Source organism: Theropithecus gelada, chromosome 8, assembly GCF_003255815.1.
Source record: "Theropithecus gelada isolate Dixy chromosome 8, Tgel_1.0, whole genome shotgun sequence".
Taxonomy (NCBI): Eukaryota; Metazoa; Chordata; class Mammalia; order Primates; family Cercopithecidae; genus Theropithecus; species Theropithecus gelada.
Genome location: NC_037676.1, coordinates 121,562,083 through 121,623,030, shown reverse-complemented (window position 1 = coordinate 121,623,030; position 60,948 = coordinate 121,562,083). Strand labels below are relative to the sequence as shown.

At 39.6% G+C, this 60,948-nt stretch overlaps 1 protein-coding gene and 1 non-coding gene across 3 annotated transcripts; both read right to left on the bottom strand.

Annotated features, from left to right (window-relative positions):
* Nucleotides 1-342: 342 nt before the first annotated feature.
* NOV (nephroblastoma overexpressed) lies at nt 343-8,379 on the bottom strand. 2 transcript variants are annotated; one of them, XM_025395037.1, is made up of 6 exons: nt 8,072-8,319; nt 7,717-7,942; nt 6,380-6,631; nt 5,336-5,550; nt 1,183-1,864; nt 343-722 (listed from the first exon to the last, which is right to left on the bottom strand). In XM_025395037.1, exons 1-5 carry the CDS (start codon nt 8,153-8,155, stop codon nt 1,568-1,570), a joined length of 1,074 nt encoding a protein of 357 aa, XP_025250822.1. In that variant the 5' UTR covers nt 8,156-8,319; the 3' UTR covers nt 343-722; nt 1,183-1,567. The 2 variants fall into 2 exon arrangements, with proteins under 2 accessions (XP_025250822.1, XP_025250821.1); XM_025395036.1 differs by having other exon boundaries at nt 343-1,864; nt 8,072-8,379.
* A 28,689-nt stretch (nt 8,380-37,068) lies between these two features.
* On the bottom strand, nt 37,069-37,189 carry LOC112630872. The gene has a single exon (XR_003121000.1). It is a non-coding gene; the product is annotated as a small nucleolar RNA SNORA32 (small nucleolar RNA).
* Nucleotides 37,190-60,948: the final 23,759 nt, after the last annotated feature.

Below are 60,948 nucleotides of genomic sequence, written 5' to 3'. Positions count from 1 at the left end.
AAGTCACAGAGCTGAATTTTGTTTGGTCAGATAACAAGTTTAAATTTCAATATATAGAGGTGTCTAGTGGGTCATCCAGAAAAAAGAGATCAGGGCTTGAGATGAGGGTCTGAGTAAGTAGTGTGGGGGCTAATTGAGGCTGATGGTGAGAAACATCTAACTCAGTAATATTGAGTTGTCTTTTGTTTCCCTTCTGACAAGAAGTCGTAAGCTCATCCAGAAATACTCATTTTGCTTTCAATAGATGCTATTGATTGATGTCTCATTTAATTCATACATTTTAATTTTATTTTCAGTAAACAACAATGTTCAACTTTTATGCGCCAAAGTAATGGAGCTGCACAGCAATAAAATTGTGTTTATTTAGTGATATCTGACAAGTAGAGAAACTGAACATAATATTTTACAAAATGTACAATTTATATTTTTATAAATACTTTAAAAGAGAGAAGTGGAACACGTGTGGTGGCATTAAAAGAATGTCTAGATTTAATTTTGCAGCCTACCTTGTAGCCTGACAAACCAGATACACATATGTATACACATAGATCTTGATCATGAGTTTTCATAATTATGGCCCAAGGATAAGTCTTGGGCGTGTCTACAGTAATTCCAAACTCCCATAAAATGTGTGGTCTCTCACCACCAGTCATGTTGATTTTGCTCTTTTTTTCTCAAAATTCCACAAAATGCACATTTGAAACAGCCATCAGAGGATGTAAGCAAGTGTTTTGGGCCTCAGTTTACTTATCAGTGAGATGAGAGAATCCTTGCTAATACGGTCTGTTTCTGCTAAATTAAAAAACTTGGGGGCCTCAGCCGCTTCCAATATATAAATATCTGAGGGCTGTGAGGGACCAGTCATCTTTGTATTGGGAGTTTTCTGTTTAGCTTCTTTCTATTGGAAAGGAGTCAATGTGTCTTAAATGGAGAAAGCTTATGACACAAGTCCACTTAGCCAACATATCATTACTGTAGATACAACATGTTTCCTAGTGTAAAACTAAACAGAAAATTAATAGTCATCTCTGAACGTCACGTTGAAGAGCTGTATGTTTCCTTGGATCTGGAGCTTAGAAGTTCAGAGCTGGTTTACCCAAAAAGGGAGCCAATAGAGAATCTTCCCATCAAACCTCAATATATGGTTGAAACACTTGTACAACATGTTCAGTATGATTCTAGACTTCACCAAGTCATTATAGTGACATTTTCTTGGAATTGCACTAGTGCACAACAAAATATGACGAGTGCGATGTGATACAGTCTACAAAGTAAATTATATACCTGTTTTCTTAAATTTATACAAATTTGCATTTGTAATAAAACCACAGGAAAGTAAGTCATTCCTAAGCCATATCCTGAGCTTACCTTGATTCCAAGTTTACAGTTAATTACATTTTTTTGTTAAATAAAAAGACAGCTATAAAGGTCCTCATATGATCACATTAGGAAATACATAGGATTCAAGGATGAAATCGTGATTCTTCATTACTTTTCTTATATTCCTTTGATGGTGGGTGGCGCAGCAGCTACAGGTGCTCTGTAGGTGTGCTTCTTGAGTGACAGGTTACATTTTCCCTCTGGTAGTCTTCAGCTCCAGCTCCTGGAGGAAGGCCTCATTATTCTTAGGACAGTTGGTGTGACAGGTGCAGGTCCCAATGACCATCACTGGTTTCTTGACTATTTGCCCTGGGGAGCACTGAAACTCTGCCTGGATGGTTTTGGTATTGTGGGGAGTGCAGCACCGACCATCACTGCAGACCCCACAGAACCTAGGCTTGTAGGTGTGCAGGCTGGTGCAGTTTTTGAATTGCAGGTGGATGGCTTTGAGTGATTTCTTGGTGCGGAGACACTTTTTTCCTTTCTAAGAAAGAAAAAAGAGGTGATGTTTTGAATGGCTACTATTCCTCTGAGGGACAATTTTAGAGTATGGAATTACGTGCTAGTTGCCCACCCAATATCTATTGGTCTTTCTTCTTTGCTATCAGAACATTAATTTTGCTTGAGCAATATAGTCAGCTAAAAGTATTTGCTTCCACAGCCTATCTGGGACTTGGAATAACTTTGTGGCAAAGTTCTGGCCAAGGATACATAAGCCAAGGGAATCTGGGAAATCCTTTGTCCTTTGAGTAGGTACAATTCTTTATTGTTCCTATATGCATTTTCCTTTCTTCCTGGAATGTGAACACCTTGCCTAATTGTACATAATGGTCTTTTGACATTGAGGAGATGAGCATGAAGGTGAAAGCACATGTATAATAACAAAACCTATCTTTTAAGACATTATAACATGCTTTGGTGTCATTTTTAGCCAAATGAATTTTTACATGTGATACTGTTTGGCTCTCTGTGTTCCCACCCAAATCTCATCTCATATTGTAATTGCCATGTGTGAGAGGAGGGGCCTGCTGGGAGGTAATTAGATCATGGGGGCAGATTTTTCCCTTCCTATTCTCATGGTAGTGAGTTCTCACAAGATCTGATGGTTTAAAAGTGTGGCACCTCCCCCTCTCGCTGTATCTCTCTCTCTCTCTCTCTCTCTCTCTCTCTCATGCTGCCATGTAAGATGTGCTTTGCTTCCCCTTCACCTACTGCCATGATTGTAAGTTTCCTGAGGTTTCCCCAGCCATGTGTAACTGTAAGTCAATTAAACATCTTTTCTTTATAAATTACCCAGTCTCAGGTAGTTCTTTACAGCAGTGTGAAAATGGACTAATACAATGTCTTATAAACAGAGTGGGTATAAATCTGGCATTATTTTATGTTTCCAACACTCTTCAGACATTAACTCAACCTTTTTAACAGTATTCATTCATACAAGGAATAATCATTCATAGAAAGAACAATTACCCATTTTACAGATGAAGAAACTGAGTCTCAAAGACCTAAAGGGATCAGAAAACATCTAATATTTGAATTTGTCTGATACAAAGCCCATTCTTTCTATTACATGATGACCTCAGGACATTTCAAGACATGGAATTTGCATGAAGGCAAATAAAGTGGAAAATGTATTCAAGATTGTATTAGTAATGATAAATGAAGAGGCCTAATATTGATAATTCAGCAAAGAATTGACTATGTTTTATTTCTTACTTTTTTTTTTTTTTTTTTTTGAGAGGGAGTCTTGCTCTGTCCCCCTGGCTGGAGTGCAGTGGTACGATCTCGGCTCACTGCAAGCTCCGCCTCCCGGGTTCCTGCCATTCTCCTGCCTCAGCCTCCCAAGTAGCTGGGACTACAGGCACCTGCCACCGCGCCCGGCTAATTTTTTGTATTTTTAGTAGAGACGGGGTTTCACCGTGGTCTCAATCTCCTGACCTTGTGATCCGCCCACCTCGGCCTCCCAAAGTGCTGGCATTACAGGCGTGAGCCACCGCGCCTGGCTCTTACTTATATTTCTTCATCTACTAATTTCCTACAATTATCCACTGTTCACCTTCATAGGCATGACCCACAGCTTGTGGGGTGATTAGATGTGGAATTATCTTAAATCAGTGACTCTCAAACTTCAGTGCACATCAGAATCATCTAGAGGATTTCTTAAAACAAGCTGTCGGACCTTACACCATGAGTTTTGGATTCAGTACATCTGATGTGGGACCCACACCACAAATGTGCATTTTAACAACTTCTTAGATGATGCTGCTGGTGTGGGGACCACACTTTAAGAACCGCTGTCTTAGATTTAAGAATCTCTTGGAGACAAGGAAGTCATGATTGGTATTCTAGTACAATTTTTATAAAATATGTATACTATAAATAAACATCTTTAAAATAACATATCCAAGTATTAAAGAAGATGCAAATTACAAGAAAAAATACAAATTTTGCAAAAAGACACAATAGAAAAAGCCACATCTTGGAGGTATTAAATGGAAACATTTAATAAAGAAGTTGCTGTGCCATTGAAAATATTTAAGGACTTCTTGTTTCTTATATTTTTGTATTTAATATTTAGCATGTATTCTTGTCAGCACCCACAAAATGGTACAGGATAACAACATTCCTGTGTGTGTGTATGTGTTTGTATGTGAGACTGCTTATGTGAGTGAACCTACATGACTATGTTAGATGTATGTTTGAATTCCCCTGAGTGTGGGGAAGTGCATCTCCTAGGATATAATTTTAGGGATAAGGTGTTTCTAGGTGTTCTTTCTAAACTGGTGGAAGAAACATAAAGTTAGGATGGACCTCAAAAAATTATTTAGCTAAGCAGCCATATAACTAATGCAATCACTATGGACTCTTATTTTACCAGTACATAGAAATCATAAGTAATGGTGGCTACTGTTAACAGAGTACTTAATCTATACCCAGCATTTTGCAGATTCATTCTATTTAATCACCATGACAACTTAAGGTAGGTACTTTCAGCAGCCCCATTATGTGGGAGAAGGAATTGAGGCTGAGAAGTTAAGAAAATTGCCCAAGATTACATAGCTAGTTCATGTGGAAAGACAGAATTTGAAGCCAAGCTGTCTGGCTCCACAGTTATCCTCTTACGCACTAGATGATATTGCTTCAGTGTCAAGATATGTAAATCTTGAATTGCTAAGGACTGTTTTATTTTAGTCTTAGGTTTGTATAAGGATCCATATAATGGTTCAAATTGGGTATTGTATTTATCTGATATAGGGCTCTGGTAACAAAGCCTGTGATGTCATCAGCAACCAATCAGAGCTTCTGATCTGCGCATCTCACATTCAGTGTTAACATACTGAGTTGATATAATTCCAGCAAAAAAAAATAAAAAGATATGTGCTGTTTTATTTGGCCCATATTGCCTTATGCTGGCAAATGTATTATTTCCACTAGGTTTTTAAAAATACCAACAATAATTCCCAGACAGTCACTCACTTATTTATCAACAGTTGTTTATCACGCACACAGTATGTGCCAGGTAGAGAGCTGAGGACTGAGAGGTAAGACCCACATGGCCTCTACCCATACATATTGAACCTGATGAGTAAAGAGAACTGAGGTCAGAACTGACCAGTCTAGAATCAGTGGTGCTTGACAACTGGGTAGCCAGTTTTCTCCAGGAATGGTATGGGATTTGCTAGACCGTTCTCCATTGGGAAAAGCATTATAGTTATCTGGCCCCTCTCCCTCTTTACCTGAGGGTGTACTGTGAGTTGCCTGGAGTATTTCAATATGTTAAAGAGAAAAAAGAAGATAGGCCAGCTTCAGGAACCCCACTGCCTTTTCTCTGGGGTTGACTCCCAGTTACAGCTGCTCTCTCTGTCACAGAGTGACACAGTGACTTTCTGAAGCCCAGGCTACAAGGAGACAGGGCCATTACCTTCAGGATGGGAGGTTTCCTTCAGGCTCCTACCTTATCTGTTGGCTGCTCCGGCTCTTGTTCACAGGGCCGCACCATGCAGAGCCGAGTCTGTTTCAGCATCTCACATTGACGGTTCCTATTGGTGACCCGGGTGGAGAACCCCATACCACAGCTCTTAGAGCATGCCGTCCACTCTGTGGTCTGTTCAATGCAGTTGACACTTGAGTCAGAGACTTCTACTCCTAGGGTGGCTTCTGGTCTGTAAGCTATGGGATGTATAGATAAAGACAGCCATATTGGGTAACATGTGAGGACTGGAAAGTGGTCCTTTTCAGCCATTATTAGAAAGTGGGTCTCATGCAACTCTGTACCTATTAAACACCCATGCTCCCAGGACACAGAACTGAATTTATTCTTTTATTTATTTCTGGCATGACTGATAATGTCTGCCCTCAGCAATAGTATACAATTCTGGATACTGCTAATATAAGTAATCTGGCTAATGAATGGCTTCTGAAATAATCCTCTACTGTCTCTTGAGATTTTTTAAAAAACTACTTCATTGATAAGAGAAAACAAAAAGAAGAATCAAAAAAAGGTCCTGAAGTGCCATCTGAGCCTTACTACAGCATGTGGAAAGATGATACTTTTCAGTGACACCTGTCCAGGGATGAGTAGCCTTCTTTAAGGAGGTTAATCATGAGACAGCCTAGGTAGTGTACAGGATTGAGAAAAGAAAGAGGATTTAAAATTTTGTCTTTGTAGTGCTAATGAGGGTCAAGTGGGATGGATTAAAATACAAGTAGTAGTCATCCACTAAGACAAAAATAAGACAAAAGAGTGAATTTGGGAGGTCCTCTTTAGGAGCAATTGCAGCAAACTTCTATAACTTAGTTTGAGTTTATGAGTATGTTTGATCTAATGTCTACAAATGTGTTTGATCTCATGTGTTTGATCTCAGTGGGCAACCTGAAATCCACAACTGAATGGCCAGAAACAGGCCAGTTTCTCTTTTCAAATCCAAGAGATTGCAAATTCTTCATGTTTGTATTTACCCTCTACTATGACCAGCCCTAGGTATACTGAGTTTCTCACCTGCAAGAGTGAGGCCTCCCAGTGAATCCTCCTCATCTGGGCCACAGATCCACTTTTCACAGCACTCCCCAGGCACCTCAACTTTTCTTGGAGCTGGGCAGTTAGGCTCGGGCAGTAGCACGTCCAGCTGACAGCGAGGCACACAACCAATCTGCCCATCTCTGCAGGTGCACTGGAATTTGCAGCTTGGCTGAAATTTCTCTCCACTGCGGTAGATGACCCCATCGAACACACAGTTATCTCCCTCTACCGCTAGAATATTGGGGAAGCAAAGAGGAAAGCAAAGAGGAGGAGCAAAAACAAGAACACAATACAGTGAAGAAGCTATGTAAGATTTGGAGGACATGTTCCAAAACCCAAGTCCTTTTCCAGTTCAGGCAATCCAGTTTCTCATGTATCTACGGTAGAGTGATGTCCTCATGGAGGCCTCTCAGAGCAAGAGAAAACCTTCAAGATCATCTAGTCTTGCCACTCATTTTATGGATGAGGAAAGAGGTGTGCAACTGTGAAGTAATGTCCCCAAGGCCCCCTGGCCGTTGTTCCCAATGTTCAGTCATTTTGCAAGAACCTCCTTAGAGTTTCCTACTCCAGCAGCTTAGACTTAAAAAGAGAAAAAGTGTACTCTATGTTTTCCAACAGGTTAGCTGATCAAATTGGGAAGGGCATTGAGATTCCTTGACACTCAAGCATAATAAATCATCAGTAGCTTAGAGAGAAAAGTAAAAGCCCTCCTGTCCAGAAAGGAAGGGACAATCTCCAACTACAATGTTGTACCGTGTGAAAAATTGATCCCCGATTGATTATGTTTTAGAAGCCTGGATTGGCTAGTTGCCTGCATTTTATTTCACTTGCAGTCAGAGAAGGGTTTACATAGTTGTCCCAGGAGACTAGCATTTGCTTTGGTTCAAATGGGACAATTACAGGTGTGAAAACAAACCTGCTGGATTTTCCCCAACTGCAGTTTGGGAAACTGTGAGCGTGTGAGTAAACCCGAGCTTCCATCAGCCCCAAGTGGCCCCCTAGAAATGTCCGAAGGAAATGACTTCACTGGCCCTTAACTCTGCCTGGCTCCCCCTCTGCTTAGATTCTTGTCTAGGGAGCCAAGTGAGGAATGTCTTTCATCCCCAGGGCAGGTTTCCTTTCTGGCTCTGGCATTCCCCAAAGCCCCAAGTACTCCCCAAACCATGCCTGACACACAGTAAGTGCTCTATACATGTCACTTATTGCAATATTATTATTTGCTTATCGCCCTCTGGGAAGGGGAGGAAAAAAGAGAAGGGAGGAAGCAGCTTCAGTTAGCTGCAGAAGAGGTCAAACAGCAGAGGGGGCAGGATTACCCATGCAGATGCCAGTCTGGTTGCTGGGGTCTGCGCTGCGGTCACAGTAGAGGCCACTGCTCTCGTCGCATGGCTCCAGATCTGAGCAGCTCTCGCCACGCTGGCGGGCGCACACCGGACAGCAGGAGCAGCCGTCCAGCACCGCGCGCACCCCGGGGGCGCAGGTCGGCGGCGTCGTGGGGCACTGGCCCGGGCACTTGGGAGGGCAGTGCTGAGTCGCAGCGACCTGAAGGCAGGCGAGACAAGAAGGAGAAACCACTCAGCTGGGGTAGAAGACACAGAGAGCCCGGTGACCAAATGGGGGCCACCCAGGAAGGCAAAGTAACTTGGGGCATCTTAAGGGTGTGCCACTTACCTGTCCCAGGAGATGGAGAAGCAGGAAGGTCAGGCAAAGGCACTGCTTTCGGAGACAAAAGCCCGTGCTCTGCACACTCTGCATGCTCAGGCTTTCTCCTCTCGCTTTTACCAAACGAGACTTTCTTCGCTGTAGATTGGCACTGCTCGCCTTCCCCCTGGTCCGGCGCTTGCGGATCACGCCCAGCACCACCAGCACAGGTTTTATAGCGCGCTCCTGGGACGCGCGCAAGCCGGTTGGCTGCAGTGCAGGGAGGAGGGGGGAGATCGGCTGGGTGGGGAAGTGGAACGAACCCCGGGGTTGCCATGGCAATTGGCTGTGGGTGCTGCTCTCCTTAGGGCGCGGCGCCGGGGCCTGCGTGTGCCTGTGTGTGGCGACTGGCTTTTCCCAGAGCGTAGGGAGGGGCTGGGTGGAGTTCCGAGGCCAGGACCCAGGGCTCGCTCGAGCGCGTGGGAAGGAAACGCCCGTTTCCTCCTGGAAGTTGCTTCGCCTTCTCCCAGGACGAAGACACCACCACTCCCCACCATCCTCCTCCACCCTGACCGTTCCAACCAGGGCTGCAAGCGTGGGGTCCGCTTACGGGATGCCTGCAGTTTGGGGCCATCTGCGGGGGATTGGCAGAAGGCCCAGGGGTTTAGTCATGAGGGAAGCACATGCAAGTTTGTCACCGTTTAGGGCACTCATTGAATGTGTTGAGATGGACGGGAGAGAAGCAAGGAAGGAAAGGAGAGAAAGAGGAGAAAGACAAAAGTGTGTGTGTGTGTGTGTGCGCGCGCGTGTGTGCGTGCATTGGGGGGAGGGGAGTGGCAGGGGGAAGGGAACCTAGAAAAAAATCGCTATGTCAGGAGTGGGGGGATGCTATTGGCCAAATGGCAAAATTCTTTTGACTCTAATCCTTCTAGCTTCCCTGAGTCTAAGCCCCAAGATCCACAAGTTTGTTAGAAATAAAAGTAAAACACACACACACACACACACACACACACAAAAGAAAACATAAAATAAAACAAATCTTTTTGGCAGAAGAAAGCCTTGAAGCACCTGCTGTAGCCGATCAAATGTGAGATGGCACACCTGAAAGTTCAGAAACCTTTGAGAGTTTCCTAAGTGGGTTCAGTTCAGCCACCATCACCAGCATCAAAACCTCCTCCAGCCAGGGAAGAAGTGAGGAAGGAACTAACTTGACTTGGCTGACCCTTCAGCAAATCCAATCCCTCTCCCACCGAGCGTCTGCTTCCAAAAAATGATTGCTGGGGCATGCTTGTCATCTGTCATGGGAAAGAGAGAGCAGTTTTACTGCTCCAAAGGTGACATTGCTTGAAGGATTTAGAACAATTTCCCCCCATACTTCAACATTGCTGCTGCCCCTAGGAGAACTATGCCCAGCTCTTTTGAGGATAGCTACTTTGGAAAAAAAACAAAAAACAACAACAACAAAAAAAACAAAACAGAAAACAAAAAACACTTTTTAAAGAAAATTAGACAGGCCTGTGATGTAATTCCAGAGTTTAAAAAGAAACAAATGGCCTCTACCTCATCTGTCCCCAGCATGAAGGAAATCAAAGGCAGCTTGCGGAAGGGGCCAGGTCTGCCTCTGCAACACCCGCAGATGATGAGGTCACCTCAAGCGCCTTCTAGATAATTCTCTCGGCAGCCTGAAATCGCTACGACACACTTCCAAGCCTCTAATAGTTCTGCTTTCTTTGAGGTAAATGAGACTGAGTAGTACTCCAAGTTAACTAGAGATGAAACAGTTCATTGGCACTCTTGAGTAGGACATTTACATACTCTTCAAATTGACGGGCTTTGGAGGGTGTAGGGTGAGAGAAGGGAGAGGATCAGGAAAAATAACTAATGGGTACCAGGCTTAATACCTGGGCAATGAAATAATCTGTGCAACAAATGTCCATGACACACATTTACCTGTGTAAACAAACCTGCACATACACCCCTGAACTTGAAATAAAAGTTTAAAAAAAGATAAAAGAAAAAACAAACAAATGGATAGGTTTTATGAGCCATTTAGCCTAATGATGTCTCCAGCTGGCTGCACATCAGAATCAACCAGCATGTATTTTGTTAAAAATACAGATTCCTAAGCCCCACTCTTGACCCACTCAGTAGGATTCTCGTGGTAGCTCTTGGTAGACAGCATTTTAATGTACTTTGAAATGGAGCAACTAGAAGCACTGCCAATGGGAAGGTAGAGAGCATTGGCCAAGTGTTCCAAGCATGAATAGAATGAGATAGAACAAGGAGAAATTGGCAACATGGAGATTGGGCTAGCTCTTCTTGGAAAGCGTGGGGTGGGGGTGGTGAGAGGGAAAATGTATCTTTAAGACAAAGATTAACATGTCAAGAAGTCACTACAAGTGTAACACTGCTACTCAGTTTTGATTGCAAGAGATGGAAACCAAACTTGAACTAGTTTTCGCAAAAAGAGGACTTTACTGGAAGGATGCTGTGATGTTTCACATAGTGACAGCACGGGAATGGTGCAGGGAGGCCTCAGAGGCAACTGGGATCTAGAGAGAGGAGGGCCAACAGTATTACTTCCACATAAGCAAAAATGGTCCTTCCAATCTTCTTACTTTATGACCTTATCACCACAGAAGGAATGTCCCTCTCTCTTAGGCCCAACTTCAAAAGTTTCAGAAATGAAATTGGATGGGTTCACCCTGGACTAATCAATGGGGACAAGGAAGGTGAAGTATGGGGATTAGCTAGAACCTCATGGTTGGAATGGAGAGAAAGAGCAGTTCTCTTGGGAAGAAAGGACTGTTCCTTAAAAAGAAAGCAAGCTTGGCGAGCAAAACAATACATATCCACTCCATCATCTGCTGTAAATGCTGTAGGATGAGGCTCTTCATCTTAAAACAATTGTAAATTGAAAGTGAAACCATCTGATGATAATCATGTCATGTCATGCTTCACTGCCTCCAGCGCATAGTCTCTGAAATCCTTCATGCCGGGATAGATGTTATCCGCAGTGCAGGCCTGGGATGCCGAGCTTATCTCTTTGATCTCATAACTCATTGGATAATCATTATAGTCACACCATTTAATAATGGGGATATGGTTGGAGAAATGTGTCTTTGGGTGATTTCATTGTTGTGTGAACATCATGGAGTGTAGTTACACAGATGTGGATGGTGTAGCCTACTACACACCTAGCCTGTATGATACAGCCTATTGCTCCTAAGCTACAAACCTTTGCAGAATTTACTGTACTGAATACTGTAGGCAACTGTAATACAATGGTAAGTATTTGTGATTTAAACATATCTAAGCATAGAAAAGCTGCAGTAAAAATATGGTATAAAAGATAAAAAATTGTCCACCTGTATAGGACACTTACCGTGAATGGAGCTTGCAGTGGGTGTCAGTGAGTCAGTGGTGAGTGAATGTGAAGGCCTTGGACATAACTGTACACTACTATAGCCTTTATAAACACTATACTTAGGCTAAGCTGAATTTATTCAAAAATTTTCTTTTTCAATGATAAATTAACTTTAGCATATTGTAATTTTTTACTACATAAACTAAATTTTTTAACTTTTTGACTCTTTAGTAATAACACTTATCTTAAAACACAAATATATCGTACAGATGTACACAAATATTTTCTTCATATCCATATTCTACAAGCTTTTGTTCTGAGACGGAGTCTCTCTCTGTCACCAGGCTGAAGTTCAGTGGTGCAATCTCCGCTCACTGCAACCTCTGCCTCCCTGGTTCAAGCAATTCTCCTGCCTCAGCCTCCCGAGTAGCTGGGACTACAGGCTCACACCGCCACACCCAGCTGATTTTTGTATTTTTAGTAGAGATGGGGTTTCACCATGTTGGCCAGGATGGTCTCGATCTCTTGACCTCATGATCCATCTGCCTCAGCCTCCCAAAGTGCTGGGGTTACAGGTGCGAGCCACTGCACGTGGCCTCTACAAGCTTTTTTCTAGTTTTAATATTTTTTGTTTTTGTAAAAAACGAACACACAAACATACATATTAGCCTAGGTCTACACAGGGTCAGGATCGTCAGTATCACTGTCTTCCACTCCACATCCTGTCCCACTGGTAGGTTGTCAGGGGGCACTAACATGCATGGAGATGTCATTTCTTCAGGTAATAATGCCTTCTTCTGAAATATTTCCTGAAGGACCTGCCTGAGACTGTTTTATAGTTAACTTTTTTTTTTTTTTTTTTTTAATGAGGAGAAGAAGTATGCTCTAAAACAATGATGGAAAGTATGGTAAATACATAAACTAGTGACATAGTCACTTAACATCATCAAGCATTATGGACTATACATAATTATATGTGCTATACTTTTATATGCCTCAAAGTGCAGTAAGTTTGTTTCCACTAGCGTTACCATAGACACATGAGTGTGCTACAATGTCATGACAGCTCCGAGGTCACTGGGCTGTAGGAATTTTTCAGCTCCATTATAGTCTTATGGGACCACCATTGTACATGCGCTCCATAGTTGAGCAAAATATTGTTATGTAACATGTGACTATACTTGTCTGTTTTGGTGACTGCCTCCCTCTCCTGCCTGGGAGTCCTTGAGGATACAGAGCATGTCGTATTCACCGTAACATCCCCAACATCTATCAGGGTCAGGCAAGTGGTCACTTCTTGGACCTTTTGAGATACTGCAAACTTCATTTTAAGTTTTGCCACTTTTCACTGCTCTGCGTAAGATGAGGTAAGAACAAACTGGAGGCTGTTTGTTCTTCAGCAGCAGCTAAATTGGTCCTATCAGCCACCACCCATCAGCCCGTGGCATGCAACTTCTCTGGGTCTCGCCTGGCACTAAAAGGATGGAATACAGGCTGGTGATCTTCTGTTTGAAATAACCCATGTGGCAGTTGAGGTCTCTGGGAGAAGTCAGGGGAGACCTCATTAGAGACTCTTGTTTGAATTGCTGGGCTTGACAGCTAACCATGGGGTTATGAGCTGCAAGGACTTTGGCCGATTTACTTTTTCCCCCTTCATTTCGTCCTCTCCTTTTATCCCCTCATGCCAGAAGTGATACCAGAGGCTCATTTTTGTCTTTTCTTTTTCACATAGCCTGTTAATTGATTTATATTCTTATTACTTCTCAGTCAGTACTCTTATCCAGAACACATTTAGAGAATTGCCTACATTTCTAAAGGTACAATGTTGTTTTCAGTGCTATCGTGTTATCTTTCTTATTATTAGGAAAAATTTAAAAACTTGTGCTTAGTTCTGTAGCAGGCAGTTGAAATAGCACAGCCCCTGCCCCCATATTAAAAAATGAAACAACCTCATAGAAGTAGAGAGTAGAATAGTGGTTACCAGAAGCTGGGGGGTGTCAGGAGGGGAGGACGTGAGGAGTCAGTCAGTGGGTACAAAGCTACAGTTAGTTTTGTTAAGTTCTCTTGTTTAATTGCACCGTAGGGTGACTATAGTCAACAATAATGTTTCAAGTACTTCAGAATAGCTAGAAGATAGCATTTTTAATGTTCCTACTACAGAGAAATCAAGAGCATTTGAGGTGATGGCTATGCTATTACCCTGATTTGATCATTATGTAACCTACACGTCTTGAAAAATCATACTGTACCCCTTAAATACGTAGAATTATGATGCATCCGTTAAAAACAACATAAAACTAAAAAAAAAAAAAGAAACAGAAGTGGTAACAATGATGTTATCACCTTCAAGACACTCCCTGCCTCTTTTTTTCTTGGTGATTGCATTCTCCGTAAACTCAGAGGCATTCATCCTGTCTTCAGTTAGTCATTGTTCAGCCAAGCCACATGTACTTAGCGTTCATAATGTGCCTCATAAATCAACCCCACAGCTCTTTAATAATTTTGTTGCTCTTTTCTGAATTTCATTCATATGTCCCTTTTCTGGGGCCCCAGGGAGTTGATAGAACACAAGGTAATTTCCATTATATGCTAGGCAGGCCAGGCCTAAGTGATGTCCAGTTATATGGCTAATTTCAATCACACCCTCTTGCTTCTCTGACAGATCCCTTGACTTCTTGCTTTTCCAACAACAATGAGGAGCAGAGAAGAAGCTGTGATGGGAGGTCAAAAGTTAGACATAAAAGTTAAATGTTTCTTTAGAAACATTTTCCTACTGCCTTTATTTAAGAAATGTTTAATTCTTAAGTGAATTTCTTAAAGAAAAAAAAAACCCAGGAGGTTAAATAAAAAGTCATTCAAGCTAGCAATTTGCTAGGAATGAGAGAAATAAGTTAATTTCTTCCATTAGCTAAGGACTTTCTTATAGGGAAGTAGGCTCTGTGGAAATCAAATAAGTATTTAAATGTTTTCTGAACTGGAGAGGAGTCCATCAAGCTTCTATGCATGCGGCATTCCCAGCTTCTGGGCACCAACATGGCCCACTTCCATGCTCAACTAAACAAAGTGGCCCTGAGCAGGTTTTTTTTTTTTTTTTTTTTCTCTAAGAAAAAATATGAATTCTCCATGACTTGTAACAGTGTGGTAGGGTAAACCCAGTCCTGTTCCCTTGACCAGAACTCTTTAGAGTAGGAATTGGTGCCAGAGACAAGGGCACATATATATGGACTGAACATCAGATTAACCAATAGCTTGTCCAGAGTGCTCCATATTGGATGATGGTAGACCCAACTCATAAATGCTGGTGGCCAAGTATACAAAGAGCAAGGAAGGCAGCATCACTTAAATGCAGGAGAGGTCCTGAAAATTTTCAAATAATTGTCCCTCGAGAAAGAAGAAAAAAATCTAGGCTCTTTTCTGAGAGAGTTCCTAATCCCAAATGATATCTTAGAGCCAAAAAATACAACCTCTCCCACCCAGTTTCTGGATTTGTACCACCTTTTAACTTAGACTTTTGGAGAGGCATGACCACAGAATTTTGTTGCATTTAACGATGTGAATGTTCACAACGTCCCATTAACTTATTGATAACTATCTAATATTTTATGACATAAATGTAAGACGAATAAGATGTTTTTGTATTCTCAAGGATTTTTTTAATCTCATAAGAAAATGAAGTAAATAATAGCTACCACATGAGGCAGAATGTGATAATTCCTATAAATAAACATAAGCAAAGTAGAAGAAAAACTTAGAGGAGGATGACATTAATTTCTTTGCTGTGAGAATATGAGTGTGGTGGAGTCTGCAGAGGGAATGTTGAGAAAGACTAAAATTCCATGTTTCTTTATTTGTCTTTTTACTAAACCACATTGCCTTGGAGACTAAATGACATTGAGTTGGATCAAGTATAGATAGATTTTTTTGTGTGTGATTACTAAAAATGATTTAAGATTATAAAATAATTTCAAGTTTTTTTAGAATCAGGGGATACATGTACGTGTTTGTTACCTGGTTATATTGTGTCACACGGAGGTTTGAGGTATAATTGATACCATCACACAGGTCATGAGCATAGTACCCAACAGTTAGCTTTTTATCCCTTGCTCCCTCTCTCCCTTCTCCCTCTAGTACTCTTCAGTATCTACTGTCACCACGTTTATGTCCATGAATACCCAATGGTTAGCTCCTACTTATAAGTGAGTACATGAAATATTTGGTTTTCTGTTCCTGCCTTATTTTTTTAGGATAATGGCTTCCAGCTGCATCCACATTGCTGCAAAGGACATGATGTCATCCTTTTTTATGGCTGCACAGTATTCCATGGTGTATATGTACACACATTTTTTTGTTAAATTCAGTTCACTGTTGATGAACACCTAGGCTGATTCCATGACTTTGCTATTGTGAATAGTATGGTGATGAACATATGAGTGTATGTGTCTTTTTGGTAGAATAATTTATTTTCTTTTGGATATACACCCAGTAATGGGGTTGCTGGGTCAAACTGTAGTTCTTTTTTAAAGTTTTTTTTTGAGAAATCTCCACACGGCTTTTCACAGTGGCTGAACTAATTTACATTCCCATCAGCAGTATATAAGCATTCCCTTTTCTCTGCAGCTGTGCCAGCATCTGTTGTTTCCTGACTTTAAAACTGGTCATTCTCACTGGTGTGAGATGGTATCTCATTGCACTTTTGATCTCCATTTCTCTGATGATTAGTGATGCAGAATTTTTTTTTCATGTTTGTTGGTTGCTTGTATGTCTTTTTTTGAGAAGTGTCTGTTCATGTCCTTTGCCCACTTTTTTTTTATTATACTTTAAGTTCTAAGGTACATGTGCACAATGTGCAGGTTTGTTACATATGTATACATGTGCCATGTTGGTGTGCTGAACCCATTAACTCGTCATTTACATTAGGTATATCTCCTAATGCTATCCCTCCCCCCTCCCCCGCACCCCACGACAGGCCCCAGTGTGTGATGTTCCCCACCCTGTGTCCAAGTGTTCTCATTGTTCAATTCCCACCTATGAGTGAGAACATGTGGTGTTTGGTTTTCTGTCCTTGCAATAGTTTGCTCAGAATGATGGTTTCTAGCTTCATCCATGTCCCTACAAAAGACAGGGACTCATCCTTTTTTATGGATGCATAGTATTCCATGGTGTATATGTGCCACATTTTCTTAATCCAGTCTATCATTGATGAACATTTGGGTTGGTTCCCAGTCTTGGCTATTGTGAATAGTGCTGCAATAAACATACATGTACATGTGTCTTTATAGCAGCATGATTTATAATCCTTTGGGTATATGCCCAGTAATGAGATAGCTGGGTCAAATGGTATTTCTAGTTCTAGATCCTTGAGGAATTGCCACACTGTTTTCCACAATGGTTGAACTAGTTTACGGTCCCACCAACAGTGTAAAAGTGTTCCTATTTCTCCACATCCTCTCCAGCACCTGTTGTTTCCTGACTTTTTAATGATCGCCATTCTAACTGGTGTGAGATGGTATCTCATTGTGGTTTTGATATGCATTTCTCTGACGGCCAGTGATGATGAGCATTTTTTCATGTGTCTGTTGGCTGTACGAATGTCTTCTTTTGAGAAGTGTCTGTTCATATCCTTCACCCACTTTTTGGTGGGGTTGTTTGATTTTTTCTTGTAAATTTGTTTAAGTTCTTTGTAGATTCTGGATATTAGCCCTTTGTCAGATGGGTAGATTGTAAAAATTTTCTCCCATTCTGTAAGTTGCCTGTTCACTCTGATGGTAGTTTCTTTTGCTGTGCAGAAGCTCTTTAGTTTAATTAGATCCCATTTGTCAATTTTGGCTTTTGTTGCCATTGCTTTTGGTGTTTTAGTCATGAAGTCCTTGCCCATGCCTATGTTCTGAATGGTATTGCCTGGGTTTTCTTCTAGGGTTTCTATGGTTTTAGGTCTAACATTTAAGTCTCTAATCCGTCTTGAATTAATTTTTGTATAAGGTGTAAGGAAGGGATCCAGTTTCAGCTTTCTACTTATGGCTAGCCAATTTTCCCAGCACCATTTATTAAATAGGGAATCCTTTTCCCATTTCTTGTTTTTGTCAGTTTTGTCAAAGATCAGCTGGTTGTAGATGTGTGGTATTATTTCCGAGGGCTCTATTCTGTTCCGTTGGTCTATATCTCCATTTTGGTACTGGTACCATGCTGTTTCGTTTACTGTAGCCTTGTCGTATAGTTTAAAATCAGGTAGCATGATGCCTCCAGCTTTGTTCTTTTGGCTTAGGATTGTCTTGGCAATGCAGGCTCTTTTCTGGTTCCATATGAACTTTAAAGTAGTTTTTTCCAATTCTCTGAAGAAAGTCATTGGTAGCTCGATGGGAATTGCACTGAAACTATAAATTACCTTGCCTTTGCCCACTTTTTAATGGGGTTATTTGCTTTTTTGCTTGTTGGGTTGTTTAAGTTCCTTATAGATTCTGGATATTAAACCTTTGTCAGATGCATGGTTTGCAAATATTTTATTCCATTCTGTAGGTTGTTTGTTTACCCTGTTGATAGTTTCTTTAGCTGTGAAGAAGCTCTTTGTTTTAATTAGGTCCCACTTGTCAATTTTTGTTTTTATTGCAATTGCTTTTGAGAATTTAGTCATAATTTTTTCCCTAAGGCCGTGTCCGGAATGGTGTTTCCTAGGTTTTCTTTTGGGATTCTTGTAGTTTGAGGTCTTACATTTCAATCTTTAATCAATCTTGAGTTGATTTTTGTATATGATCAAAGGTAAGGATATAGTTTTATTCTTCTGCATAGGCTAGCCACCTATCCCAGCACCATTTATTGAATAGAGAGTCCCTTCCCCATTGCTGATTTTTGTCAACTTTGTTGAAGATCAGATGGCTATAGTTTGCAGCTTTACTTCTGGGTTCTCTGTTTCTATTCCATTAATTTATTTGTCTGTTTCTGTACCAGTACTATACTGTTTTGGTTACTGTAGCCTTATAGTATAGTTTGAAGTTAGGTAAGGCGATTCCTCTAGCTTTGTTCTTTTTGCTTAAGATTGATTTGTCAATCTGGGCTTTTTTTGTTCCATATGAATTTTAGAATAGATTTTTCCTAATTCTGTGAAAAATGATTTTGGTAGTTTGGTAGGAACAGCATTGAATCTGTATATTGCTTTAGACAGTATGGCCATTTTAACAATATTGATTCTTCCAACTCATAAGCATGGAATATTTTTCTATTTGTTTGTGTCATCTATTATTTCTTTCAGCAGTGTTTTCTAGTTCTTTTTGTAGAGACCTTTTACTTCTATGGTTAGATGCAGTTCTAGTGGTCTTTTTGTGTGTGGCTATTGTAAATGGGATTACATTCTTGATTCGACTCTCAGTTTGAATGTTATTGGTGTATAGAAAGGCTAGTGATTTTTGTATATTGATTTAGTATTCTGAAACTTTACTGAAGTTGTTTATCAGTTCTAGGAGTCTTTTGGCAGAGTCTTTAGGTTTTTCTAGGTATAGAATCATATCATCAGTGAAGAGAGATAGTTTGACTTCTTCTTTTTCTATCTGGGTTCCTTTTATTTCTTTCTCTTGTGTGATTGCTCTGACTAGGACTTTCAGTACTATGTTGAATAGGAGTGGTGAGAGATGGCAACCTTGTCTTGTTCCATTTATCAGAGAGAATGCTTCCAGCTTTTGGCTCTTCAGTATGATGTTGGCTGTGGGTTTGTCATAAATGGCTCTTATTATTTTGAGGTATGTCCCTTTGATGCCTGGTCTGTTGAGGGATTTTATCATAAAAGAATGTTGAATTTTATCGAAAGCCTTTTCTACATTTATTGAGATGATCATGTAGATTTTGTTTTCAATTCTGCTTATCTGGTGAATTACATTTATTGATTTGTGTATCTTGAACCAACCTTGCATCTCAGAAATGAAGCCTGCTTGATCAGAATTAACTTTTGATGTGCTGCTAGATTTGGTTTGCTAGTATTTTGTTGATGATTCTTTTTTGTCTATGTGTATAAAGGATATTGGCTTATAGTTTTCTTTTTTTCATTGTGTCTTTTCCAGGTTTTGGTATGAGGATGATGCTGGCTTTGTAGAGTGTGTTAGGGAGGAGTCCCTCCTCTTCAATTTTTTGGAATAGTTTCAGTAGAATTGGTATCAGCTCTTCTTTGTATGTCCAGTAGGGTTATTCTGTGAATCCTTCTGGTCTGGGTCTTATTTTCGTTGGTAGTTTTTTTCTTTTTTTATTACTAAATCAATTTGAGTACTTAATACTAGTCTGTTCAGGGTTTTAATTTCCTCCTGATTTAATATTGATAGATTGTGCATTTCCTGTAGATTTTCTAGAGGGTGTACCTAGAGGTGTTCATATAAGTCTCTGAGGATCCTTTGTATTTCTGTGGGATCAGTTGTAATGTCATCTTTGTTATTTCTGATCATGCTTATTTGGATCTTCTTTCTTTTTTGCCTTGTTAATCTATCTGGCAGTCTATTACTCTTGTTTATTCTTTCAAAGAACTGACTTCTAGTTTCACTGATTTTTTGATTGGATTTTTGGCTCTCAATTTCATTCAGTTCTGCTCTGATTTTAATTGTTTGTTTTCCTTTGTTGTCTTTAGGGTTAGTTTGTTCTTACTTTTCTAGATCCCCTAGGTGTGACGTTAGATAATTAATTAGAGATCTTCTAATTTTTCGAGGTAAGCATTTAGTGTTATGAACTTTCCTCTTAAGACTGCTTTTGCTGCATCCCAGAGATTTTGGTGTTTTGTCTCTGTTTTCATTTATTTCGATATATTTTTTTTTATTTCTGCCTAAATTTAGTTGTTTACTCAAAAGTCATTCAGGAACAAGTTGTTTAATTTCCATATAATTGTGTGGTTTTGAGAGATCTTCCTGGTATTGATTTCTGTTTTTATTCAGCTGTGATCCGAGAGCATGCTTGGTATGATTTTGACTTTTTTGTATTTATTGAAACTTGTGTTATGGCCAAACATGTGTTCAGTCTTGGAGTATGTTCTGTGTGCAGATGAAAGGAATGTGAATGTATATTCTGTAGTTGATGGGTAGGGTATTCTGTAGATATCTATTAGGTCCAATTGGTCAAGTGTAGAATTTAAGTCCAGAATTTCTTTGTTTTCTGCCTTCATGATCTGTCTAATGCTATCAGTGGGGTGTTGAAGTATCCCATTCATGTGTAGAATTTTGAAACCTAGGAATGTAGGCCCAACAGCGACTGTGTGAACGAAGGCATAAGAATGAGAAAAATTGAGGACTTGTTCAGGAAATGATAAGGGGTTTAATTCATCTGGAGGGAGGAAGGTAATGGGAGAAATGATATGAAAATAGACTGCAGCTGTCAACTGTTATAGGAGTCTAAATGACAAACTGTACAGTTTAGTGGTTTTTCATCTATCTATCTATCTATCTATCTATCTATCTATCTATCTATCTATCTATCTATCTATCTATCTATCTATCTATCTATCTATCTATCATCTATCACATATCTTCTGGCAAGCAACTGCATGATCAAGGCTGTATTTAGGAACATTATTCTTTAGGAATTTATGTTTGATTACAGGAGGAGGTGACTGGAGGTAAACATTGCAGTTGACACATTTTGCAGCAGTTTAAGGAGAGATAATGAGAACTTGAACTAGCAGAGTGGCAATGAGAATGGAAAGAGGAGGTAGGAGGTAGGAGGTAGAGGATATATTACCCTCGTTGGTGCTCTGGCTAGATATAAAGGGGCAGGGTAGTGCAGATATAAACATAACACCCGATTTTGACTCTGGGTAACTAAATAGATTGTGGTAGCATTTTGCTGGAAGCCAGACAGCTTCTGTGATGAAACATCTCTGCCATCAGACTGCCTGGGCTCAACTCCTTAGATCTGAGATTCTTTACCTTACCAATCTGTGCTTCAGTTTGTTTTTCTGTCTGTAGGATGGTAGTGCTAATAATTATTTCTTCCTAGGATTGTTAGGCTAAATAAAATATACACGGAAAGTCCCGTAGCCCTTCTCAATTGGGTCCTGTGAGACAATGAAGTCTTAATGCTTTGAGGAATCCACTGCAATAAATTAATTTCTCTTTCCTGCGTCTTTAGTGGTGCTTGCATGTAACACACACCATAGGGAACTGTGGAATGTCTCAGAAAGAAAAAGTTAGGAGGGGCTTGTTATAAGATTTGGGCTTGGGTTAGGTGATTTTGAGGATATTTCATGGAAGTTGGGTTCTGTCCTGGATCGAGTACTGAGAAGAAACAAAAGTAATTTGATGATTGGTTATCTTAATTATCTTTATTACAGAGGTAGGATAAGGTAACCACAGATTTTTTTTCTGGAGAAAAGGCAATAGTTTCTTGTGTTAGCTGGAATGGGAGAAGATTGGTCATTTTTGTGGTTGTATGATGTCTTTATTTTTATTGATATCAAGCATGATTATAGAGTGTACTAATCAAACTTCTACTCTTTTCCATTGTCTTTCAGAACTTTCCAGAGTGGAGTTGAAGTTTCAGAAGAATTCTTTCTTGCTGGAGCTGCCCTGTGTGTCCAGGTTATCTACAAACCAACTAGAACAGTGGCTTTCAAGCATTTTTGGCTATGAACCAATATGCAAAAATGCATGTTCACATGTACACATACCAGCCCTTTATAAAAGGGTTTTTTCTTATTTTTATTTTTTTTGAGATGGAGTCTTGCTTTGTTACCCAGGCTGGAATACAGTGATATGATCTTGGTTCGCTGCAACCTCAGCCTCCTGGGTTCAAGTGATTCTCGTGCTTCAGCCTGCCGAGTAGCTGGGATTACAGGCACCTGCCACCATGCCCAGCTAATTTTTGTATTTTAGTAGAGACAGGGTTTCACCATGTTGGTCAGACTGGTCTCAAACTCTTGACCTCATGTGATCCACCTGTCTCAGCCTCCCAAAGTGCTGAGATTACAGGGATGAGCCACTGTGTCTAGTCGATAATATGTTAAGGTTGTGTAGTACATGTTTAGCCTTTTGCTTTTTAACAAAGGGAAGCCATTGAAAACTTTTATATAGTAGAATAAAATGATTTCCAAATAACCCAACTTGATAAATAACTGGATGGAGCACAAGGGCATGTAAGGAGACCAGTTAGAAGGCCATTCCAATTACCCAGTTAAGAGATAATGATGGTGTGGGCCAGAATCTGGCAGTGGAGATGGGGAGAAAACATATTAGAAATAATTGCAAAGTAAATATTTTGTATTTATGATTTTTAGTTGAAGTGACAGAAACAAACCAATACTAGCAAAGCAAGCCTAATCATAAGATTACAGGACTGCCTCCAAAGAAATGTAGGAATATAGCTGAGACTTAGAAAAGACCTGGAACCAAGAAAATGGAAAGTCTTAGGAAACTCATGCAGAAGCTTCCCTTTATCTCTCATCTCTTTTTCTAAATTTTCATGGCCTTCTCTATCTAAGCATATTGATTTAATCTATGATATGTACATAGGGTGAAAGATAGCCATAACACATCTCCAATTTTTGACATCTTTTCTGTTTAAAAGAAAGCATGCAAAATTGAATATATACTTTATCAGTTTTAATTCTAATTTCTCAAGAGGGTGAATGGGGTTGGTCCGAGGTCAATCTTTATAAATGGATTCAGGAGGAAGTTTTATGGTTAAAATAAGATTCTGGGGACCTATGACATTGGATAGAGATATGGTTGCAGTTAGGAATACACATGAAAAAGTTACTCTCTAAAAATTTCTATTTTCTCATGAAGAAGTAGACTGCTGATGGTAAGAGAAGGTGGTAGCATCAAAGACTTGAGGATACTGGTAAATAATTGAAATTACAATTGCAGAAAGAGAGAAACTGAGTACAGGGTCTTAGTGTGACCACAGGTAACATTGAGAGCTCTGCTGGCATTAACAACCTTCAATTTTTGGTGGTACTAATCTGCAAATTGACAGATACAGAAAGTTTAAGTATCAGGTGATGACAATGATGGAACATGGATATTAAGAATGAGAAGATGTGTGAAGAGAAGAGACTCATGGGCAGAGTAAAAGTAGAAAGAACAGCATGTGTAAATGCCCTGAAGTAGGAGGGCTTTGGTAAGTTTGAGGCTCTATGAGAAGTCTAGGAGTGGGTACACTGTGTTTGCAGGTTGGAGTCGCAAGTTGACATTTTTTAAATTTAGCAACTTGTACTGTGCCTCTAGTGCCCAACTTAATTTTTACATATAGTAAGTGCTCAATAAATATTTGTTGAATGAATCTAGCCTCATCTGTGTTATATCTAGCAATTTTCCTTCAAAGTTTCTGTCCTGTAGATGGCATCCTTCCTTAATTTACAGAGGTGACATGGGTTTTTATCTCATACTGAAATTGTACACGAATATTCTCGGTCTCAATAGCCTCATCTGTAAAATATGGGGTTATTAGTAAGACCTATCTCATAGGTAGTACATTAGGCTGTTCTTGCATTGCTATAAAGAAATACCTGAGAGTAGGTAATTTACAAGAAAAGAGGTTTAATTAGCTCATGGTTTTTCAGGCTATGCAGGAAACATAGTGCCAGCATCTGCTTCTGGGGAGGCCTCAGGAAGCCTTTACTGATGGTGGAAGATGAAGAGGGAGCAAACGTCTCACACGATGAGAGCAACAGCAAGAGAGAGATGGGTAGGTTGAGGGGGAAGCTGCCACCACTTTTAAGTGACCAGATCTTGTGAGAACTCCCTATCACGAAGAAAGCATCAAGCCATGAGAGATCTGCCCCCATCATCAAAACACCTCCCACCAGGTACCGCCCCCAGCATTGGGGATTACAATTCAACATGAGATTTGGGTGAGGATAAATACCCAAACTATATCATTCTACCCTTGGCCCCTCCCAAATCTCATGTCCTTATCACATTGCTAAATACAATCGTGCTTTTTCATCAATCCCTCAAAGTCTTAACTCATTCCACTGTTAACTCAAATGTTCGAAGTCTCATCTGAGACAAAGCAAATCCCTTCCACCTATGAGCCTGTAAAATAGGACGCAAGTTAGTTACTTCCAAGATACAATGGGAGTATAGGCACTGGGTAAACATTCCTGTTCCAAAAGAGAGAAATTTGCCAAAAGAAAGGTGCTATAGGCCCCACACAAGTCTGAAGCCCAGCAGGGCAGTCATTAAATCTTAAAACTCAAAAATAGTATCCTTTGATTCCATGTGCCACATCCAGGGCACACTGGTACAAGAGGTGGGCTCCCAAGGCCTTGGGCAGCTCTGCCCCTGTGGCTTTGCAGGGTAAAGCCCCCTCAGCTGCTCTCACAGGTTGTTGAGTGCCTATGGCTTTTCCAGATGCAGAGTACAAGCTGCTGGTGGATTTACCATTATGGAGTCTGGAGGATGGCCACCTCCTTCTCACAGCTTCTCTAGGCAGTGCCCTGGTGTAGACTCTGTGTGGGGCCTCTAACCCCACATTTCCCCTCCCCACTAGTAGAGATTTTCTCTAGGGACTCTGCCCCTAAAGCAGGCCCCTGCCTGGGCACCTGGGCTTTCTCATACAACCTCCAAAATCTAGGCAAGGGCTGCCAACCATTTTTCACTCTTGTACTCTACACACCTGCAGGCCTAACACCACATGTAAGCAGCCAAGGCCTACGGCAGCTTGCAGTATCCAGAGTGGTGACATAACCAATACCTGGGACCCTTTGAGCCACAGCTAGAGCTGGAGTAGGTGGGATGCAGGGAGCAGTGTCCTGAGGCTGTGCAAGGCAGCAGGGTTCTGGGCCTGGCCCGTGAAACCATTATCCCCTCCTATGCCTCTGGAGCTGTGATGGGAGGGGCTGCCTAGAAGATCTCTGAAATTCCTTTGAGGCCTTTTCTCCAGTATCTTGGCTATCAGCATGTTGCTCCCTTTTAATTATGCAATATTTCTGTGTGATTGCTACACAGCCTGCTTGAATTTCTCCCCCACAAAAGCATTTTCTTTCTCTGTCACATGACCAGGCTGCAAAATTTCCAAACTTTTATGCTCTGCTTCCCTTTTCAACAGAAGTTCCAACTTTAAGTCATTCCTTTGCTCCTGCATCTGAGAATAGGCTGTTTGAAGCAGCCAGGCAACATTTTAAACACTTTGCTGCCTAGAAATTTTTTCTGCCAGATACCCTTAATCGTCGCTATGAAGTTCCAGCTTCCACAGAGCCCTAGGGCAGGCGCACAATGCAATCAGACTCTTTACTATGGCATTACATTTATGACCTTTGCTTCAGTTACTGATAAATTCCACATTTCCATCTGAGACCGCAGCAGCCTGGACTGCAACTGTCCATTTCACTGTCAGCATTTTGGCCACAACCATTTAACCAGTCTCTAAGAAATTCCAAACATTCCCTCATCTTCCTGTCTTCTTCTGAGGCCTCCAAACTCTTCCAACCTCTGCTTGTTACCCAGTTCCAAAGCTGCTTTCAACATTTTCAGGTATCTTTATAGCAATGCCCCACTCCTTGGTTCCAATTTACTGTATTAGGCCATTCTTGCCTTGCTATAAAGAACTATCTGAGACTAGACAATTTATGAGAAAAGAGGTTTAATTGGCTCATGGTTCTGCAGGCTGTACAGGAAACATAGTGCCAGCATCTGCTTCTGGGGTGGGGGATTCTCAGAAAGATTTTTTACTCGTGGTGGTAGGTGAAGGGGAAACAGGTATCTCATTTGGTAAAAGCAGGAGCAAGAGAGAGAGAGCTGGTGGGAAGGTGCCACGCACTTTTAAATGACCAGATCTTGCTAAAACTATCACAAAGGCAGCATCAAGCCATGAGAGATCTGCCCCATGATCAAAAGACCTCTGACCAGGCCTCATGTCCAGCACTAGGGATTACAATTCAACATGAGTTTTGCGTGGGGACAAACATTCAAACTATATCAGATAGTGTGAGATTTCAATCAAATAAAATATGTAGGCCAAGTACAGTGGCTCCCACCTGTAATCCTAGCACTTGGGAGGCCGAGGCAGTTGGATTGCTTGATCCCAGGAGTTTAAGACCAGCCTGGGCAACATGGCAAAACCCTATCTCTACAAAAAATACAAAAAAATTAGCTGAGCATGGTGGTGCATGCCTATAGACCCAGCTACTTGGGAGGCTGAGGTGGGAGGATGGCTTGGGCCTGGGAGGTTGAGGCTGCAGTGAGCCCTAACTGTGCCTCTGTACTCCAGCCTGGGTGACAGAGCCAGGCCCTGTCTCAAAAAACGAACACACACACACACACACACACACACACACACACACACACACAGAGAAGTAAAGCACTTTGGCGGCTGTCTTAGTAATTAAGTAGTACCTATTATTTAATATAATCACTAATTTTATTGTTATGGTCATTATTTCAGCCTTGAGATTGTATGTCTTCATGTTATTGTCTTGGCCAGAATTATTTCCATTTGTATGGGGCATTTACAATTTGAAGGACACCAAGCACCCATCTTAATTGTATCTGAGTCCTTTGAGAAGCTAGCCCTTCCCAATTCTGAGTGTAAGTGTTTTGAGTGAGATGCCTAGTCCAGTGGCAGGCTCTCCACCTTGGAGGCTCGTGTGAATACTCATGTTTCATCCTCCCTGATTATAGTGGGCCAGGAAGTCCAAACAGGGCTAATAAAATGCACAATAATTTGATAGTTTTTGGAAAAGAAAAATAGCTTTGTCTCTCCTCTATGGAAACTACATCAGGACAGTCACTTTCCCCTGCAATAGTGTTAGGTGAGGCTGTGAGATTTTTATCTGTGAAAGCCATGGTTGGCACAGGGGGAGCTGAGCGAACCTTTATGGGAAGCCTGAGTGATCAAGCAGAGTACCAAGGGAAGAGATGCTTAAGAATTGACTTCTGGGTGATATTTTTTGAGCTCCTGGATAAAACCTGTCTGAAACTAGTTATGTTTTAGATCTTTTCCTTTACGTGAGCCAGTATATTTCATTCATTGTTTAAATAAGTTCAAGTTGCGATTTTGTTATTTGTAATACACAATCCTAGTTGATATACAATTTTCAGCAAGAATGTGATTTCTTTATCTTACGTGAAGTATACATTGGCAAAAATAGAATTATTCTTTCAATAATCTTATCTAGAAGTTCCTTTGCTAGGCTAATCAATGGATATTATGCCAGTAAGTACTAAATATATTCATTTATTTCAGTATAAGTCAAACTCTAGGACAATATAGTCTTTTGAAAAATCAATGTCTCTCTTTTAACAATTAGGCTGTGATTCCCATTGGCTATTTCTGGGTAAATTATTTCTACATACAAATTGGTTTTTATTCTACAGTTTATTTCCCTTTTAATGTAAAATAAGAACATTACAGGAACCTATTTTTTTTACTTCAGAAAGCTGAGTTCAACACTTTGCTATTTAATATCTAATATTTAGTTATATTAGATTAATAATATCTATATTCCATTATATTCAAATTTTGAGAGATCATAATTTTTGTTACTCACAGAGGGAACATTTGAGGTGGAAGGAATTTTGAATCAGCTACAATTGGGTTCCAATCTCAGTTCTGCTACTTACTAACTAGCTCAGTAAACTCAGACTAGTTATTTAACTCTGAGCCTCAGTGTATTTATTTTTTTTTCAAATAGGGAGTGATACTATAATCTTCCAGGGAGACATGCAGTGAGGAATACTGAGACAGCGTACGTAAAACTTTTATACTAAGGCATCTAAAAGCCCATAACCTGTATTTTCTTTTTTTTTCCTAATTAGTACATTTAGATTTGTCCCCCAAAATGTTTGCTGTGAAGACATGCCAAACAGATATATTGTTCTTTGCATTAAAAATATTAAATGTTTGATTGGGCGGGGTGGTTGACACTTGTAATCTCAGCACTTTGGGAGGCTGAGGTGCACGGATCACGTGAGGTCAAGAGTTTGAGACCAGACTGGCCAACATGGCAAAACTCCGTCTCCACTAAAAATACAAAAATTAGCCGGGTATGGTGATTCGCACCTGTAATCCCAGCTACTCGGGAGGCTGAGGCAGGAGAATTGCTTGAACCTGGGGGGCAGAGGTTGCAGCGAGCTGAGATTGTGCCATTGCACTCCAGCCTGGGTGACAAGAGTGAAACTCCGTCTCTGTCTCTCTCTTTCTCTCTCTCACTCTTTCTCTTTCTCTCTCTCTCCCCCTCTCCATATATATATATATATATATAAATAATGTTTTTCTTTATTTACTAAATTTTAAACACTCCATGGGAAGGGACTAATTGTATTTAGATTAGATCTTGTTCAATGCTAATTTGATGTCAAGTTTATGAATTACTTCAAATAATGTATCTATGAATGGTTGTAGGAATACCCATATTTCTTACCACACTATGCATTTACAATTATGAGGAGTATAGAAAGCTGTCGAATCCCTCTCCTTACCATAATATCCATACACCCATTTACTTGTATATTGTTCTAGTTTTTGCTGGAGGGCTTCATTTATTTTTTAACTTAATTTTATTTTGTGTTGCTAACTGTTAACTCATAATAAGAAAATTGAAAAAATATGTGTGCAATCATACTGCAAACTGTGACCCATCCATTTAATGTGAGCTGAGACAGAAGTAGCTCCCCATTAGTTTTATTCTTATTTTTGAAGACTTCTTAACATTTGGATCACATATGTGACGGAAGAGTTTTGTTCTTCACAATTTTTTTGGTATAAATGTCTTGAATGGTTTTCATGTAAAATAAATTTTGCTTTTCCCCTGGATCTCAGTCCTAACTTTGACAATCAGAAACCATTCTGAAATCTCCCAATTACATACCTTGCCCAGTGGCCTGATGGCCATGACCTTTCCATGCCAGTTGGATTCTTCCTCAGTTCCCAGCTGGAGGGTGAGCCGTAGTAGCTAAGTAACCTTCTTAAACAGAAGGATAAACATATCCACATTTGAATTTGTCTGAATACTAGTATAATTACATGAATGACTTAGCTATCCTTTTTACTAAGTTGAATTCAGGAGGGAGAAATAATGCCCTGAAAGTTAGTGAAGACAGAAGTAGGGAAACAAGACATTATCCAAAATCATCTGAGATGTCTCTTTATATGGAATGATAGTCACAATTAGTTACCAAGAGTCAAGGGGGCACGGTGGTTAAAATCATGGGCTCTGGTGTCTTCTGGGTTTGAATCTAGATCTGCCACCTATTAGCTGTGTGGTATTGGAAAGCCTCTGTGCCTCTGTGAAGTGGAGAAAACAAACAGGACCTACTTCATGGGCTCTTGTAAAAAGAGGTAAAGATAAATAAGATAATAGCACTTACAACAATGCCTGTCATAGTGTAAATGCTGAAAAATGTAAGCATGTAAGCTTTGGTTTATATTGTGTCTCTAGGTATTTAATTTAATGATATTAACAGATATCATTTAAGAGATATTTCAAATAATTAAATTCAAATTATGTTGATGAAATACCAGATAAACATAATTTTAGGATTCTAGTAAATTTGATCATGTGGAAATCAGTGAGAAGATATTTTATAATGATATATATTAATTGAAATTATGATAGTTGCATCACACACAAATTTTTCAGGAATCTTCACTTCAGAAATTTCTTCATAAGCACAGAAAAAAGTGTACTTTACATATATGGCCTAAAGGAAAAAGTGACAAATGCATTTTGATTTCCAAAGCAGTGCTTTTGTTATTTCCCTGAAAACTAAATCTGAAGCCCCACTTGAGCTATTTCCATTCTCTCCTTACCTCTTTTCTTAACCAAGATTCTTGAAAGAATCGTGTCTACTTGAGGTTACAACTTATCACCTACAGTTTTCTCATAGATTCACCATCATCTCATTTCACTGCTCCTCTGCAGCTGTTTTGTGGAAGCCATTTGAAAGCCTGAACAGCTAAAAACCCCAACAAATCCTTCTTAGTCTTGACTGATTGATGCTTCAGACCATCAGAAACATTCAGACCAAAAGAATGTTTGCTTTTCTTTTCTTCCTGAAGCTCTTCCTCTCCCTTGGTTTCCTTATTCCTACCTTTTCCTACATCTCTATGTACTTCTTAATCTTTTCAGATGTCTTTTTTTTGCAGCTATGTTTTCAATTATCATATTCTTCGGAATTTGTTTCTTGAACACACTGTTATACTTGCTCTTCATTAATTTTATCCAAGCCAAAAATTTCAAGTAATACCTAAATGGTCTCAATTTATGTCTCAGTTGTTTATATTTCTGTCTCTTAGATACCATGGTGCCCCATAAAAATGTCAAGGTCAATATGGCCCAGACTAAAACTTATTATTTTTCTTCCCACTTCAAAGATACTTCTCAATAATCCTTATTTACATGTATAATTCTATCATCAATATGCTCACCTAAGTCAGAAAGTTTGAAAACCTACTAGTTTTTCTTCTCCACAACTCTTAGTATTTCTCATTGGTTCCCAAGACCAATTGATCTAGCTTTTAAATGACTTAACTCTGTCCTTTTCTTCATACCAAGAGCCCTCGTTCTTAGTTTTCATTTTTCCCATATTTAGCTTGCATTATTAACACAATTTATATTGTGGAGTAAGGAAGGAATACAAAGGTAATTGAATTCTTGGAGAAAAAGAACCTATATAAGGAGAATCTCTAACATAATGTTGGAAAAGTGTGGTAAATTGGCATCTGATTGTTTGATAAATTTTACAATAAGATGAAATCTAAGGCTACTGATTATTGAAATGTGATATTCCAAAGGTCAGATGATAATTTTGAGGAAATGGTGATGTTTGAATATTCCCAAGGGATTTTCTGTTCTACTGAATACCCGTGCCACTTAATTCTGTCTCAATTTAATTAATTTACTATATAATTAATTTATCAACTATATAGTAAAAATTTGGCAGGCACGTATGCAGAGCTGAAGCCATCATCGTACTCCCAGACTAACCCCTGTTTTCCCTGTCTTGCTAAGTGGTACCTGCAGAAGGCCATTCTATCACCCTAGAAACCTCAAAAATTTCCCTGCTCTCCTATCCTAGAATCTTCACTTTGATTCCCTATCACCCACAGCTTAGTTCAAGGCTTACTATTCATTTTCTTGAGAGTAGTGGTCACATTTTTGTTGATATTGGTTCTTTAGCACTCTGCTTGCCATTTACTGTTTTTACATAAATATTTGTTCATTTGCATTTTAAAAATCCTAGACATTGTCATCTATGGTCTGGACTATTCCAATAACCTTCTAACTAGATTTTATACTGATAGCATTTTTCCCAGTTCAACTCGCTCTTTATGTTACCAACACAGTCATCTACCTGAAAATTGAATTAAGTCTGTTCTTGCCTAGACTGGTTTTCAATGGCTTCAAGCTCAAAGTTCAATATCCTTCACTGGCTATTCCAGGCCTTTTATAACTGATTCCAATTTACATTCACAGTCACATTCTTGTCACTTTCCTTTTCTCTCTCTATCTCCTTTAAATGGAGTCTTGCTCTGTTGCCCAGGCTGGAGAGCAGTGGCAGGCACAATCTCGGCTCACTGCAAGCTCTGCCCCCAGGGTTCACGGCATTCTCCTGACTCAGCCTCCCAAGTAGCTGGGACTACAGGCGCCTGCCACCTCGCCTGGCTACTTTTTGTATTTTTAGTAAAGACAGGGTTTCACCATGTTGGCCAGGCTGGTCTCAAACTTCTGACCTCAGGTGATCCACCTGCCTCGGCCTCCCAAAGTGCTGGAAATATAAGCGTGAGCCACCGCGCCTCGCCCTTTCTGCATCTTATGCCCCAGTTACTTGCCATTCCGCAAATAAGCTAGGCCTTCCTTCATGTGTTTCTGTACAAGCTGTTCCCTTTGCAAAGATACTGTTTTCCCTTAGTCCACCTGGCAAATTTCTTTGAACTCACAGGTTACCCAGGCGGCTGACCTTTCCTTCGCAGGCCTGTGTTGTATCTCTACGGTGTATAACTCACTCTTGCCTATTTACCCCATACTTTGTGAACATCTGGAAAGCAAGAATTTTTATTTATTCACTTCAGAATTTTCTGAGTTTTTTGTATAGTGGGTGTGTAGTTTTTCCTAGGAAAGATTTATTACATGACTAATCAATCATAAGATGACATTCTATTTTAAGTTATGCACAGATTTTAATATCTTACACAATTATGCATAAGTACATTTTTACAGTTTTGTTTTTTTCTCTAGTCTCAGAGATGTTTATGTGAGTTCTACAGAAGAAATAAAGAAACATTGTAATCGTGCAAGATTTCAACTGAGTATTTAGTGACCCTGTTACCTAGGCACTCTAGGCTATGAAAGGAAGAAAAAAGAGAGAAAGAAGAAAGAGGAGGAAGGAAAGAAAAGAGAGCGAGAGAAAAGGAGAGATAAAAGAAAGATTAAACAAAAATGGTAGAAAAATGATACACTAGCATGGGCATAAATATGAACTGGCTCCAATAAACAAGACCTTTTATCATGAAAGTTCTGAGTCATTATCTCCTTAGGGGCCATTCCACAGGGACCCAACCCACTTTTTCATCCACAACTTCAACTTTGCTCAACCAATCCGCATAATTAATCATCACTAAGAATACTTCTTTGGTTTCTTTTCTGTTTGTCATTCTCCTCTTTCCTTTGTCAGGATACTTTAACCCTTTATTCATCCTCCTCTATCAGAATCCCACGTAAGCACTCAAGATGTCACCACCTCCAGAAAGGCTTTCTTGATTCTCTCACTGAATGAAAATTTCCTCTTCTCAACACTTTGCACCCTCTTTGAGGCCCTCATCACAATCTTCCCTCTACTGTTGTTATTTGTGTACTTAGCTTATCTCACCTATTAGGGTTTAAGCTTCTTAAGTTCAGGAAAAGTCTCTTATGTCTCTCCTCCCCTCTTTTATAGCAGTGTGTGCTATAGTTTTGACATTCAATAAGTATTTCCAACATAAAATGGAAATGGGTCATGGGCTTTGATATAGTTTGGATATTTTCACTACCCAAATATCATGTCGAATGGTAATCCCCAATGTTGGAAGTGGGGCCTGGTGGGAGGTAATTGAATCGTGGGGCTGGATTTCTCATAAATGGTTTAGCACCATCCCTTTGGTGCTGTTCTTGTGATGGTGATTGAATTCTTGAGCGATTTGGTGGTTTGAAAGTGTTTGACATATCACTCCCCACTATCTCTCTCTCTTGCTCCTGCTTCCACACGTGTGATGTGCTGGCTTTCTGTCTGCATTGCTCCTCAGAAGTCGAGCAATGTCCATGACGTGCTTGTACAGCCTGCAGAACTGTGAGCCAATTAAACCTCTTTTCTTTACAAATTACTCAGTCTCAGGTATTTCTTTATAGCAATGCAAGAATGGCCTAATACAGACTCTGTTTGGCATTAATAAGCATCTTGGGGCCTGAACTATCAGATAAATATATGTCTCTGCCTTAATCTGTGCTAAATTTTATGCAATGTCTCTGTCTTATTTCCACTTAGTACTAAAAATCTGTATTTCAGGGCTATTAAAGAATATATTATTAAAACAATAAGAATAAAGTACCAATCTTCAGACTTCTTAGCCCTGAAACATTATAATATTGAAAGAGGCAATACGTTATTTTGTCAGGAGCACAGACTCTGGATCTAGATCTACTTGGGTCTGAATCCTGGCTCTGCCACTTACAGGCTGTGTGACCTAAGTAAGTTCCTTAACTCATCTATTCCTCATGTTTAGTAACTATAAAACAGAAATAATAACAGTACCTATCTTACAGGGTTGATGTGAGAATGAAATGCGTTAATGTATGTAAAATACATAGGACAGTATATGGCACATGGTTAGTGTCTAGTAGATTTTAGCTATTACTTTTCTATTATTATTTGCTCTCAGTTGCATATGTCTTCCTCCCAACCCCCACTCACTCCAAAAGCATGAGGTTCTGAACAGTCAATACCCTATTTTCTCAGTCTTTGTATTTCAAGTGACTCGCGCAGTCACAGTGCCTGGTACAGAGTAAACACTGAAAGAGAAGAACCTTGAAGAAAATTCTTCCTTGACCTAGAGGTGAACCTGAACTTGCATGCTCCCTGCCATGGGTATCCAAATAACTTTCTTTTCTTGCTCCCATCAACATCATATTTAACCCTGCTGGTTTTCATTTATTTTATAATTCAATCATAATGAATTTTAAAATCCATTCTAACTTCCAGGGATCTCTAGAGACTTGCTTCCTCAGTCTGACATCACATTCATTTACATTTCTTATTTTTTATTTCCTTGTATGAGGTCTAAGAACTGTTCCAATAAAACACTTTGAAGATTGCATTACACATACTGTGTGCTATTTATTCCTGGCTAGATGTTCAAATTGACAAGCAAGAAATTGCTTATGCCTTGATCAACAATTACAAACGGTAATGCTATCTGTTATAATAGAAAAAAACTGGACCTGGACTGTTCTTTTGCAACCTTCTAAGCTAATAGTTGAAATGGAAAATATTCGTACAAAAAGTAGCCAATTCAAGTTTAGGGAAATGTTAGAGGCCATCCAGCTTTATCACTTTCCCAAGATGGTAAGTTCTTCTGTATCCCCCATGGTAAATCCTCCTCTGTCTTCTGTTTGGATTGTCCCAGGAAGAGTGAACATGTTAGTTTTAAAGTTCTCTTCTGCCTTTGGTGGGCAAATTTAATTGGTAGGCAATTGTTTCTTATAGTACTCTCAAAAACAATATAGGGTAGAAAAAATCACCATCTTCTATGATGGCCTTCAAACATTTGAAAACAGGTATTTTATTTCTTGACATGTTGTATATCAATAGATGGTACTAATGGAGCTCAAGAACTTTTAGACCTGGATGGCACATAAACAGTATTTAATCCTATCATTTTGCAGATAAGGAAATAAAAAATGAGAGGCTCAGTAAATTGCCCAATGTTGCTCACTTGTTCATTCAGTTATTGGGTACTCAGCAACTGGCTTAAGAAATTTACACATGAAAGTTCATTATAACATATACAATTTTATAATTTATTATAAATAATAAACTATGGACACATTTATAATACTATTAATATAATAATAATATAATCATAAATAATGTTGAAGATCTTGGTGAGCCACAGCTAATCCATTCTCCTCCCTCCAACCCCAGAGGCTACTGGTAATCTATGTATGTTATTTAACATTCAAACACACTGTATCAGTTAGTGTTCCAGCAGGAAAGCAGAACCACTCTGAGTGATATGGAATAAGGGATGTGTGATGGAGAGTAGGTTTTATATGATTGTAGAAGCTGTTGAAGAAGTGGAAGACTATTGCCTCTGCCTCTGGTCATGGGCCTGAAATTACTAGAGTCTAGTAAGGTCAGTAGTGCAGAAGACGAGATAGACATGGAGTGGGGCAGAGTGAGGATAAAATGGAATATACGTCAGTATTTCACTGCCTCCGACCTCGATGATGAAGGTAATATAAAAGAAGCTGGGTACCCTTTGCCATGGAGCGGCACACACACTTGGCATTGGACTCAGAGAAGCTGAAGGAGGAGCCATGGACCTGGAAAAGCTGTGCAGCTAGAGCAGCTGCAGGCCTGGAGAAGCTGCGGGCCAGGCTGCTGCTCTGTGCCAACAAGGCCAGCAACAGTCACAACAATGTGAATGAGATGTAGTGGCTTCTGACGTACACTGGCCTTTGGAGCCAAATGTCTGTTTCTTCTCTTTTGCCTTTCAAAGAATTTGGAGTATCACCTGCCAACAACCGTGATTTAGTACATGTGTATGCACCCATAAACAATATGCGAAGTTGTTTTTCATGTTTTCAAGCTTTCCATTCATGGCATCATCTAGCTGTTCTACTGTAACGTTTTCCCCTTTCATGTTATGTTTGTGAAGTTTAACTATGTTGATAATTATTGTTGTTATTTGTGTTTTGTTTTATTTTGCATAGTATTGCATTGAAGAATTCGACACAGTTTCTCTACTCTCCTTGATCAATATTTAGATTGTTCACACATTTTCAATAGTCAATCAATGTCACAACAGTTTTGGACATGTCTTTTGGAGCACTTAGGTGAGATTTCTCCAATCTATAGAATTCAAAATACCTTATTTGATCATAGATTCTGCACCTCTTCAGTTTTACTAGTTGTTGCCAGTTTACTTCTGAAAATTGTAACAGTTTACACTTTCACCAGCAGTGTTTGACACTGGTGCTTCTCAGTGGAGGTGGGGGGTGATTGTGCCCTGTAGGTGACTTTTGGTAATGTGTAGAGATATTTTTAGTTGTCACAACCAGTGGGGGTGGGGTTGTTCTATTGGCATTTAGTGGACAAAGGCAAGGTATACACTACTAAACATCCTTTTCTTTCTTTTTAAATTTATAGATAGCAATCATATAAACATAAGTTTACACGTCCAGAGATGTTCATATAATGAATATGAATGAGTCTTGGAACCAACCTCCCTAAGTTAGCTCCACTATGTACAAACCACTTGGTTATTAGCAACCCAGAAAGGTTATAATGTGTATTCACCAGGCAAAGCACATTTGCAAGGCTCAAGAGATCTGTGCATGTACTCTTGTCAGGGAGAATTTGAAATGTAGCTGTTGTAAAATCTCATTGATTACCGATGAAATAGCTATTAGAAAATCACCTGTGGCTTGCATTGTATTTCTATTGGATAGTGCTCATCTAGGTAATGGAAGCAAAACAAGTAGCAGTTTAATAAAGAGTTAATAAAATGTTCCCAACAGACTACTTGCTAGCAAGGTAACAGATAAAAAATCTAGTGGGAAATTATTTTATGGTCATGTCCACAGTAAATGAGAAACTGCATTCTAAAAATCTTGGTAATTACCATTTGCTAAACATCCTACAATGTGTGGGACATCCACCACAATGCAGAATTATCTGGCCCCCAGTGACAAGTGTCCAGCTTGGGAAACACTGCTTTACCTCCTTGCAATGGGCATGTCATTGTTTTATAGTTTGGTGAATCTGATGAGTGTGAAAGAGTATCTCGTTGCTTAAATTGTTCATTTCATTGAAGTTTACAGTGTTTTTCAAATGTTTATATTAGCAATTCATATTTTCTTATGTATTTTCTGCTCATATCTTTTGACGACTTTTCTATTGATTATTTTGTTTTTGATTGTGTGTGTGTGTGTGTGAGAGAGAGTTCTTTATATATTTTAAATTCTCAATCTTTTTGATACATGCATTAAATGTATCTTTTCCCAGTCTTGGGCTTGTCTTTTAATTTATACTTTTGTTTTCTATTTTTTTGAAAATGTATTTTAAATTTTATTGTGACAAATCAACTCATCCATGTAGCTGGTGATTTCTTGTGTCTCATATTTACAATTTATAAAGCCATTTTCTTTCTAGAATTTCTTAAGTAGTGACTGTTATTACTTCATTTTCACATGGCTATGAAGAACTACCTGAGATTTGGTAATTTATAAAGAAAAGAGGTTTAATTGAATCACAGTTCTGCATGGCTTGGGAGGCCTCAGGAAATTTGTAATCATGGTGGAAGGTGAAAGGGAAGCAAAGTACATCTTACATGGTGGCAGGAGGGGAGGCGGGTAGTGGCACACATTAAAACCATCAGCTCTTATGAGAACTCACTCACTGTCACAAGAACAGCAGGAAGAAATACAACCCCATGATCCAATTATCTCCCACCAGGCCCCTCTTCCAACACGTGGGGATTATAGTTAGAGATGAGATTTGAATGGAGATTCAGAGCCAAACCATATCAATGCCTCTCATATTTTAGTTTTTCATCAACCTGAAATTTATTTTTTTGTAGGAAATAAAGTAGAAATCGGATTTTTAAGATATGAATAATAAAATGTCTTAAGAACAAATTTTTGGTTATTTTCTTCCTTTTTGAAATTTTCATTTCCATTTGTTCCCTTGACAGCCTTTTTTCTCATTATTATTTTAAAAATATTTCTCTGTTGTGTCTGTTTCCATCTCTTTGAAAGAGTGTTTCTTTTGCTCTTCCTTTAAATTTTTGCAATTTCTGTGGTTTACTCTTACTCCTTCTTTCTCTCCTTATGTGCTCATTCTGGATAATGATTTACATCTCTAATCCAGCTCTGTGTTTTGAAAGCCATTCCTACTTGTGCCCCCTAGATATTTCTACCTCAGTGGCCACAGATACCGTACAAACCACATTTATAAAACTAAATTCATTATTTTTTCCTCTGCTCCTCTTCCTATTTTCCCATTTTTATGTCTGTTCCATTGATCATCCAGTCATCCAACACTGGGTTCATACTGGAACCATAGAAGATCCTCAATCCAAACTCATAGAACATTTATCCTATCATATCATTGACCGGCTATCAAGGAGTTAGATCCCAGTCTTAGAATTGTGCATGCCCTTTCTCCTAGATTATTTAGGTTGCTCTTTGTCTTCTGTGTTTTGGTCAAAAGCCTCAAAATGAACAGCTCCAATCATTTGCCACTTAAGCAAGAAATTCTATCACCGACAAAAGGATTTATTTCTAAGTGGTACCGTACGAGTCAGCTGAAGGAAAGGTTCCAGTACATCAACAGTCAGGGCCCCATCCAGCACTGCCTATTCTCTGAATTCTGTGTAGTTGTTTTGCATGCAGCATTTAACATCTGCAGGTCATCCAAGGTTGGGGCTCACTAGCAGAGGTGACCTACAGATCTCTTCCCTCACTCTATTGACTCCAATCAATTTCTTTGTGTGGCTCAATTTTATATACTGTATTCAACTGTGGCTTAGACTAAAAATGGCACCATGCTAGTTTCAACATTTGAAACATTTGCTCCGTTAACCACTCATAAATGGAGCATGAGTGGTGAAAAATGAGAACGTAGTGCTTACATTGTCCTGAAGGTCGAATGAGATGATTATGAAGCACTTCATTCACTGAGAGGCACATGGTGAGTACTTAACAAATTGTTGCAAGTATTATCATCATTATTGCACCTAAAAACTGTTACTGCTTTTGATTGTGTATCTTACCACCAAACTAATACACCTTTCTAAGATAAACTCTGTGGCTGATTCAGTCCTGTATCCCGGAAGGCCTAGCTTACAGCCTGACCAATGGAAGGTATTCAATAGTTGGGGATTTAAATGAATTATAAGTGTCAGTGCCTTATTGAAAATGAGTTTATAAGACACTTTCCTGGGAGCAGTTTTTAATAGAAGGAGAGGAGATGGATGAGGAGACTGGGTACATGAGAATGAAGGGGGCACCACCATTGGGAGAAAAATAGCCAAATGTCTACCATATTGTGTGCATGAACTCTGAGATATTAGATCTTAAGATGTTTTTGATTTATTCTGTACACAGTATTGGTAGAGCTTGCTAGCAATTTGGAAAAATAGACTATATTCCTATCAAACATCATATAGTAAAATGAATTCCAGATAGATTAAATGTGTAAATGGAAAAAATACAACCATCAAATTTTAAAGGAAAATAGGGAGGGATGAATGTGTGACCTTGAAGCAACAATTTTTTTTTTTTTTTTTTTGAGACGGAGTCTCACTCTGTTGCCCAGGCTGGAGCGCAGTGGCTCAATCTCGGCTCACTGCAAGCTCCGCCTCCTCGGTTCACTCCATTTTCCTGCCTCACTCTGGAGTAGCTGGGACTACAGGTGCCTGCCACCACACCCGGCTAATTTTTTGTATTTTTAGTAAAGACGGGGTTTCACAGTGTTAGCCAGGATGGTCTTGATCTCTTGGCCTGGTGATCCGGCCGCCTCAGCCTCCCAAAGTGCTGGGATTATAGGCGTGAGCCATTGCGCCTGGCCTGTGGCAACATTTTCTAAGCATGCCACCCAAAAAAGGGAATTGATGAAAGACACGCTCTTAGAAAAATAAGAAAAAACCTGCCCTATTTAAAAATATTAATGAATGAAGAGAAAAACAACTTGTAATGCTATTTGCAAAGTATATGACTAGGTGTTAATATTCTTCTTTTTTTCTTTTCTCTTTACTAGGTGTTAATATTCTTAACATGTGAGATATTTCAGTAAGTTAGGATGAAAAATATCGAGAAACCAATCAAAAAATGGATCAAGGGCATGAATATCCATTTCAAAAAAGGACAAATCACTGATACAAATATGAAAAAAGTTACAATCAATAATTTAAAAATTGCCAATTAAAATATAATTTTTGCTTTTTAAGTTGACAAACATTAAAAAAATCACCAGCGATTTTCCATTTCCAGGGTGCACACTTTGTTATAAGGTGAGTAGGCTCTGGAGACCTCATGTACAGCATGGTGGCTATAGTTAATAGTAATGTATTGTCTGCTTGAAATTTGCTAAAATAGTATATCTTAAGTATTCTTACCATAATAAAAATAATGTAACTATATGAGGTGATAGATATGTTAATTAGTTTGATTGTGGTAATCATTTCACAGTGTATACATATATCAAACCATCATGCTGTACACTTATATACATACAACTTTTATTTGGCAATTATATTTCCATACATCTGGGGAAAAGATCACCAGTGCTGATAAAATTTTGGAAGCGACACCTCTATGTACCACAGGTTATACATGGGTACCATCTTTCTGGAAAGCAATTTGACAATATTCATCAAAAACCAAAAATGTGTACTTACCCTTTGTCCCAGGAATTTCAATTCAAGGAATTTATAATTTGTACCCAAAGTTTTAACTGTAAGAACCTTAATCAAAGTGTGGTTTGTAAGTGGAATTACAATTCTATTTCCCAAATGACTGGTGGTCATGATGCCATTTGTATTTTAGTTACCTTGAGTCTTACTAAGGTCACTGTGAATCATTACAAGATATTTTCATCTTATACATCAGCACCAAGAGCTTGGATGATTTGAGTCTTCCCCTGAGATACATCTAAGTTTATTGAAAGTAAACATGTTTCTGAGCCTACAAGTCTCAGACTGTAGATGCTAAAATATGGCAAATTTTCTCGTTTAATAGATTCCACTTAGACGTCTTAGGAGACAGCCAGATTCCTCCAGATGACAGATTCCTCTACTTCTCCATCTTGGCAGCAAGGATAAAATGTTTCTTGATTGTATCTTCTACAGTATGTATCAATTTTCTATTGCTTTTAGAACATGTCACCATAAACTTAGCAGCTGAGACCAAGACCCAGGTGTTAGCTTATCTCTGTAGATGAAGAGTCTAGGGAAGCTCAGCTGGGCTTCTTCCTTAATGTCCCAAAAGGCAGAAATGAAAGTGTCATCCGTGCTGGGCTCTTATCTGGAGGCTGTGAGGAAGAATACATTTCCAAAGGCATTCAGGCTGTTGGCAGAATGCAGTTCCTTACAGCTGCGTGATTGAGGTCCCTTTCTTTTTTGACTCTCAGCCAAGGTCACTCTCAGCTCCTCAAGACTGGTCCTTGCAGTGCCCCCATTCATCTTCAAAGCCAGCAACAGCACAACAAATCCTTTCCCTATGTGGAATCTTTTTACTTTCTGCTACCAGTCAGATAAATACTCCAATTTTAAAAGACTTGTGTGATTAGATTGGGCCTGCTAGAGTAATTTCTCCTTCAACTAACTCAGAGTCAATTGATTGTAACCTCTAACTACATTTGCAAAATATCTTCACATAATCATTTTCACAGTCCCGGGAATTAGGGTAGAAAATCTTCGCAGGGGTTGCATTTTGGAATTCTGCTTACTGCAACATAAGTTGCATTACTCTATGACTCTGACTGTTGATACAAAATAATGATAAAAGTATAGAATGTAGAAATTAATCATGCTGTGCAGAGGTTATGAGTACCCATTGCTACAATTTGGAATCATGGGGGTAGACAGGTATCAAAAGTGTGAGGCTGACTAGGTAAGAACTGGGGAGAGTTAACACTGGAAGATTATTGCCTTGGAGGAAAATGGTTCAGTTTTGCCAAATCTTTTGTGTTTCCAAGACATTATATATATATATATATATATACATACACACACACACACACACACCTTTTATTTATATATAAGATATATATAAAATCTTCATCTGTAAGAGTTTGTAACTAGTGTCTACTTTTAAACACATTGCAAAAAAATTTATAACATATATATATTTAATTATACTTTAAGTTCTGGGGTACATGTGCAGAATGTGCAGTTTTGTTACATAGGTATACATGTGCCATGGTGGTTTGCTGCACTCAACCCATCATCTACATTAGGTATTTCTCCTAATATTATGCCTCCCCTAGTCTCCCACCCCATGACAGGCCCCAGTGTGTGATGTTCCCCTCCCTATGTCCATGTGTTCTCATTGTTCATCTTCCACTTATGATTATGAATATGCAGTGTTTGGTTTTCTGTTCTTGTGATAGTTTACTGAGAATGATGGTTTCCAGCTTCATCCATGTCCCTGCAAAGGACATGGACTCATCCTTTTTTATGGCTGCATAGTATATTCCATGGGGTATATGAGCCACAGTTTATTTATCTAATCTATTATTGATGGGCATTTGGGTTGGTTCCGAGTCTTTGCTAGTGTGAACAGTGCTGCAATAAACATATGTGTGCCATGTGTCTTTATAGTAGAATGATTTATAATTCTTTGGGAAAAAGGCCAGTAATGAGATTGCTGGGTCAAATGGTATTTCTAGTTCTAGATCCTTGAGAAATCGCCACACTGTCTTCCACAATGGTTGAACTAATTTACACTCCCACCAACAGTGTAAAAGCATTCTTATTTCCCCACATGCTCTCCAGCATCTGTTGTTTCCTGACTTTTTAATGATCGCCATTCTAACTGGCATGAAATGGTATTTCATTGTGGTTTTGATTTGCATTTCTCTAATGAACAGTGATGATGAGCATTTTTTCATATGTCTGTTGGCTGCATAAATGTCTTCTTTTGAGAAGTGTCTGGTCATATCCTTTGCCCATTTTTTAACAGATTTTTATTTTTAGTAGAGATGGGGTTTCACTGCATTAGTCAGGATGGTCTTGATCTCCTGACCTCATGATCCACCCACCTTGGCCTCTCAAAGTGCTGGGATTAGAGGCGTGAGCCACCATACCCGGCTGATGGTTTGTTTTTTTCTTGTAAATTTGTTTAAGTTCTTTGTAGATTCTGGATATTAGCCTTCTGTCACGTGGCTAGATTGCAAAAATTTTCCCCCATTCTGTAGGTGGCTGTTCACTCTGATGATGGTTTATTTTGCTGTGTAGAAGCGTTTTAGTTTAATTAGATCCCACTTGTCAATTTTGGCTTTTGTTGCCATTGCTTTTGGTGTTTTAGACATGAAGTCTTTGCCCATGCCTATATCCTGAATGGTATTGCCCAGGTTTTCTTCTAGGATTTTTTTGGTCCTAGGTCTTATGTTTAAGTCTTTGATCCATCTTGAGTTGATTTTTGTTTAAGGTGTAAGGAAGGGATCCAGTTTCAGTTTTCTGCATATGGCTAGCCAGTTTTCCCAACACCATTTATTAAATAGGTAATCTTTTCCCCAATGCTTGTTCGCGTCCAGTTTGTCAAAGATCAGATGGTTTTAGATGTGTGGTGTTATTTCTGAGGCCTTTGTTCTCTTCTATTGGTCTATATCTCTGTTTTGGTACCAGTACCATGCTGTTTTGGTTACTGTAGCCTTGTAGTATAGTTTGAAGTCAGGTAGCATGATGCCTGCAGTTTTATTCTTCTTGCCCAGGGTTGTCTTGGCTATACAGACTCTTTTGTGGTTGCATATGAAGTTTAAAGTAGTTTTCTTCCAATTCTGTGAAGAAAGTCAGTGGTAGCTTGATGGGGATAGCATTGAATCTATGAATTACTTTGGGTAGTATGGCCATTTTTGTGTATTGATTCTTCCTTTCCATGAGCATGGAATGTTTTTTCATTTGTTTGTGTCCTCTCTTATTTCCTTGAGCAGTGGTTTGTAGTTCTTCTTAAAGAGATTCTTCATATCCCTTGTAAGTTGTATTCCTAGGTATTTTATTCTCTTTGTAGCAATTGTGAATGGGAGTTCACTCATGATTTGGCTCTCTGTTTGTCTGTTATTGGTGTATAGGAATGCTTCTGATTTTTTCATATTGATTTTGTATCCTGAGACTTTGCCGAAGTTGCTTATCAGCTTAAAGAGATTTTGGGGTTTTTAAGGAGTTTTTAAGGTTTTTTAAGGAGACGATGGGGTTTTCTAAATATACAATCATGTGATCTGCAAACAGAGACAAGTTGACTTCCTCTCTTCCTATTTGAATACCCTTTATTTCTTTCTCTTGCCTGATTGCCCTCGGTGGAACTACCAATACTGTGTTGAATCTGAGTGGTGAGGGAGGGTATCCTTGTCTTCTGCCGGTCTTCAAAGGGAATGGTTCCAGTTTTTGCACTTCAGTATGATATTGGCTGTGGGTTTGCCATAAATAGCTCTTATTATTTTGAGATATGTCCCATCGATACCTAGTTTATTGAGAATTTTTGGCATGAATGGGTGTTGAATTTTGTCAAAGGCCTTTTCTGTATCTATTGAGATAATCATGTGGCTTTTGTCATGTGGTTCTGTTTACATGATGGATTACATTTATTGATTTGCATATGTGGAACCAGCCTTGCATCCCAGGGATGAAGCCAGCTTGATTGTGGTGGATAAGCTTTCTGATATGCTGCTGGATTCGATTTGCCAGTATTTTATCGAGTATTTTCGCATCGATGTTCATCAGGGATGTTGACCTGAAATTTTCTTTTTTTGTTGTGTCTCTGCCAGGTTTTGGTATCAAGATGATGCTGGCCTCATAAAATGGTTAGGGAGGATTCCCTCTTTTTCTAATGTTTGGAATAGTTTCAAAAGGAATGGTATCAGCTCCTCTTTGTAGCTCTGGTAGAATTCGGCTGTGAATCTGTCTGGTCCTGGACTTTTTTTGGTTGGTAGGCTATTAATTACTGCCTCAGTTTCAGAATTTGTTATTGGTTTATTCAGGGACTTGACTTCTTCCTGGTTAGACTTGAGGGGTGTATGTGTCCAGGAATTTATCCATTTCTTCTAGATTTTCTAGTTTATTTGCATAGTGGTGTTTATAGTATTCTCTGATGGTAGTTTGTATTTCTGTGGAATCAGTAGTGATATACCCTATAACATTTTTTATTGCATCTATTTGATTCTTCTCTCTTTTCTTCTTCATTAGTCTGGCTAGTGGTCTATCTATTTTGTTGATCTTTTAAAAAAACCAGCTCTTGGATTCATTGATTTTTTGAGAGGTTTTTTTGTGTTTCTATCTCCTTCAGTTCTGCTCTGATCTTAATTATTTCTTATTTTCTGTTAGATTTTGAATTTGTTTGCTGTTGCTTCTCTAGTTCTTTTAATTTTGATGTTAGGGTGTCAATTTTAGATCTTTCCTGCTTTCTCTTGTGGGTGTTCAGTGATATAAATTTCCCTCCACACACTACTTTAAATGTGTCCCAGAGATTCCGGTATGTGTCCCAGAGATTCTGGTCTTTGTTCTCATTGGTTTCAAAGAACGTCTTTATTTCTGCCTTCATTTTTTTATGTATCCAGTAGTCATTCAGGAGCAGGTTGTTCAGTTTCCATTTAGTTGTGTGGTTTTGAGTGAGTTTCTTAATCCTGAGCTCGAATTTGATTGCACTGTGGTCTGAGAGACTGTTGGTTATAATTTCTGTTCTTTTGCATTTGCTGAGGAGTGTTTTACTTCCAATTATGTAGTCAATTCTGGAATAAGTGTGATGCGGTGCTGAGAGGAGTGTATATTCTGTTGATTTGGGGTGGAGAGTTCTGTAGATGTCTATTAAGTCTGCTTGGTCCAGAGCTTAGCTGAAGTCCTGAAATCTTTGTTAACCTTCTATCTCGTTGATCTGTCTAATATTGACAGTGTTAAAATCTCCCTCTATTATTGTGTGGGAGTCTAGGTCTCTTTGTAGGTCTCAAAGAACTTGCTTTATGAATCTGGGTGCTCCTGTATTGGGTGCATATATAATTAGGGTACTTAGCTCTTCTTGCTGCATTGATCCCTTTATCATTATGTAATGCCCTTCTTTGTCTCTTTTGATCTTTGTTGGTTTAAAGTCTGTTTTATCAGAGACTAGAATTGCAACCCCTGCTTTTTTTGCTTTCAATTTGCTTGGTAGATCTTCCTCCATCTCTTTATTTTGAGCGTATGTGTGTCTCTGCACATGAGATGGGTCTCCTGAATACAGCACACTGATGGGTCTTGACTCTTTATCCAATTTGCCAGTCTGTGTCTTTTAATTGGGGCATTTATCCCGTTTACATTTAAGGTTAAAATTGTTTTGTGTGAATTTGGTCCTGTCATTATGATGCTAGCTGGTAATTTGGCCCATTACTTGATGCAGTTTCTTCTTAGTGTCAATGTCCTTTACAATTTGGTATGTTTTTGCAGTGGCTGGTACTGGTTGTTCCTTTCCATATTTAGTGCTTCCTTCAGGAGTTCTTGTAAGGCAGGCCTGGTGGTGACAAAATCTCTCAACATTTGCTTTGTCTGTAAAGGATTTTATTTGTCCTTTGCTTATGAAGCTTAGTTTGGCTGGTATGAAATTCTGGGTTGAAAATTCTTTTCTTTAATAGTGTTGAATATTGGCCCCCACTGTCTTCTGGCTTGTAGGGTTTCTGCAGAGAGATCTGCTGTTAGTCTGATGGGCTTCCTTTGTGGGTAACCCAACCTTTCTCTCTGGCTGCCATTAACATTTTTTCCTTCATTTCAACCTTGGTGAATCTGATAATTATGTGTCTTGGGGTTGCTCTTCCCGAGGAGTATGTTTGTGATGTTCTCTATATTTCCTGAATTGAATGTTGGCCTGTCTTGCTAGGTTGGGGAAGTTCTCCTGGATAACATCCTAAAGAGTGTTTTCTAACTTGGTTCCATTCTCCCCGTCACTTTCAGGTACACCAATCAAATGTAGATTTGCTCTGTTCACATAGTCCCATATTTCTTGGAGACTTTGTTCTTTTCTTTTCACTCTTTTTTCTCTACTCATGTCTTCTCTCTTTATTTCATTAATTTGATCTTTAGTCACTGATATCCTTTCTTCCACTTGATTGATTCAGCTATTGAAACTTCTATATGCTTCACAAAGTTCTTGTGCTGTGTTTTTCAGCTCCATTGGGTCATTTTTGTTCTTCTCTACACTGGTTATTCTAGTTAGCAATTCCTGTAACCATTTTTCAAGGTTCTTAGCTTCCTGGCATTGGGTTAGAACATGCTCCTTTAGCTCAGAGGAATTTGTTATTACCCACCATCTGAAGCCTACTTCTGTCAATTTGTCAAACTCATTCTCTGTCCAGTTTTGTTCCCTTGCTGGTGAGGAATTGTGGTCCTTTGGAAGAGAAGAGGCATTCTGGTTTTGGAATTTTCAGGCTTTTTGCACTAGTTTCTTTCCATCTTTGTGGATTTATCTACCTTTGATCTTTGATGTTGGTGACCTTCGAATGAGTTCTTTGAGTGGACGTGCTATTCCTTTCTGTTCTGTTAGTTTTCCTTCTGACAGTCCGGTCCCTCTGCTGCCTGTCTGCTGGAGTTTGCTGGAGGTCTACTCCCAACCCTCTTTGCCTGGGTATTACCAGTGGAGGCTTCAAAACAGCAAAGATTGTTGCCTGATCTTTCCTCTGGAAGCTTCTTCCAAAAGGGACACCTTCCAGATGCCAGCCAGAGCTCTCCTGTATGAGGTATCTGTTGGCCCCTACTGGGGGGTGTTTCCCAGTCAGGATACACAGGTGTTAGGGACCCACTTGAGGAGGCAGTCTAACCCTTAGCAGAGCTTGAACGCTGCGCTGGGAGATCTGCTGCTCTCTTCACAGCTGTCAGGCAGGGATCTTTAAGTCTGCTGAAGCTGCACCCACAGCTGCCCCTTTCCCCAGGTGATCTGTCCCAGGGATATAGGGGTTTTATCTATAAGTCCCTGACTGGGGCTACTTCCTTTTGTTCAGAGACGTCCTGCCCGGAGAAGAGAAATCTGGCAGTCTGGCCACAGTAGCCTCGCTGAGCTGTAGTGGGCTCTGCCCAGTTCCAACTTCCCAGTAGCTTTGTTTACACTGTGAGTGTAAAACCACCTACTCAAGCCTCAGCAATGGCAGACGCCCCTTCCCACACCAAGCTCGAGCGTCCCTCTGGTGAATCTCAGACTGTTGCTGTGCTGGCAGCGAGAATTCCAAGTCAGTGGATCTTAGTTTGCTGGGCTCCATAGGGGTGGGACCTGCCGAGCCAGCTACTTGGCTCCCTGGCTTCATCTCTCTCTCTATATATATAAGTGTGTGTGTGTGTGTGTATGTGTGTGTGTGTGTGTGTGTATATATATATATTTTTTTTTAGCCAGAGTTTCACTCTTGTTGCCCATGCTGAAGTGCAATGGCACAATCTCAGCTCACCACAACCTCTGCCTCCTGGGTTCAAGCAATTCTTCTGCCTCAGCCTCCCAAGTAGCTGAGATTACAGGCGTGTGCCACCACGCCCAGCTAATTTTTTGTATTTTTAGTAGAGACGGGGTTTCTCCATGTTGGCTAAGCTGGTCTCGAACTCCCGACATCAGGTGATCTGCCTGCCTTGGCCTCCGCAAGTGCTGAGATTACAGCAATGAGCCACTGTGCCCGGCTATATATATATTTTATTATTATTATTTTTTGGGACAGAGTCTCACTCTGTCACTCAGGCTGGAGTGCAGTGGCCCTATCTCTGCTCACTGCAACCTCCACCTCCTGGGTTCCAGCGCTTCTCCTGCCTCAGCCTCCCGAGTAGCTGGGACTACAGGCATGCACCCCCACAGCCAGCTAATTTTTATATTTTTAGTAGAGATGGGGTTTCGACATGTTGGCCAGGCTGGTCTCAAACTCCTGACCTCAGGTGATCTACCTGCCTTGGTCTTTCAAAGTGTTAACAACATATTTAACAGGCCAGTTCCAAATTATATACCACTGGTTTTCAAGCTCTGCTTTGATCTCTTCTCTACTCCTAGCTATTATATTTCTGAGAAAACCTAAATGCAGAGAGGTTAGAGGATATACTTAAAGTCATATAGCAAATCAGTGACAAAGCTGGAATAGAAGGTAAGTATATTGGCACTCAGAATAGATTCATTTCCTTTGTTATACTAGTTTCCTATTGCTGCTCATAGAGCTTTAAAAAATACAACTTTATCTCTTACATTTCTGGAGGTCCGAAGTCCAAAATGGGTCTTAAGAGGCTAATATCAAGGTTCTGGTTGGGCTGGATGCTCCTAAGGGGGCTATAGAGAATCCATTCCTTGCTTCTTCCAGCTTCCAGAGACTGCCAGCATTCTTCAGCCCATAGGCATTTCATTCCAATCACTGCTTCTGTTATCATATCACCTTTTACTATCTTTATCCTCCTGCCTCCTTCTTATTAGGACCATGGTGGTTATATTGGGTCCATCTAAATAACGTAAGATAATCTTGCTAACTCATGATTCTTAATAATGCCTGCAAAGTCCTTTTTGCCCTATAAGGTAGCATACTCACAGGTTCCAGGGATTAGGATGTAGATGCGGGCGGGTGTGTGTGGGAAATTATTCGCCCCACCACACTACGCTAAATATCATTGACTAAAATTTAGATTTCTCATATTCCTCTGCTGTGGATAACACTAATACCCGATCAATGAAGAAAAGCACACTAGACAGCAACTTGCTCCGGCAGTTTGCCTAGCATTTGGGTAGACCCACCGCCACAGCACATCCCATTTATTTTCTGTAACTTAAACAGAAGTCAGACTTTCAAAACATTGGTTCTGAATTTTAAAAAAATCTATTAAGTAACCATAAATATTCATTTTTTTGCCTTCTTCCTTCCCATCCCTCAGCTTTATGGTGTGTTGAATATTATTTTATACTCAAAACTATTTTCCTTTTTCTTTTTGGTAAGTATTAAATTTGAGAGTTGAAACAAGGGAAAACACCTCATCAAGAAGTAATGGGTTTACCTTGTAGTCGGGGTAAAAAAATTCTCTCAGAATCAGACTTGCAGTCATCTCCATCCTTCTTAATCGATTTTACACTTCTACTTTACTTGCAGACACAAAAATACTTGATCACAAAACAGAAATGAGAAATCACAATGAGAAACATGCCTTCAAGTTTTTGGGTGAATCAGCATAAAGTTGTTCCGTGGATGTTTTAGCCATTTTTAAGAGGCAATGAAATTCAGTGGAAAAAACTCAGTCAAATCACTGTTGTATTCTGCCTGTGGTTCCCACCTGCAAGTTGGGGAGAGCCCCGTTTATCCTTATCTTACCATGTAATTTAAAAATCTGAAATGTGTAGGCTAATGTGCACTTATAAATTTAGATGATATTCATGTTTTTCTTTTGCATGTGCTGAAGGTTAGGAGTTCAACTTTATGCACCCATAAAATTGAAGTTTTGTGGTCATGTTCTCTTCACTGTCAGCATTTGGTTAATCTCTCATTCACTGAATATCTGACAAGCATCTATTCCTTCAATAAATACTCATCGACATGGTCTGCTTTGTGCTCCAAAAGGTTAAATTAGAAATTTATATGCAACTTAATTATAAAATTTAGAAAAGTGCATAAAATTGGACATGGAGCAAACTGTCAGCATAAATGCTGAAAGACAAATTTGGAAAAAGTAGTGTAAATGATTGGCAGAAAGGAGACAGGAGGATGGGAAAGCTATAGGGAGTCTAAGACTTTCATCGAGTTGTTTTGTATTGTTTCCACTGTATTTGCTACAATAAGGGAAAACCAGCACAGGTAACCATTTCAAATAATTTATATTTATATTCAAATTAATAAAAATATTCAATGTAAAATTAATTCAGCCTAAATCGAACTTTCCTATTAATACACATATGCGTTATATATATATTATTTTGGGGTAGGAGTAAAAGGCCTCAGTGCTTAAAGCTCCGGATGGATGAGTGTGATGGTTAATGAATAGTCCTGTAGATGTGGAGGGGCTCTCATTCTCTCTCTAGTGGCTGGCTAGACTGACACTCTGGGTATGACCAAGGATGTGAGAGAGATAGTTGCTTTGACATCCAGAGCTTCTGGCCAGAGGTTAAACATTCATGTGTTAAGACAGCATAGGAGTGCATGCTTAGGATTTCTATACTTTATCATAGGGAATTCCATTTCTGTGATTGTTTGTCACAGGATTGTTGCTATTCATGCCTTTCCTAGAAGAGGCCCTATGCAAGGTAGCTAAACTCATGTGTTGATCCAGATAAGATTAGTGAACCTATTGACTTTGATATTTCCCACCTATCTGGCCAACTAATTTTACCGATATGCAAATTAGTCAATGCTCATGTGTTGGTGCAGAGAGGATGTGTGGACAGAAATGGACCTTATGAGTCATAATTCACATAGCCATACACTGTATGCAGGGCACTCTAGGCAGCTGGAAAGGTGAAATCAAATACCTAGAACTGAGATGGATGAGTTCTGTAGACCTGCCTGAAGGAGCAACTATCTTATTGGAATAGAGCAAGAAAAGAAGTTGGTGATGGAATATCTGGATGAATCACTTTGATGTGATCCATTTACTCTGTTGCAGCTACACCTTTTGTTCTAATAGCCAGTAAGGGCAATTAATACCCAGAAGAGTGGGATGCAGAGGGTTAGGTGGGACAGAAGAACCTCAAAGTAGCACACAGTAGGACCACATCTTTGAACTCTCTTATTTCATCATTACAACTCATCTGAAGTTTTCGTTCTGCTCATTTTTAAGTACATTTCAATTTGATTCTACCATCTGGATAATGTTTCAAATTACTTAGCATCCATAATCATTGGCATCTCAGGAGTATATATTTTTAAAGCTTTGAGGCAAATAGCTTAGCAAGTAAACATGCAGGCTATGATCAGTTGGACTTCCAGTTAAAACCTCAGCATTCCCACTTATTAGTTTTGTGGCATAGAATAAATTATTTAATCTCTCTAAGCCTCAGTTTCCTCATTGGTAAAATGAGGACGATTATGATAGTACCTACCTCATAGGAGTATTGGGAGGATTAAAGGAGAAGAGGCACTTAGAGGACTAAAAATCTATGTTTTGCATGTAGTCAATGCTCAATAACTGTTAATTATTTGTTATTATTATTATCCTAAGGTTTACCATACCCTCTGACTTTGTACTGTAGTTAAAGAATAAAGGCAACTAGAATGTATTATAACTGAAATATCAACCCCACAATAACAAGGCAAAACCCCCACCTTTTCCAAGTCACCTACAGAGATAATAATGCCACACACACTCTCAATGGTGCCACAGGACATTGTGTCAGCTGGTGGGGAAAATGTGGCTTCAGGTCTCTCTCGTTCCTGCTGAGAGATGGACTAAGGAACTCCTCAGGATCTGTAGGGAATTTCTCTATGGAAAAGCATAAATCTCCTGTAGCAGAACATCAAGAGCTGGGGTGAAAAGAAAGCTTCAGCTTTTAAGTAAAGCTCAGAGGTTCTTAACAAGCCTGGGTAGAGTGTGTGCCATTAGCCTGAGATTTCAAAATGACCAATGTGGGGTTTTGGATTCCACCCAAATGTGACTAGCTTTTTCAAAGACTGCCTCACACCATGAGGATGAAATGACCACTCACCCACCTTTCCACTTCGGACCCTTCTTATACTTCACATGAGGCCCAAGCCTGGATTAACCCACTTATCTTCAATATAACACTCAAAATAACTGTGAAGCCTGTATAAGGAAATTATCACAATGATCATTTTGAACTGTAGTTGCATATTTACTTGTCAGCATTGCAAGGGGACCAAGTTTTCTGAGGACAGTGATTAGCATCTTCTCTATTTCTGGGTCTCCAGGATATAACACAATGCTCAGCATGTAGTCATTACTGAAAACATATTCATTAAATGTATAAATGAATGAAAGAATGCATTTTAAGTCAGCCAGTCTCTAGAGTGGCCCCTGGCATAGATAAGGATGGTGTTAAGTAACTTTAGTGCCCCCAATTTAAGCAGAGAGTAGAAAATTTTCGAACAAAAGGTTTTCATTCTTCTTGGATATTTGGGTATATGTCTGACTACCATTGGCATTGAAGGATAGATTTCAGGGGTCATGAAAGCTTTCTCTCATATGTTTCAGGAACATCCAGAAATCTTAGCCTTGTGGGTGCCTGGAGCATGTACTGAGGCTACCTATTGGGTAATTGATCCCCATGACATACAGACTTTCCTTGCCTGAGGCAACAGCTTGAGAAGGCCAGAGCAAAACAGGGAAAGGAAATTGACGTTCTCAGGAGTGATGTGGATTTTGAGAAGAGGAGAAGATTCTTTAAGGTCACCTTATGAAGAAGGAATACAAAAAAATGTAAATGGGAGAGAAGGAAATAAGATGAATTAGTGTTTTGGTGCAAAGATTTATTTAATGTGTAGAAAATAGAACCATAGAAGGCTGGAGCTGTCTGAAAGCTTTGAGAAGATTTTATTCTGAATTGTTCATTCTACAAAGCAGGGGACTATGGCCAGGGTGTTGAAGCGGCTTGTCCAGAGTGACACCGGGAATTAGTGGTGGAGCCAGGATTGTAAACTAGGGTGCCTGGTTTCTAGCCCCTTCTCTTTCCACTCTCTGAGCTGGCTGCCTAGCCCTGGTGCAGAAGGAGAAACCACTCCTGGGGTTATTTGGAAGAGCATTTGTCATCTGGCTGCCACATTCCTGGGAGAGCCAGACCACTTGAAGGTGGAAAAAGAGGATGGAAATGCAAAATACTAAGATGGAACTGCAGATTTTATATGGAAAACATGAACCATCTATGATTTGAAATATTAAAAATAGGTTAAATTCAATTTAAATTCTATTGGACACTGACTTTAAGGCTATAAACAAGACGTCTGGAAAAATTTATACAGCTATCTCCCTTTTTGCTGCATTAAGCAAATTAAAAGGACTGTCCCTATCCTCTAGCAACTTATTTAAAGGTTGAAAACATTAACCTTAATAAAGAAAAGGGTATAAAGCACAGAACAAAGATGACTCTTATTGTCTCTCGTCTTTCTCCCGTGACATAGAACAAATGGCCCTGGGCTAGAAATGAAAGAATTGTATTCTAGTCCTGTTTAAGCCATGACTTTGTCCAGTTCACCAACATCACTCTGGAGTTCAGCTTATTTATCTGTAAAGTGAAGGGATTAGGCTAAATGTCACTAACAGTCTCGTTCAAATTTAACATTCTAAGATATACTTTCTTAGTCTGCCTGAGCTGCTGTAACAAAATATAGATCCTTGACTTCCTATGGCCTGTCCTGGGATTTTTTGACTTAACAATAGTACCGAGGTAATATATATTCAGTAGAAACTGTACTTTGAGTTCTGTTTCTTACTTTCAGTACAGTATTCAATGAATTACATGAGACAGTCAACACTTCATTATAAAATAGGCTTTGCGTAAGATGAGTTTGCCCAATTGCGCTAGCCTAAGCTATGATGTTTGGTAGCCTAGGTGTATTAAATACATTTCAACTTGCGATATTTTCAGCTTATGATGGTTTTATTGTGATGTAACCTGTCCAGATAAGCCTATTGTAAGCTGAGAAACATCTGTGTTATAGACTGTGTGGCCTAAACAACAGAAATTTATTTCCCACAGTTCTGGAGGCTTGGAAGTCCAAGATTAAGGTGCCAGTTTAGGTTTCTGGCAAAGGTCCTCTTCCTGGTTTGTAAATGAGTTCCTCTTTTTTTTTTCTAACTTTAATTTTAGATTCAGGTTTACATGTGCAGGTTTGTTAAATAAGTAAATTGCATGTCTCAGGGGTTTTGGGGTACAGATTATTTCATGATTCAGGTAATCAGCATAGTACAAGATAGGTAGTTTTTCAATGCTCACCCTCTTCCCACCCTCCACTCACAAGTAGGCCCTCTTGCCTGTTATTCCCTTCTTTGTGGACACAATGTTTAGTTCCCATTTATAAGTGAGAACATAGAGTATTTGGCTTTCTGTTCCTGTGTTAGTTTGCTTAGGATAATAGCCTTCAGCTCCATCCATGTTGCTGCAAAGGACATGATTCTGGATGTATAGTATTCCATGGTGTAGATGTACATTTTCTTTATCATGTCTGTATCCTCACATAGTGGAGAGAGAGATAATCTCTCTGTTGTATCTTCATAAGGGCTCTGATCCCATCAGGAAAGCTCTCCCTTCATGACCTAATTACCTCCTAAAGTTCCCACCTCCAAATACCATCACATCGATGACTGGGGCTTCAACATAGGAATTTGTGGGAGGGGAGGCACAGATATTTAGTCCATAGCACTTTTTGCATGTTTGGTTTTTGTTGAAATTGAGCACACGTGTTCATTTCTTCAATCTCAATTTGTGTCCATTACAGTGTAAGCAGTTGTGTGTACTATAGTGAAGAAAGACCTCTGTGACTCCATGGAGCTTACATTCTAGTCAGAGAGACAAGCAGTAAACAGGAAACAGTAAGTAGATAACTTCTAGATGTGACTGTATTTATATATCTATTTAAGCCTTATGTATCATAAGTAATTAATATAACTAGTAATAGAAGCTAAGCTGGGTTAGAGAATAAATGTCAGGGGTGGAAATCTATGAATCAGGTTTACAGAAGGCATCAGGCCTCAATACAAACATCTAAGTGGCCATAGGAAGAATATTTCTAGTAGAGAAAAAGGCATGTGCAAAGTCCCTGAGGCCAGAAAGAGCTTACTGTGGTTGAGGACCTGATAGAAAGTGGTTGTGACTGAGAGCCTGCGATCAAAGGAAAAGGAGGCATGGAATGAAAACAAAAGGCAAGTCGTGCAGCTTCTTGCAGGCCATGCTAGTGCAATGGGAAGCCACAGGAGGCTGTAAAATGATTTAATTCATGCATAAAAAATTACTTTCAATTCTGTGTAGACAGAATGGATTGGAGGAGCTAAGATGTAGAAGGGACACTGAAAAGGGGTAGTTGTAGCAATGTAGTTAAGAGAGAAGGTGACTTGGATGAGAACTGCACAGCAAAAATGAAGAGGATGAAATAGATTTATTAACATGTAGTGGGTGGGGGAAAAGAGAAATCAAGGTCAAGGATGATTTGACTATCAGGGTAGATGGTGGTGCCATTAACTTGGAGGCAGAAGGCTGGAGGAAAAAGAAGATTCAGGTAGAGACAGAAATCAGCAGTTCTGTTTGTCCTTGTCAACTTTGAGCAGCTTCTTAGACACGTACATGAACATACCAAGTAGGCAATTGCTTACTTGAGTCTGAAGATCATAACAATGGCCTGGGCTGAAGCAATACACGTTTTCAGAATTGCCAGAACATAGATTAGAATCAAAGACACGAGAGTACTTAGAGAAAGAGTGAAAGGAAGAATGCTAAGGAATTGTGGCATAAGCAAAGAAGTCCACTGCAAAGGCTGAGGGGTGGTGCATGCCGTAGGAGGACTAAAAGTCACATAAGCTATAAGAGGTGTGGCAAGAAAGAAGGAGTCAGTGTTGCAGAACTTTCTCCTTAGTTCAGTTAAAACCAAGTTTTTGTCACAGGACCGGGAAAGATTAGGCTCACGGACACATAGAAGGGTGAGGAGTAGAATTTAGTGGGCAAAAAGGAAAAAGGAAAAACAGCTCTCAGCAAAGCGAGGAGTCTTACCAACAGTCTCCTGCCTCACAGATTGGACCCCAGGCCACCACACAGAAACTAGAGGCCAGCCTCCTCCCCACTACGAAACGCACGGACTTGCTGTGGCTCCACCCCCTTCTCCCAGTGCGCGGGTGGGCATGGTCAGAATCAGTCGGGAAAGAGCCGGCTTCATCTGGACCCGCAGTCTGGTTTTTCAGCCTTCAGGCTGTTTTAGGCTTGAAGGTGGTGTTTCGCTGGGGACCCTTGGCTGTCTCCTGTGTATATCATCAGCTGGATTAAAAACTGTTGGCAAGTTGAATAAAATGTAGACCCAAAAGCGTCACTCAATTTGGAAACAGAGATAATTGATGACCTTTATGAGAGTTTTTTTTTTTTCATAATAGTGGTGTCATGAAAACTACATTAACATGATTTTAAAAATAATTGAAAAATGAGGATGTGGGATTAACTGGTACAATAGTTTTAAGAAGTTTTGTCGTAAAGATCAACAGAGAAGTAATATAGTAGCTAGACATGCTTGTAGAATCAAAGGAAGATAATTGTTTAAGAAGTTATAAGATACTGGAGCATATAATATAACTGGTTGTCAATCTTCTGCTAAGTAATGAGAGATAAATAATGTAGAACAGGGATTAACAAATTATGGCTTGTGGGCCAAATTCGGTCTGCTGACTACTTTTGTAGACTGTTAATGGCCTGTGGGCTAAGAATAGTTTTTACATTTGCAAGTGGTTAACAACTTTTTAAAAAAATTTATTGATTTTATATATATATGATTTTAATATATATCTGACTTTTTTTGTTATACTACGTTCAAATTTTGGTGCCCATAAATGAGCTTTATTTGGACACAGTCAGACCTCTTTGTTTATGTATTATTTATAAACGCTTTCCTGCTACAATGACAGTTCTGAGGTAGCGGCGGAGACTGCATGGCCAGCAAAGTCTGAAATATTTACTATCTGGTCCTTTACAGGAAATATTTGTTGACCTCTGATGTGGAAGAAAAAAATTATATTGTGAGACCACCTTGAGAAGGGAATGAGGCAGGGTCCCAAAGGACAGGGGTAGGCAAGAAAGACATCAAACGTGAGTATACAAGATGTACAAGGGGTCTTGAATTTGGCAACTGTGAGACAACATCATTCTTCTTTGATGCCTCTGTTTTCTCAGTGAAAGGGAGGTGATCTGAAATAGGCGTGGAGTAACCCTGGAAGTCTGACCTAAGCCTTCTCGTTCTTAGGAAAGAATCGTCACAACAACACAGAGATTAAGGTGTAAAATTAATGACTTTCAAGTTTTCATAGTGAAGTGGAATCAAATATCTCTAAACTTGAAACAATTATCTGATCTGGAGAAGAAAAGAGAAACCCTGAGAGGAAGCCCATGAGTTGGATGTTGTTGTTGCTCTGAAGGGCTCTGCTTCTGCCCTTCTCCTGGGATTATTTAGAAAGAGGGAGATGCCAGACCTCCCGAGTGATCTGGGACATCTTCAAATAAAAGAGAAATTACCATGATTTGTCTCTTTGAACCTGAGGAATCAACAGACTTGTAGATATTTTTCCAAGTGATTGTGACACAGAAGGAGTAGAGGAGACGTGGATGCACAGTGGGCAGGGCAGAGAAACCAGGACAGTCCTGCTGAGTTCTCTGTAGATACAGAATACTGTGGAATCTTTGTAGATACAGAGTACTGTGGTGGAAAATCCAGTTGTGCCAAAGGATGTCGTAGTCAGGAAAGCAGCCGGGATGAAAACATGTGCTATGTGTACAGGGACTAGGCAGCAGTGACAACAAGGAGGACAAAGGGCAGTCAAGGAAGTCTAAGGACAACCCCTAATCAAACAGGGCTGTGTAAATCTTAGTGGACGTCAGCAGGGTAGCTGATGACTTAAAATAAAGTGTCTTCCCCTGGATGCTAAGTTACTTCAAGGGTCTCCTGATTCTTAGGAGTCCCACAAAGTTAGGGAGGTGCTGAACCATAAATTGATTGAGTTTACTTGGAATTGACTGAGAAAAACTTTAAGTGAATGAATTTCCCTTGAAATTGCAAAATTCAATTTCTGCTCTAGGTGCCATAGGAGTTTTGGACAGAAACTAGGAAAAATACTTACATTTTTTGCATACTTGAGTTTGTGGTTTGAAAATTCAAACTCTTACTAAGAGTTTAAAGAGAGAAAGTGGAGAGTTTGAAATAGTCAGTTATTCTCTCGGAAAGGGGAAAAATGTTTTCACCATGTAGATAATTTCTTCTTCCTGATACACCAAGCTTACTTCCATAATCATAATTTTCATGAATAAGGGTTGAACACGATGCCAACATTTATATGCATATTGCATTTGTGTCTCATATTAATCTATCAGGTATAAGGAATTATGCTCATTTTGTAGATGAAAAAAACAAAGGTCTGGAATATGTTAAGTAATTTGCCAAATGTCACAAGGCAGAATTCACCGTATTCCAAACTGTTTCTTTCTAACCTGTCTTTCCAGCTTTCATCTCACCCAACCAATAACTAATGGTAATTACTTCCATTTAGCAAGACTTCCTTTTGACACAGATCGAGCCAATTGTTCCAAATATTTAATTTCCCTTAGTCCTTAAACAAAGTTCATGCTTTTTGGTATGATTTATTTCAAATCACTACTTGGATGATTTGAAATAAACTACCTAACTGAGCCAACTAGTATAAGCACTAGAAGCAAGATTTAAACCTAAGTCTGTCTGTCTCAAAAGCTCATATTCTTAATTATACTAACCCTCTTCTGCCACTCAGAGACCTGAATCTACCACTTCTAGGAAACCTTTCCTAACAAACTGAAGGAGTGATGATTACGACCTTTTATCTTTCTGTTAACTTCAACAACATATGTATTGGTCATTCACAGAATCCATGCCCCCTTCTTCTTGGGTATGGTGGTGTGTAGTAGGAGTGGAAGTGATAGGTGCCATTTCCAGGCCTGGTGCATTGATTCCCTGATGCCTTGCACCATGCCCTTTCTCCTGGATCTGGCTGCATACAGGTGCAGATAGACCTTAGAGAATAGTAGAACAACAGGATGGAAGCATCTGGAGTCCCTGAATAACAGCTTGGAGGAGAAGCATCTCCAGAGAACTGACACCTGCTCAGGACTGTGGGGGAAAAGCTTCTACTGTACTGAACCATGATTCTATTTTGGTATATTTGATATTTGCTACAGCATCTTAGTTTATTCTTAAGAATACAATGGAAAAGGACATTGTAGGAAAAAGGTAACCAATAGAAAGTACGGGAGATATATTAAAATCATATGAAAAGCATTATTGAGAGATTACTATTAGCACACTGCAATGACATGCATTTTACAGAGAACACTCTGGCTGTAACGTGTTTTGGCTGGGAGCAAGCCCAGAACAAAATTGGGAGTAGGAAGAGCAATTAAGAAGCTATAGTAGCAACCCAAGATGAAAATGATGGGGACTGACCTAGAATGGTAGAAGATGAGTGAACAGATTTTAGTGATTTTAAGTTTGGAAAGTCAATAGAACTTTAAGTGGTTGACCATATGTGACTGAGAAAGGGGAAAGGGGGAGGACTCAAGGATAAGACCTATGTTCCTGGCTGGATGATGGCGATGTCATTTACAGATACACGTACTATAGGAGAAATGGTAGGTGGGTGAGTGGAGTGGTGATGATAAGTTTAGTTTGAATTTTTTTAATTTTAATTTTAATTTTAATTAATTTATTTATTTTTGAGACAGAGTCTTGCTCTGTCGCCAGGCTGGAGTGCAGTGGTATAGTCTCAGCTCACTGCAAGCTCTGCCTCCCAGGTTCAAGCGATTCTCCTGCCTCAGCCTCCCGAGTAGCTGGGACTGCAGGCACGTGACACCATGCCTGGCTAATTTTTGTACTCTTTTTAGTAGAGATGGGGTTTCACCATATTGGCCAGGATGGTCTCAATCTCTTGACCTCATGATCCGCCTGCCTTGGTCTCCCAAAGTGCTGGGATTACAGGTGTGAGTCACCACACCTGGTCAGTGAATTTGTTTTTTAACATGTTGCCAAGAGGAATTGGAGGGTGG

Coding starts and splice junctions, on each gene's coding strand:
- NOV (XM_025395036.1), bottom strand. CDS start 8,155: ATGCAGAGTGTGCAGAGCACGGGCTTTTGTCTCCGAAAGCAGTGCCTT. Junction 7,943..8,071: donor TTCTCCATCTCCTGGGACAG/GTAAGTGGCACA, acceptor GCCTGCCTTCAG/GTCGCTGCGACTCAGCACTG. Junction 5,551..6,379: donor GGGAGGCCTCACTCTTGCAG/GTGAGAAACTCA, acceptor TACATCCCATAG/CTTACAGACCAGAAGCCACC.